General features: G+C 35.8%; 1 long non-coding RNA gene across 1 annotated transcript; it reads right to left on the bottom strand.

The window, feature by feature from the left end:
- Positions 1-35,965: 35,965 nt before the first annotated feature.
- On the bottom strand, positions 35,966-66,448 carry LOC141957070 (uncharacterized). The gene is made up of 3 exons (XR_012633060.1): positions 66,322-66,448; positions 44,345-44,378; positions 35,966-36,034 (listed from the first exon to the last, which is right to left on the bottom strand). It is a non-coding gene; the product is annotated as an uncharacterized LOC141957070 (long non-coding RNA).
- Between the last annotated feature and the right edge of the window lie 5,641 nt (positions 66,449-72,089).

Below are 72,089 nucleotides of genomic sequence, written 5' to 3'. Positions count from 1 at the left end.
GACTAAAAAGAACTTTTACAGTGCTAAAAGCATTAATGCCTCTACCACTAAACTAATCATATATGTGCTTTAGGATTACTTTCTGTGACAGTAACATACTACACTCTTATCAGAGAATGGGTTAGCTGGCTGTTCATTTTTTTATTTCTTCAGATTTATTGTTCTAGCCTTAATTATATTGTGATGAGATCTCATGAGCACCACAACAGTTTAAACTTTGCGTATGTGCTATTGAGTAACTGCCCATGGCAAAGAAATAAACCCACAGAATTAGTCTCCATGTAAATTAGTTGTACAGATTATCACAAAGGATTCCTCGTTGACACATCCCCTACTCTGTGGGGAAGCAGGTACCTGACGCAGTTTGGGCTTTTAAAATTTTATTATGATATTATTGTTAATTTAGACACTCTCCTTATTGATTGGCAGCATTGCTTGTGATGGAGAATGTAATTACTTCTCTGCTAGATCCTGGGAAACTTCCATTTACCTCAGCAGAGCAGTACAGAACATTCACGCAGCTATGTGGTACCTGGCAGAGTTCAGCTAGCAGGTCTGGAGGAAAATCACTACCTGGAGGCATATTTCCTTATCTACCAATATGCAGTCAGAGACCAGCATTTCAAACATATGTTCATGACATAATTTACTATAGGTAGGTAAAAAGACAAGTACATTTTAGGTATGTAATTTACTCAGAAAGGACTATTCACTTACAATAATTAGCTCTGCTAACGAGATTTTAATCATTTAATTTTTTAATACAAATATTTGGCTAATGGATATGAAAGGTATTTATTTTCTCTTCAGTTGGCTTTCTTTCCTAGGATTAGTATAACATGACAGATGGCTGATGTCATCTTTACTTGGAAGAACTCAGCTGGCAATAATAGCATGGTACATTTCTGGGGATTTGCGGTACTGTATGTCATGAAGCGGTTTTCAACCAAAAAGAGTCCAAAAGGGAATTCCCAGAAGTAAATATCTGCCTATGATATCCTACTGTGTCTTGTTGATGCATCACAAACAGAAGGAAGCATAGAGTCTTTATAAAACTCCATAAATATTTACAATATTGTTGAAAATACATTGGAAATGCTACAGATTGCAAATGGTATGGGCCCCCTTGGCACTGTATCTTTAATTTTGCTGTTGAGTGAGAATAACAAAAACTGGTGCTTTATATATATATTGAAATCTGTTATGTATATATTTGAAGTTCAGTGATTTTTGTCACATTTGACATTTGTGTGTAATAGAGTGAAAGCATTAATATTATTAGAATGTAGATACCCTGTTTGATTGTTTTTTTCATTTTGTTAATGATTGCTGTGATGAGTAGACTAATGTCAGGGTCGGAGGGTTAAAGTTAATGAGAGCTTTCCATTGCACCATTGATTAATGGCGGATACTGTAGAGAGAGATTTTCACATTCCTCCCATACAAAAACAGTGAAGGTAAAAATGGACTGATGCCAATTTAAACATTTTACTTTGACTATGTACCAAAACGTTTCTCAACCTTCTGTTATAATTACATCCAGGTCTGACAAAATCTGTAAGAAAGTATATAAAAATATATAAATTGTATCAGATGCTGGTAATGATATAAATTAAAGCTTCCTTTATAAATCCACACTCTCTCCATCTGCACTTAGCTAAATTGTAATAGATTTTATTCCTCTACCTAAATGCATGTTGAAGAGTGGCTTCCTCTATAAGTAGAAGAATAGGACAGATTATAGTATAATTTATGTTTTAATATTAGAAAAAGGATTCTTGCAATAGTTTATTTGATAATTAGAGTTTAAATATATTTAAATAGGTTTTAACTATGTCAACTCTGGTTGATATCTGTCCCCTCTTAATCCAGGCTTTACTGTCTGGATTCCAAAGACAGAGGGCATTCACTAACATCTGTAAAGCTCTAATTCTTCTTGAAGAAAATAGATATAAATGCAAGAGAGTAGACCAATGTCCATAACAAACTGAGCAAATATTTCTGACAACTATTTCCCACTTCAATACTTTTTCCTACTCTATGTCACAATGATAAGGAAAGCGAGGCTGGGAGATACTGAAAAGATACATCTTAAGAAACAAAAAGACCAACCCCCCAGAAAAACAAACAAACAAACAAAAAAAAACCCACACAAAACTAAGTTTACTTTCAAAAGTGTCATCTTGTCAAACAAAATATATAAGTTGTTTTTAAATTTCTATTAAGAACTTTTCAATATATATATATGTATATTTTTAGCAAAGAATATAACAGGTAGAGTATGAGAGAACTTAATGACTTAAGACAAATATGTGCCTGTCATATTAACCTATCTTTATATATCTGAGAAATGCACAAATGACCATGACATTTATATTAATATTTTTATTCCTTTTCCATTTTTATTAGGAAATAAAATTAAATGGCTACATATGCAATGGTTAAAAGAAGCTAAATCTTGATCCATCACCTGAACATTATGGCCAATGAATGGTAATTGACCCATGATATCTATTAGTACCAATGTAGGCTTTGCCCATTATATGAACAAATTTGAAACAGGCTGGCCTTATAATAGGCAGCATAAAGCTGTCATGTTCCACTGTAGTTATGTTGATGGTGCACTGAAAAGACCGTCATACTCTGCAACATGGAAAATAGTAAGCTAGTAGGATTTTAATGTTTTTCTTTTGTGATACAGTGTACTTATTTCCTAAGTATGATTAAATAATCATAAGAACTCCTCTAAGGGCTAATCTGCGTTATTTCCCAGATTTTCACCTTGGGGACATATTGTCCCTTGTCACTGAAACCTCAGGGACAGAAGGGTACGCCACAGGGTGGCACAGCAGGAAGCTGAGATACTGATGAAACAGTGTTCAGTTAATGAAGGCATGGCCCATGGCCTCTGCTGGTATGCCATATGTTTGAAGAAATGCTAATGACTACAATTCCAATACCTTTTTCATCTTAACTATATGTAAATGTGTTTATAAATGCTCTCTTATAAATATACTACCACATTTTAAAAAGCTAAGTGCTAATGTCGCTTTCAACATCTATAATACACAATAATTAAAACTTTAGCAATTCTGCTTAATTATACCTTATGGGAAACTGTACCGTACTTTATAGAAATTAAGCAGAAAAACAAAGATCAACAGAAATAAAGCAGCAGTGGAAGAACTGAATAATAAATCACTTAGATCATTAATTTACAAAAACAAGATCATTGTGAAAAGACAATTTAAGGCCCAATTCCCAAACAGCTGAGATCTGCAAGGAGATCAGTTACAAAACTCAAGGCATTCCATTAAAAAGCTCCTTCAGTAAGTTGAACTAACTGTGACTTTTTTAACTATCAGATCATTTAGCAAAAAACAAACAATAGAACTAGAGATTGAAGAGTAAAAAGGGGGAGGATTTTAATTCAGCAGTGGCTCTTTTCCTTTGTGAAAACCCTGTAACACTGCAGGTGATCATTAGCCACAAATGGCATTTTGCAGTGAATCATCTCCTCCACAAGGGGCCAAAACATCTCCATTGCAACAGTAGAAGTGCTATTCAGGAAGAACAGTTGGTGACCAGGTTAGACTACATGAGACACTACTGTTTTTGCTGCAAGACAGGACACCCTGTTGCAGTCATAACTATTCCAAAGAAACTCCCTCATATCCCAGATTAACTCATGGTGGTATTGCTAGTCTGTGAATCTGCTAATAGCTTTTTGTAAATCTTAACATAAATTAGAGACCTGACTCACCCCTATGAAAATTCTGCCTGACACCTACTACAGAAAATAGAAGATGAAGAAGGGCCAACTATTTAAAAATCTCTGAGAAAGTCTACTTGTATGGCATTTCACACAGGCAAACTCACAAAACTTGATCACCAATTAACTCCATTTTCTAACCAGAAATGCCATTCAAGCAACAAGGAAACTGTATAAACTGTAACAGTTACCTGAGGGATCATTAGGATACTCTGAGTATTAAGGTAGAACATCTGTATCAAGCTATTTTTGCTGATTACTTTTTTTCTCTTACATTTTAAGAATTAGGATGAAAGAAATTATATGAATGAGCTTTACTTGTCCAGTTGCAGCCAGAAATGTCCTATAAGAGTGCTATACCCCCAGTGGCAGACTTTTTCTGCTTCCCCCTCACTGAAAATGGTAAAAAATTTGACCTTAAGGAATGAAGAGGACAACTAAAAAACTATACAATTTTGTGATCATCTTACAAACTGTTTAAAAAAATAATTTCTGAGTAACCATATATTGTGGAGTACTCAACTGGAACCCCAATGAGGCAAAATGTCTGGTTTATATAGTGAAACATTGGAACCTATTTTATGGTCAGGGCACTGAATGACTTCACTTCTATTAAAGAGAATTTGCAAGCATGATGCATGGAGGAGGATACCTTGAAGGTAAAAGAAAAAAAAAAAAGAAGAAGAAGAAGAAGAAAATCACAGTATCTCAATATCTTGGTGGAAGGTACTTTAGTTTGAGTAAAAAATCACTTTATCAACTCTGCCATCTCTCCAAGGTGAATTTATCTTTGGCTGCCTCAGCCAAAAGCAGTTTTCTGCCCTATGTGCCCTCTTGAGTCAGGCAAGACTGTCAGTCAGAGTCAAGAATTTGGCCCTATATATTTGACACATAGGCTCTGAATGTCTCATTTTTTTACCATTAACACTGACTGGCCTGTTAGGGTGTCATTCTCTTCTAGAAAGCTGGTGAGGCATGAGCCTTTTGTTGGCCCTTCATACAGAAGAATATTTCACACTCTAGCTGTACATTGTTTTTTATTGACAAAAATGTAAAATATGGAGGACGGGGTAATGGACTAGAGAGTGTGTCATTCAGCTTAGCAAATCAGCTCCAGCTTGGAGAGCAGAGAATTATTTTGTCACTTAGTACTTGCTTACTGACATCTGTGAAGAATATGAGTAGAATATGAGTCAAATGATTTTAGGTACTTTCCATTACCACGGTTAATGAACTCCGGCTCTGTAGAAAGGAAAAGGCATTCCTTTATTTCTATTTTACACACAAGGACGTAAAGCAGAAGAGGCAAATGTTTGTGTTTCTAAAAAGTAGAGGTGGTCAACACTGTGATTTTGACAAGAATCATAAAACTTGAGATAGCTGACCCTCAGGTTCAGACCCAGTAAATATTTAAACATTAAAAATGGGATTTATGTAGAATTTACCTGCTTCACTCCAAAACTATTAAGCTGGAAGCTCCCATTCAGTCCTGAAGAGCATCAAACTATTCTGTCTCTTCCTATACTACTCCTTGTGGTTTGTTTGTTTATTTATTTATTTATTTATTTATAGTTCTTTAAATTAAAAGTTTCTAAGTGCTATGGGGAATTATTTAACAAGCCTAATATGTTCTAGCTGGTTCAATTTAATTCAAAGTAGGGGTTTTTTGTAACAACCAGATGAATATATAATTTCTGTAGGCTACAGAAATGCAGAAAGGAAGTGGCAGTGACAGAGAAAGACTTCTGAATTTCAGTTCCCGTTAACAGGACTATCTATCTCACTCTCCTACAAAACACAGAAACAGACTTGAGGGAAAAGGCTTGATTTCCCCCTTACAAGCCAGTGCTCAGCTATAGAGTTAAATCTCCTCTTCTTCCCTTTTGTTCATGTTCAGCAAATCTTCAACTGTCTTCTTTATGAGGAGCATTTGAAAGTGATCTGAAGAAGACTGTGGTTAGAGTACTAAGCTAGGACCTGGGTGAGGTGATCTTGGAAATCCTCAGGCAGGTCTTCTGTTCACAATTCAATTAACAGATGACATTCACTTGAGAATTACATACACACAGAGCAATGCTTCTCTCACCCTCTTGTTGCATTTTAACAGGCATAAGGGAACACATATCAGGTACCTCAAAATGGGCCTTACCTTATCTATAAGAGAGAAATGAGAGCCTCAGGAGAACACAGCAGATGTGTCCTCTTGCAGCTTCGTAAAATTTGGAGTCTTGTCCTGTTCATTCGTTAATTCTGCAGCTGCAGGTAGTCTCACACATCTTATGTTTTATTTGACTTTCTGGGGTGTCTGACTTCCCTTATACTCTGGGGAAGGAGCCTGGCTGTCTAACCAGGGATTCTGTCATCAGGAGGCATATTTGGCTTCATGCCATACTAGATGTCAGCAGTGAGTAAAAAGGCAAAATAGTGGCCAAAGTCCTCAGTCGTCGTCTTCTCAAGATAATTCAGTAACCTGCTTTATGGTTATTTGTAGAGTGGGAAAATTTGAAAAGCTGTATTCCTTGGGAAAAACAACTGCTACAACAGAGTGATCCTTGGAATGCCTGTAGGATCCTCAGTCAAACATCTGGATATTAATAACCAACTCCATTTTGCTTGCTTGTTTCAGAAAAGTAGACTATTTGCTGGAGTATTGTTTATTACTCTCTCTACGTAAGAAATCGATTATGTGTCATTTCTCCCAACCCTTCATCATTTACAGGCCATGTCTTCAGGCTTTCTTCCATGACATATCTCGAGCTTTTGGTGCTTTTTTGACCTGTCTGTATGCTTGTTTTTTTCATCACTAACACCCTTCAGAAACCTAATCAAGCCTTCTTCCTTTTGAGGGATGATGGCTAATAAAACTAAAGTTTGAAGACCAAATCAGATGGGTGATATGACCACTGAAAAGGATAACAGGACAAAAACCCACTGAATTGGTGGGAGCTTTTCAATTTGATCAATACAGTTAAAGATATGTGCAGGCTTACATTTTTGCACAATCAGTGCAGCTAGACCAATTGTTCATGTTTCAGAAAAATTATTAAGATAATTGATTAAATCTGGATAGAAATCTGCATAGAAAATGTTGGCCTTTCAGAAAAAAAATTGACCAAATAGATTAAAAATAAAATTTAAATTTTCTTAAAAGGCAATTTTTGGGGAAAGAAAAGCATTTAAAATTCAGCAGAAATAATATGCAAATGTTTCAAAAATACTTCAGTTCTTGAGTGTGTATTATATCATAGTTACCAGTGAACCTGAAAATGAAAAATAATTTTTAAGCAAACAGCAACATTATACTCCAATAAATGTTGAGAATGCTGTGAGGCTATTGAAATGATTTGTTTTAAATTAGAAAACACCTTTCAAGCAAATTTAATCAAAATTGATACTTTCCTTTAAAAAGTTCTATTTTGTCAAAATGCTGTTTCCTGACAGCTGCATCTATAACTTATATTTAGAAGCTTCCAAAATATTTTAATTTTGAGGTTATTATACAGATACTTCCAGTGCTAGAAGAGAATATTGTGAACATTGAAGGCTTAGAATAGCTTTTTCAAAGCAGGATCAAAAGCTTTAAAATGCTGCACATGGTTATGGCTGAGAAATTATTTAATGAAACAAAAAACATTTGGAAAATGTTTGGAAAACATTGCTTTCCTTAAATCTATACAAAGAACTGAAGGCTCAAGCATTTGCTAAGGAAAAAATACTGTCATATCCTCCTGATTATTCAGTTGTGATTCATTTTGTCTATTTACTCACACATAGCATATGAGACATGAACTCTGGGGCAGAGGTGAGCAGACTTCAGTAAGGGAGGCTGCTGCCTGCTGAACACCCTTTATTTACACCAGAAGAACTGCCAAAAGAGGAGAGAACATAAAATTAGAAGATAGGAAGCAAAGGCAATCCTGATAACAAGGAATAAATAAAGGACTTCTCTCTCATTTATTTATTTATTTTTAATGTAGAAGACACTTAAGCTGTTTTTTAAAGACATTTTTATGCCATCATTCCTTGGAGTCTTACAACACACAGTAGCTACCATTGCTAAGCCATAGTTCATTTCACCAGAGGTATCCAGAAAGCTAATTATCTCCTGAGAATTTGCTATAATTTTAAGGGTTATGCACAAGATGTTAACTAATCACACAGCTCCCAGATATTTGTAACATGCAGTGTGACTCTGAGGTTGCATTTAAATGAGAGACAGGCATGACTACTGATGTGTTGTTTGTTAGTGCTGCACAGCAAGCAAAATGTTACATTACACAGTGCCAAATTCACAATGCTTCATCGGTTATGCTTCAAAGATAACAGAAAGCATACAACACTTAATCAGTGTTCAGTGTTCCACAGGCTATATTAAATAATAATAATAATAATAAACTGAGAAGTACTTCAGGAAAAAATAGACTACAAAATTAATTACAAATTGCAAATATGATGCAAATGAATGCAAACAAGAAAAACAAAATGTGCATTTTTCTACCAAACATGGACCCAATTTGGAAAACCCAGGCTCATTGGGAGATGAGAGCTCACAGGTCAGGCCTTATATTATCTACACTGGCTCAAAACTACAAAAAATTTGAGGATGTCCAAATATGAAATGTAAAACTTATGCCCTTAAGTTGCTTACATGATTTTTGTTGGTAAACACACTCAGAACATAGCCTCAATTTAGAACTGTTACTTTTTAATAAATACTGAAATCAAAACTGCTCTGGACAAGTACTAGACTTTCCCCCTTATTTAAAAAATGGATGCACAAAGAAAATACGGCTTATTGACTTTGAAAACAATAATGTTGACTTCTTTGAAAGCTATCAGTAAAGCTATTGAATGTTTTTCCCTCCCAGTGAATAGAAGCAAAACCAACCAGCTAATCATTTTACTACAAATCCTCACTTTTAAAAGATATAATTTAATGCATTCAGACAATAGCCAAAAGTGAATATACATGGTTTTTAATGTACAAATAAAAAAAACCCTATATAAAACCAGCAAAAAAATAAAAGTGTACCATTCCTTCAAGATTAAGCATTTATGACTTGTCATTTGAACAAAAATATGATAGGTAAGTAGGATATCTTACTCTTACCTCTAAACTTCTCACATGTGAATTATCTAATTAATTGTTCCCATTTTATGCCACAACACTAAGCATATTTCAGTAGATCCATACATATTTCAATAGGTGCATCTTTTAAATTTAGAGCTATGTCATCACCAGACTAAATTAGAGACTAGATAATTAATATTTAACTTCTGTTAAAGCATCTTGACATGTGTAGATTTAACCACTATCCTTCATTTAAGAGAGCCACATGAACCATCTATTTGTAAATTTCGACTTAATTTTAAAGCAAAGGAAATATCAATATAACTTCACAGACCAAATAAATAGCAAAAATTCAAAGACACTAAGGTTTTAACAACCCAGAGAAAGCCTATATCTATGTGTGTTGCAGAATTTATTCCTTTCTGATCATAGAGTTGAGGGGAAAAAGAGGGAACCTCAGATGAACTAAAAGAAGATTTACAGAGATTTATTTTCAGGGTATATCTAACAACTGACGTGGATTTCTAGTTTAAGCTCAGTGAAAAAAAAAAAAAAAAAAAAACGGCAAAAATCATTCCAGGAAGCTGTGGTATTTGCCATAGAAATCGAATCTTGCCTTGAAGCAAGAAGCAGCTGTTACTGAGAAATATGGAAAAAATTTACCATAAGAAGCAAATGTATGAACAAAAGAGAATCTAATCTGGTTCATGATATTATTGAATTATTATTAAAAAAAAAAAAAAGTCAGAAAACCAAAGAAATGGGCAAAATGCAAGCTGTCAGAGATAAATGCTGACACTATGGGGAAAAACCATTAAAACATCACTTAGTTAACCAGAAGGCATGAGTAGAGGGTCTCAGGTGTTCAATGAAACCTGCCTTTCAGCTCAGAGGGAGTCTGGTTTAAAGTAGAGAAAAGAGATTTGCAGACCTGAAGGATAAAAAAGCTGTTTACACTCAAAGATAAAACTACAGATCAGAAATGCTGAAGAGCCTAAAATGTCTGGGATCAAAACCAGAATCTCATAATTAGCTATTCCTATTTAGGAACTGTGCCTGCTTAACCCAGATTTCTAATGTGTCTTTGAAAAGTGAACTAGAGAATCTCAGGTAGCCAAAATAAAAAGGATGAACTGATCAGTGACTTGTATTTCATTATGGCCAAGAACTGCATCCTATCTCAGGAAAAGGACTTTAAATTTCTGTGTCTTAGACACCAGACCAAAAAAAACCCAAAACCCCAACACAGAAATAAAGTCTTATTCAATGGCAATATTTCTGCCAGCTCTAGTAGTCAGTTTGAAAAAGTAATTTTGGGGAATAATTAACTTTAAACCCGCCTCTCCCCAAAACAGAGATTTTCAGTATGTTATTTAAAGTCCACAGGCCAAATTGTCTATCAATTAACTCTGACTTCTGAGAATCAGCAAAAATGCAGCTGCAAAGACTAGAACTTTGCTAGGATGAAAATTTCTTTCCAACTATGTAGTTTTGAAAGAGCCTAACCTTTTAAAGTCCCATTTTTGAGAAAAGACAATGATGAACTCTGTATTTCTACTACTAATCAGTCTACACTATTTTAATGCTTAAGTACTTGCTACAACTCACTCACAGCATTGAGATTTAAACAAGGTTAAATAATTTCATAAGGGCCTATATATACACAACAGTTTTTATGCCTTTTTAGTTGTGATGACTTCACAATCCATTTTCAAGCTTTTACACATGATGAGCCATTAAGTTCAAGAAAAAAAAAAAAAAACCAGCACCACTTGCCTAAAATTTCCCTTTCCAAGTAACCCTACAATTTTTGCTCCACACAACTGTGCCTTGACTTTTTATGGAAATCTAATCTAGGTCATCACATCATGTCAGAGCCTTCCTGTATCATACATAATTTGCCTGAAAAGTTTTGGTTTCTGATACCTTCAGAGCTGTATTATATCCTCTTATTTGTGCATTCCTTTTAATCATTTCATCTCAGTTGTCTGTACATATAAAAGTAACAGCTGATGCACATATGAATTTAAATGTCATACTAAAATGAGTAAAGAAGATGGAGTAAAACATTAAAAATGCTTGTGTAAAACATGAGATTGAAACAGGACAGTTCAGTGTGTAAAAGAAGTTCAGAATTTTGGATGATTATCTAAATTTTATTCTGAAAACATTTAAATCTTATTTTCAGAAAGAGTTCAAAGTCAGCAAGACCCCTGATGGGATTGTCACTTCGTAATTCCCTCAAAAAGTTTGGAGCTGAGTTGAAATTAAACTGTGTGTGACAGTTCAGATATGTAATTTTCATTTGGGATGTCTATAGTAATTAAATGATCATACTAGTGGTAACTTCTCTCAAAGGCTTAGCTGATATCTTACAAAGTAAAGTTGATATCCACTAAGAAATCCCGTAATATAGCATCAGGAGAGGAAGCTTAAAATGGCAAACAACCAGAGCAACTGACTGACAAAATGGTATCCACGTTTGTTAGATTGCTGAAGAGTGTGGTAGAGACTAATAGGAAACATCAAAGAAAAACATATGACAAGGTTGAGTGACATTCCACATTTGGGTGGCTAAAGAGCAATGCTGTAAGAAAAACAGAGTGATTGCCTGGAGTGCAAAGATCCTGTCAACATGAAAACAAGTTAAACAATTTTACTCTTTTAATTCATATTGAAGACTGTGTCACTGTGATGTAACTGAACTCTTTAAAATCAAATCAATCAATCTCTGTAGCACTTTGTGGAAGAGCAAGAAGCAGAAAATAGAAACTTGACAGCCTGATCTACCTTTGCCCTGATGTTAACTTATCAACATTTATAACCCCAGAAGGATAAATCAGACAATATATAAATTATTCTTAACAGCAGTGACAGCTGCTGTTCTTTTTCTCTCAATGCATACAAAATTCACTGGCTTGATTTAATTATTATTATTATTATTACTGTTGAACAAAGTATCCCTAAAATCATCTTCAAAAGATAGACAAAAACTGCTGTAAATCCAAATGAAAAACAACTAATGCTTTGAAGCATTTGGACTGGTTTCATTCCACCACTAGCAGATAAACAACAATCTTGTTATCAGTGAAGATGGCTTTGAATAGAAGCACAATCTTTCTCCAGTGGGGTCCAGAGGTTTCAAGATCTATGACTACAGCTGAACAAAAATGGCATCCAGTGCACTGAAATTACACTCCAAGCCTTCTGGACTATGGGAATGGCAAAAGAACCTCAAAAACATTGGTAAACCACTCCACCATTCAGGGAAGGAGTGATGCTACTGACACGTCTGCTTCAGAAGTGATGTCCTTCCAGGGCACTGCTCATGAGAAGAGAGATGAAACAAATCAAATTGTTCTTTGTTCCCCTTTCAGAACTCAGAAACACTGAACAACAAATGTAAAAAGTCCCCTTATTTTGATAAAACAAAATCCTTCAGTAACTTTTGAGGAGTTCTGACATGCTGAAAAGTCAAGAGTTAACTGGAAAAACCTGCAAACACAGCTTGGCTCGCTGCAGTATGGATGAAGGATGGAGCTGAGTCTCATTATGTTACAAGACTGTCAGTGTTATTGGCCGAGTGGGCTGAAGCCTGAAAAGAGAGCAACTCTATTGATTCCCAAAGCAGGCTGCAGCCTTTCAGATCTTTTAGGACCTTTCAGGTCCTCTGGGAGCTCAGTAGAACCTTCTGTGGTTATAACCTGGAGCATTTGCTTCATTTCTCTTCCTGCAGAGTGCAGCTGTGTGTTTTAAGGCTTTGGGCACTTCAGACCAACTTGTGGATCTGTTTTCGTTTTGGTGAGCTGCTGCTGCTGTTTTCCAAGCACTGAGGTGAATAAAAGGTTTACAGTTTGCTTGGTAGTATATGTAAAGGGGTCTCTTTTTGAGCCTCAGAAAAACATTATGAAATAGATTATTAAGTCTTTAGAGGTGAAAAGAGCTAAAGCAATCACAGGGGAGAGTCTAGGCATGTTAAAGAGCAATATCACTTGGAAGCAGGACCAGCATTTTACAATGTCTAAAAAATTTGTTGAGGAGGCTGGTAAGAAGTGTGAAAAGAGACAAATTTGGAAGGATAATTAGAGAGGATCAAGATGAAAAACTAGCTGTCAAACTGCAGAAAGTATTTTAAACTAGCGTTAGCAGATGCTTCAAATATTACTCAGAACAGACAAAAGGAAAATGTGTGTGTGTGTGTGTGTGTAGAGGATCCTAATCCATGAGACTAAGGAAGGGATTGAGCGATACAGTATAAAATATATAAAATACACTGATTATTGATGCAGTTCTTTAGCTTTTCTCTTTGAAGAAGACAGAATTGAAAGATGTGTGTGTAGTCTGCACGAAAAAGGCTAGGTAATTATCCAAACATACTTGAATTGCTAGTCTAGAAAACGCACTGAATGTCTCATCTAGGATTTGTCAGCTGGTTCTTCAGTACAAGGACAATGTATTTCCTTAGTGGTAGTTAGTTTCTTAGTGACTGTTTCCACCTCTACTCCCTGTACCTTCCAATTAAATCCCAGGCTGTGCCAAGAAAATGGAGGTAAAATAAAACAGCAGTCCTTCAGTAGCTAGGAATAATGTTTTCCTTTATCTACACACAGTGAATGGGGAAAAGTAAATGATAAATCCTCTTGCTCCCACATGTGTGTCATATTGTTCTCGTAGCATGAGACAAACAGAAGGCAGTATGACCTGTTGCATCGCAGGGATGGGGCAAACCGAGGGGATCTGAAGCTGTATACAGCAGATAGCTTTGCTGTCTGAAACTGCCAGTATTTCAGTCTCCCACTCCAACTCACTATTGTCTGTAATTCACATGTAATATGTTGTTGTCTCTATTCTTTCAGAGGTAAGAGATTATATGAAAGCGTATTTGGGGGAAGTTAACAAATATGAACATTGGCATTCCAAATGGACACAATATTCTGCAGAGTAACAATGGCAAATTCCGTTATTGCTTACTTTCAAACAATGAAAAACAATCCAGTAATAAGTACTTGTCAGAACAAAAAAGAAAAAAAAATACACATGAATTCTTGTTATGGGATTGGGCAAATGAAAATATGTAAACATATGTGATTAGTTTTTCAGGTTGAAACACTTATTTATATGTCTGGTATAATTAAGGTTGTGAAAACTCAGAAGATCTTTTATACGCTTTACACATTTTCAGCTAATCAGAACTGTTTCTTTATTGGCTGTTTTATGTGAATGCTGAATAGCAGCCCCTTGTAGCTTTTTTTTCCTACAGCAACTACTGAAGTCTTCATTTACACTGCACAAATTATCCTTAGCAGCAGGTAGGAAGCAATCAGCAAGGTGTAGCTGGGAATAGGTCTATTTTCATTACAAGATGGAGAGAGCCAGGGGACATGACATTTGTCCAACATAGTCAGGGAGGACTCTATTAGTAAAATCGGCTCTGGAGAACTGTAGTTTGCTGAGGAGACGTTGAAAGAGGGAATGTGGGACAGAGTGGTTATTTTAGTTGTGTTTGGTTTGGGTTTTTTTATCTTTTTTCTCATTATGGTAATGAAAAAACAGAAGTAAGAAATAATTTCAATTCTTTAAAAACTTCCCACAATGCCATATAATTGTCCTGCTCTTGAGTATTCTGAGCATTTCAGAGTACATCTCTGTGAAAAGATTTCACAGCAATTCATTGGTGAAATTATCAGTAACAAATTTAGAGGAGAAAAGCATGGATATTTGGGCGATCAAAGAGAATGACAGCTAATGGAATTATATCACATTGGATACCTTTTTCAAGAAATAGTAGAATAAAACAGGGGCGAGGGGGAAATGAGTAAACTCATAATTACCTAACTTTAGATACTAAACTGAGATACACAAATTCAGAAACCAAATATCCCAGAGTGTCCCTTGAGGGTGATTTCAGTCCCCCAGAGTTCTAAATTATCTTTTGAAGCTGACTGCCTCTCCTCTTGAACTACAATAGCAGGAATTTTCTCCACTATATCTTATTATTTTTTGTTTCAGTTTTCCTTTGAGTAATCAAGCTGCTGCCTCCCTTCAGTAAGCAGGAATGTTGTATGCTTTAAAGTGTTTACTGAATATCTTACAAGGAAAGTTTTTTTTGTAGAACTGTACATACAAAGAACTCCTTTAAGCAAATGAATGCCCATCAGGCTGTATTTTGCTTCCTTTTTAAATAATATATTTGGTTGCTGCTGGCCTTGGAGCTAAACTTCCTACTTTACCATAAAGTAGGAATAAAAGTATCCTGTTAAGTTTTAGAGTAATAACTCATTGTTTCATTCACAGTCAGGCAAAATTCCTAATAGAGTAAACTGTAAACTCAGATTTGACTGTAGGCTACAGTCTTTATCTAAAGGTATTAAGTATAGAGATATCTTGGGAAATTCTTATATATCTTAATGTAATCCTCTTAAGAGCATTAATATTTACATATATTTACTCAAATAAAATCCCTAAAATATATGTGAATAGATGCCTTTTTCAAAGATGGGGAAATGAAACATCATATTGCTTGCTCAAGAAGGCTGGAGCACAGCCGAATATTGAACCCTTCTGAGTTAACATTTGAGGTTATCATTTGAACAACAGGAGGAGAACACCACCACCTTCAGTAGCTTATACTTTTAATTGAAAATGGGAAGGAAAACGTGTTAGTCCTCATCTCTTCACACACCGTCCACCTACCTCAGAACCTGAGCAAGAGGACTCCATCAATCTTCACAAGGAAATTCTCTCTTGTGGCCTTTCTGCGGCTTATGGAATCCCAGGTCTTTCCAAGGTACCTGACAGTTAACACACATAAGCAAACAAACATTGGGTGGACCAGCTAAGTTGTAGCAAAAGCATTTTTCCAAGTGTTATTTCTTTTTAAAGTCTAAAGGCTAGAAAATGTAACAGTTACAGCTCAGACAATTGTATGAAATATTAACATCACTTCAGAAAAACTCAAATGTGGTATTTCTCCTGATAGAAAACATAGCATGGCGACATGTTCCATAAAGAAAGAGACATGGAGAAGAGCTGTAAAGCCAGGCTGGGAGAAAGGGGAAAGTAAAAAGTATAAAATAATAGAACCAACACCATTCTTAATCTTAATGGAAAACCTCCAAGTTGAGGCATCTACCCTGAAGTGTCGGCTTGGTCCTGAAATGCTGGTTCAATCCTGACTTTAGAAAAGGAGTATTCTCAGATATTTTTTGTTGTTGTTTGTTTCGGATGATATCCTTTGCAGACAGCACTTGATTACCCTTTCAAGCTCTCTCAAATGCCATCTAAAGCCAACTGCGTGTTGCAGAAATTCATGCTGTGCAACATTGGACAATTAAAACTCAAAAAATGAAACGGGTCTCAGACACACTGTCTCCATGTGAATTCTAAGCAACAAAGAGAAATCAAGTTCTAGTTTCACCTTTTTTAAATTGAACTCTTTAAACATATATTTTCCTTTATTTATCCTTTATCACAATTAATCTTACTTTGCATGGTTTTCTTAGGAACATGAAGGTATCACTCACCTCACTTTGCAAAGAAGATCAAACAAGAATGGATTATAATTACCATCCCTTGATCCTCAGTCTGCTCATATCTCCAGATTACACTAACTCTTTATGGCTCTATGGAGATACTTCAGCAGTATGAGATTACTATAGGATAAAGTTTTTTGCCATAGCTATACACCAAAAGGTTCCTTCACATGGTCATATAAATAAGGTTGCTATTTCACAGGCTAAATTTACCAAATCTAGATATCCCAGTCAAAATCCTTGAAAATAAAGAAATGAAACATGATTATTTTGAAATTAAGTGTTTTTTTAAAAAATTGCTGCAGCCATAGGCAAAGATTATGTGTAGGGAACTGCAGCAGTTTCATTCACTGAGGAATGTTCAAGAATCTCCAGCCCAACCTTAAATACTCATTAAGACGGAGTATGCATTATCTTCTGTGCTCTCTTTTTTGCATGAAACAAGAAAAAATAGTAAGAACAACAGTGTAAGTCAAAAAAGTTTTTGAGCTGAACACTGAACTTTCCAGTTAATGATTTTCTTGTAGAACTGTATTAACACAACTCTATGAAATGAACCAATGGCAGAAAACATAACTACAGCTAAACCTGTTAACCTTAATTTCTATTTAATTCCCAGGAGAAAATTATTTTATTCTGCACTCCATGTCAGCTGACTCAGGTTAAAAGCTCATTTATATTCTTGAGTAGGTGAAGCAAATTTAGCTCTTTGCTTTCATATTTGTTGTGATGTACATCTCTATAATATACCCTTTGTTGTACCAGTTTAAATGCCATCCATACATGAAAGGCAGTGAAATTATATCAGTAAGTCTTTCTGAAAGCAAGCAGTGTTGGAACAAAATGAAAGCATCAAATAAATCCATCCTGCTCCTCTCCAGCTTTCTAAAACTTTCTCAAGTTCTGGGAGATGGGAGAGAAATGCAATTAAAACAATTCACTAAGTGCTTTATTTGCCACCTGCCATTCATTGAATACCTGCTGATAAAAGTGAGTTTTTTTACTTGCAGATTTGCCCTGATAGACTGGAATTATGAAAGTTTGTGAGTGCTCCAGGAGCCACATGACTATAAATATAGATTCAATCAAATCAAATCAAATTTGGCAATAAAGTGGTAAAAAGTGAATTACTTTCAGCTTGTCCCAAGGATATTTTTGTTTAGCAGAACCAGGATAGTTTATGAAGGCATTTTGTCAAAAATGCAAAAAACCCTGTACTGATCAGTTTTTCTGTTCCTTCATTTACTATACAAATTGCAAGTTATTACAATTTTCAAAAGTTATTTTTATCTAAAACTTAGCATACATTCAGAGGTGCTTATGGAATGTTATCTTCATTAATCCTTTTACATGTCACTTTTTAGGCTATTTGTTAAGGAGGTGGGTTATGTATTTATGATGTGTGTATGATCTATTCCTATCCTTACACCAACATACTCATTGGCCAAGTTCAGTAAATATGACAGAGAAGCAGAGATCTCAGGGGAGTTGCAGGTGTGTCTACGTTACTGTTTTATGTTAGACCCCCCCTGCACTTCTTTCTGAATTGAATGTCCCAGCCGTTCCTATTTACTTTGCTGGAGTCGCAGAATAGATTTGGCTTCTAAACAAAAGAGAATCAGACATGGAAGTCCAGAGCTCTCAATTCATGAGACTGGTCAACACCTAACCTGAGGTAACTGATCTCCCTACATCCCACTCCATTATTTGTAGTGTGGTCATCTGATTCTCAAGACAGGATTTTTGCCTCACATATGTACTCTTACTGAGTTGCACTGATAGTGTAAGTTACTAGACTACAAGAGATAACCTTGTATTGCACAGCACTGAAAATGCTAAAAAGCAAATCCCTCACTAGGCATCAAAAAAGAGAGTGAGGAGGGGGAGAAAAGAAATCCAGTAATACGATTGCTTAGGGATTTCCTTGTGAAGAATCACGTCGCACGGTAAATAGAAGGTGGTATGTATGTATGTATGTATGTATGTATGTAGAAATCCAAGGTACCTGCAAATGCAAGATTTGAATATTGAGTCCAATTGTAATTGCTAGTACAAGCAACTAATTATTACATTAAAATTTTCTTTCTATTTATATGTATCTTTTCCCTTCTTGCTGTTTGCCTTATAATGTAACAACAGAGAAAAAATTTTATGTCCTCACAATGTATTTTTATTTTAATTAGAGAGCTTTTATAACTAATTCTCACACTGCTTACTAAAATTCACTTCATCGTACTAATTGAAGATGTAGGAAGAGCTATTTTGTGCAGCATATCTCTATGTCATAAATCCATATGATCAGGTAAGGTAAACCAGAAATGCTCTGTAAATGCTGAAGTATGTGTACAAGTGACAGTGACTGTTCATCTGACTTTACATGTTAGATCATGGAATTGAATCAAATTCAGCAGTCAATTACGTAATGTAAGTTACTTTCAGAACTTAATGTAATTACAGCCTCAAAGTTTAGTTATACCAAGAAAAGGCAATTCAACTGCAGTAGTCAATTTTCATCGCTTTTAGAACTGGATTCTTGCAGATCTGTGAAAGAGCTAAAAATACAGACATTATCTGTACCACAGTTATGGTACATGAAACAGAATACACATATAAAAGCATAGGAACTATTCTAGGTATACACAGAACTCCATTGCCTTTTGAGGATATTAACCACAGACATCGTGTGTAGACAGCCATAGTGATGTGGATATTATTTTTACATTCACCCGTATACTCTCAAATATTAAAACCTCCAAGATGTGAGACTGAAAATAGTGGCAACAGGTACTTGGCACCATTGACAAATAGGGATATTTTTTAAAAAAACTTAGAATTAGCTAAGTAAAGTTTATAAAGTAATTTATGTCAGTATTCTTATGAACCAGCTTAACCCACTTGGTTCATAATGTCAGCATTTACAATGCCAATAAAAATAAAGCTTTATACTATAACATTGAGCAGAGTTTCATTTTAGTAAATCAGGGAGATGCAACATTTTTGTTTCAGCAAGTCTTTCCTAGTAAAACCAAGGTCATTATAAAGTCATTCTTTCAACAGACTGATGGGAGGCAGATCTAAAATGACCCTTTAAGGATTTTAACTAGCATGTGGTAAAGACATAGTTACGGTCTAAAATGCAGTAATTTCAAGTGGAGCTGAAAAATAGTGATTTCTCTAGTTAAATACTTCAGGTCCATCATTGACTCAGTTTCTAGATTGAGCTAAAGATATCCCACCAGTAAGATGCTAATTGCTTTTACATGGACCACACCAAGCATATCAATACAAAAAGAATGTGAAAGAAATATTTTAATGCTACAAGTTTCTTTTAAACTTTAAAAAAAGAAAAAAAACACAAAAAAAACCTATGTAAAAAGTTTGGTGGGGTTTTTTTTCCTCTAATGAAATGAGCTCTTTACATATAAATTATATTGTAATAACAGAGCTCCCTGGTGGAAAAGAGTTCCTTCTCCTGCTGGCAAAAATTAAAATAATCACAGATGGCTAATGATCAAAAATACTGACTGACAGCTACAAAGTACAAGGCATAGATAATATTCTCAGATCTAAAATTTATTTATACTTAGAACTGGCTTTAGGCACCCACAAAATCTGCATTCATGATGTCCTATTGTAAAAGAGATCTTTTTGCTACAACCACAGTTTCTGCTGCCAGGTTTTTACTTAAGATTAAATTGATGTGCATAATAATTTCACCAATATACTCGTGTTTCAGTGTACCAATTATTTGAAACAATCTACAACTAGCTGAATTTACTCAAACATACAGACTCCATTATTTGCATGTTATACTTAAGATGTATATTTTGAGTTCTTAGAAATACTGTATTATACTTGAGAGTTAATATACTGTAGAAGTCAGTCAGTGCAAAGAAAGGGTCCTGAAACACATTCTTTTCTCATATTTGAATGATGGTGTAGAAAGTGTCTTGTTTCTTTGGTAGGGTTCAAAAACCTGTAAGGAGTTTGGTCTTGTTCCCACTTATGTTAGTTTAAATATTTAGTTGATTCAGCCAGGATGTATATGAGCTTGTACTTAATTCTTGTTTTCTCAGACGATTCTTATTTATCATTTTATGGCTCCCTTGAAAAGTGTGCTAAACACTTTGTAGAGCAGAAACCTATCTTCACTTTCAAAGTGCTGGCTGTGTTGTAGGCTTGTGATACTTATAACTTTTCAGTGCACATCCAAACTGCAGCATCAAATGTTTTCTAAGAGAATGTCTGCCTTGTTAAAGTGTAATTTCTAGCTCCAGTAATGTAGATGGAAAGCTGAAGAGATATCCTAGACCTATTTAAAAGGTTTAGTAATAGGAATGCAATTTTTAAATACCTCCAAAATATTAATATTGGGTATCAGCAGCATTCCTGTGAAAAATTATATGGGAGTGGATATTTTAAAATGTTTCTACTTCATCCGTTTAATCTTCAGGTATATATGAGAAGATGGCACAAAAGAGCAAAGTTTCTTTGAACTTCACTATTGATTTTTTGAAAATCAGCAACCAGAAAACACAAAAAAGAGGGAAAGAAAGAAAGAGATGCTACTTATGGAGAAGCTACATAAAATTACATATTCCACTGGACACCAGAGAATCCAGAAGGAAGACACCCTCAAATTCCAAAACTGCAGGAAAACCTACAGTCAGAATTTGCACTTGCTTAGACTCTGCAGTTCATCTCCACAAGCACCACAAACCAAGCTTCATTAATCACAGAGGTCTCAGGAATAGTTGCTTAATAAACTTTTTGATTTTAAACTGAGCATGAGTTTTGGACACCAAGTAATGATTTTTGTGCTGACAGTAGTAGCCTTGATGATAAGATGCGTAACCTCAGACTGTAATATTGGGTCACATTTTTTCCGCTCAAATGTCTGACTGAACCTCTGCTATATGAGCTGGAAGCTCTGGATATAAGGAATACCATTTATCAACGCAGCTGCCATTATGCCAGGACAGTGTAAATTTTACAATGGCAGTCATGGAGTTGGAGTAAAAATTAATGTAGGAACTTTTCCCCATGTAGACAGTATTATTGTAGATATATTGAGATTCATCTTAAACAGGAATGATTTCAGCAAGTAAGTTATATTATTTCATCTAAACACAAGTGCAATTTATAAGTAATAGACAGTCTGTGACTTACTAGCATTCCAGCATTCACAAAGTCTTCCTCTGCTAGCTAGCTTGTTAATGACTTTCTGGTATACTATGTTACATTATACAACACAGAAGTCAGTCATCAAAAAAAAAAAAAAAAAAAAAAAAAGAGAGAAAAAGAATTGTTATTTGATAAAAGAGGTGTTAGTAGCTACAGGGGCTTCACAAAACAGCACTTTTAAAGAGCATGTGTTCATTCTATCCCTTTTGAAATTCAGTTACAGCTAAGTGAACTATCACAAGTAAACTATTTCACTGAACTGAACAACAATAAACCAAAACGAGTAGAAGTACTAAAAGCATGCCTGAGGCAACAGAAACTTTGGTGTTAATTTCCATTTCTTTCAAGTGCGTTTGATGAATGATGTGACAAAAGAATCCTAATTAAAGTCGAAATCCTGAATACTAAATAAATTAGAAGTGCCACTACATTCATCTTCTACAATGATAATACTGCCACTTCTGCTTCTTCTCTGTGCCCCTTTTGCTTACATCTGTGGCAGTAACTCAGCAAAGGGCACTGCCAGCACAGATGGGGAAATGGATACTGTTCCCCCAAATACAAAGATAATAGGACAGACTGCTTTGTTTCCCATCATCACCTTCAATTTACACAAAGAAAGCCTATCAGGAGCATTCAAAGTAATATTAGATTATTTATTTTTGCTCTGAAATTACTTAAAACTTCACAAGCAGCACTGTGCTCCCTGGACTTTAGTAGCACCAGACAAGTTGCTGTGTTTATGGCCATTAATTTTTTATTTCTTTTATTACTGGAGGATCATTAAGTACATATATACTTCGGGTAATATATAATCCTAATGGGTTGGAAAGCAACACTGAAGGGATAAAATTCTATGGCTTCTGTCACACAAGTCAGGCAAGACAATCATAAATGACCTTAAAATCCATGAATCTTTCAAGGAGCTGCCCCATTCAATAAGCAGACTGGAACATGAATTATGACTCCCAAGAGACATCCTTTCCCTGCTCCCCTTTTGTTCCAGGGAGCAGCTCTGAAATACTTTAGGAGAAGTTTATATCCCCAGTGTGCCCAAGCAGTAGGCTTGTCTTTTTCCATTCTCTTTCCACTCGTTACAGAAAGAGGGCTGGCAAAGGAGAAGGCCCTTCTATTCCCACCACAACTACACTCAGAATTTGCCAATGCAAACAAAACTGATGCCTCAGTGTCTCCAAGTCCCATTTGTACTGTCTAAGGCCTGTGACAAGAGAAGTCCTATAAATAGGCTGTAGTCAGTCAAGAACTCAAAGGAAGCCATTTAGTCCAATGTCCCAACTTTGTCAGTGACTAATAGTGGCTGCCAGTTAGAAAAAGTGTAAAAACATGGCAAGCGTGTTATGATACTTATCCAAATTATTCTCCCAGAGTGTAGCAATTTATAGAAGGCTCTGATTCAGAGTTCATGCCTTTATATTTAATGGCCCATGGTGTGTTGCACATACACAGAACACACATGACTTGTCTCACATGGTAGAATACTCCAACCCTGTAATAGCACAGGACACACAACAAACACAGAGTGTCTTCTTTAATCTTCTTGCAGTGACACCACGCTTCTTGGCTCTTTTTAAATAACATGGTTTCTTTGTATTTTCTAAATTACAAAAGAGCCAGAACTCTCTCTCCTTTACACTTTTCAATCGAGGTTTTAAACAAGTTTCAGATTTGTTCTATGAAATTCTTTTTTTTTCAGAGGAAATGAAAGAGAGAATTATTGTAATGAAAAAGATAGATCACTTGCTTATATCTGTCTAATATATTTTAAGACCTGATTTTACTCCTAATCTAGCTAGTGAAAGTGTAATGGGCAACAGCTTTTAAAGTACTGCAAATAAAAACGCAGCTTGTGTACACCTGGCATATAATTTCCAGAATTCTTGTCCACAAGTGAATTCTGTAGCCCTGTTTTTTTCCTATGAATTTTGGATTGATATTTTATAAAGGTTATTTCTTCATTCTAACTGTAATAGTGATCATTTCAGTGATCAGTGTGTTGTTGAGCTAATTATTCGGTATAGATAGATATATATAGATTTAATAAATTACCTAAGTAGGAGAGACAGGCTGAGACATATATTGTCACATTATTTTTTGAAGTGCCTATCTTACACATGAAAAATTGAATATTTTCAGCAGGAGCTCTTAAATTTTAATTTTGCATTCTCCTAACAGTGAAATATTTTATTTCAATTTCACTTGTGAAAAAGAAAATTTTTACACCATCTTTAAAAATGCACAAGAAGAGAAGTAACTATCTTACTACTTCTCTCTCACACAAACACCCTGTTATAAAGGTATGCAACCTGCATTTTCCTGTATGCTTAAAAAATACAGTCAAGTACCAGGCTTCCATTTTTTCCTGGGTTTTTGAATGACTTCATATTTATGTCTTATATGGAGTTGGTTATGGAATAATAAAGTAAGCAAGAGAGATTTGAAAATAAATGATTGGAACTTGACAATTTAGTAATTTGCTTTGTAATGAAAAGTTCAACAGAAGCAAGAAGTTATTCTCAAAACAAATGCAAGAGAGGAAGTTGAAAATTTAAATTACCTTTTTTTATGTGGTGTTACATGGTACACTATATAGTTTAATGGAGCCAATGCAAACTTTTCATTCTTAGGGATAGACTTACTTTGACTTCATTATCACTGACCTTGATCCTTTCTGCCACTGTCTGCTGTGATCCCTGGGGCTTAAGTGCCCAAAGGTTATCGACTTACATACATGTATATGAGTTGTCATCTCTGGATTCTTAATAATTGATTGTCAAAGCACTTTTACACAATGCTTCTTGCTTTTTTGGCAGAACAGGTGCCCTTTCTTAACTCAATGTTCAGCTACTCTTCTTTGGGGTATGTGTCAACCAGCATGATAAAGCATAAAAATACAAGCTTGTCAGTAATGACCCAGTTGGTAGCACTCAGAACTCTTGGCTAAAAGTCAGAGAAAGTGTTTCCAAGTTCTTGTGATGTTTATTTTTTTAGTGAAAAATATAGCAAGAAACATTGTTATTAAGAAAAATTTAGATTTGATTGTGAATTTCAAAGGAAATTATCCTTTTCCAGACCTAGAGAAGAATAAGGTATTCTGGTCAATGTTTTCAAAATTGCAGATGATCTGAAATGAGTTGCAAAACTACTATTTGGCCAAGAAATTATAATTTTTAAAAAATCTACCCATAATCTCTGATCTGAGATTTATGTATCCTATAAACATATATAGGATTTTCCTTAAGCTTGTTCTTTAAAAAAACTTCTGTTAATTTTGAAGGTTAGGAAGTGTTTTTACAGGCTGCTAGTTTTGCCAAGTACTCAGCTAAAATTATGTTTTGGGGGTTTTTTTGTTTGTTTTTGTTTGTTTGTTCGAAGTTTATAAACTGCTCTCTCTTCAGTGGTTTTCCTGAAAGATAGTTGACTTGAGCTACTGAATTCATGTTTAGATCACTGCTGGTAAAGACCAGATTACATACAAGCAGTGGCCTTTCATATGTTTATCGAGTTTAGAAAGCAAGGTTAATTGAACATTTGTTAAAATTGTTGCATGCACCAAAAAGGTAATATTTGGTTGCTTAAGACAATTTGATGTATTTTTCAGGTGGCTTAGTCTCAGAGACATAGAGCAGCATCTTTTTGTTACCAGACAATATTTTCTGGAGCTACAGTGTGCTATAATCACTATAAGATAAATATGTAATATATTGAACAGAGTAAACTGTTCCTGTGGTGTAATGCTTCCCTATCCCTCTAAAGACTTATAACATCTTTTATCACAACAAGAGGAAATTTGGATCTTTTATCAACTAGTTCAACAAAGCAATCCATTTAAATAATGTGTCTGGTACTGTAGTCTATGGAGATAATCAGTAGCTTATTAACCTTAATCATAACAACACATTATCACTATTTAGTTTCATGTTGACTAATTTGCAGAACAATGGGGAAGAGCACACTCAGCACGTAAGATTGTTCCTAGTTCTTGGCACTGCATAAATACAGTGACCCTCACTTGAAATGTCAGAGACTTAAGAAAAAGCTGTATCGTATGATGAAGGAAGAGAGTCGGGGAAAAGAGGATCATGTAATCAGAGAGTTAGTTAAAAAGTAAACACTTGTTAAACCTCTGGACAAAGTGAGATCATCATCAAACAGATACCTAGAGCACAGAATAAAGGTCAGTTACCTTTTATCGTGTTTGTGTAGCTTCAGTTAAACTAACAAGCAGCAGCATGTGCTTAAGGTCATAGTTAAACACTTCTGCCTTGATAAATGAGCTGTGTATTCAGTGCTTCCCTTTCAAGAGCATGGCCATATTGGAACTCTGATCTACAAGAAAAAGACAGCCATCAGAAAAGGAAGCAATTTACCTGGGGACAGAAATCAGTCATTTCAGATGGTAGAAGGAAATAATAATAAGTCAAATAATAAAATAATAACAAGTCAAAACAACCAAAATGCAATGAATAAACCTCAAAAATAAAACCATTTACTTTAATTTTGGGGAGTAAAAGTGTAGAATTTTTTTTTTCTCCAAATTTGTCCAAATCTCCAAAAATGCTTTGATTTGAATTATTTAAACATTAAAGGTACATTTCATCACAGTTGCACGCTTCTCATAGAAATTCTAGTTCTTGATCCTGAATGAACATGCTATTTCATATGAACGCCACAGATACTACAGATAAACCTACTACTCAGGAAGAAATACGGCCATAAGTGTTATGAGGGATTTAGATGGCATATACCCCATCCTGAAAGGAGTGAAGGTGGATGAATAAACTGCACCTTCTAAATCAATATACCGTGCTATATATCAGTTCCATTTAATTAATTCAAAAAAGGAAATTTTAGGGGAATTAAAATAATTAATTTATTAGATAATGTAGGGCTGTAACATTTTCAGTGGGAAAAAAGTGAATACCAGAAACACTGCAGTATACATCTGACTAATATTCCAGCATAAAAAATTCAACAAGTTTCAGGTTCTGTATTATGAAAATAACTCCTAAATCGTTCACAAAGTAAAATTCAGGTGACAACACCCTAAAATTTATTAGAACCAGTTCTGCTACAATAAACTGAGAAATCCAAACTACTCAACCTTTTGCCTTTTCACTGAATTATGCTATGCTACTATATGTCTTTAGGTGTATACTGCAGCTTAATGGTTATCAAGTCATAGGATATCAACAATTTCCTTGCATGATTTGCACTTCATAGAAAAATGTACAAACTTCAATTGGCCAGAGTGTTCACACAGAATAAGATTCTGCTACAGGGTAAATTTTTTTTATGTGGCTGTTTCCGTGATGGATAAAATGGTAACAATATATTTACGTTTTGATAACGGTTCAAAAGCTGCTTTCTATAAATCACAGTAGAAAAGTGAATACCACTAACACAGTGATAGTGCTGCAGCAGCCATGAGGGCTAAAAGAAAAGGTTGTTAAAATTGTTTTTATTAGATCAGCTTGTAAAGTTGAAAAAAAATACAGAAAAGCTTTGGAGACTAACTATTCTTCAGGTGTCAAACAGAAGCACAAGGCATAATATATACAAAAAAATCTGTAAAAAACAGAAGCACTTGTTCTTCATAACACAGATTTTGCTCTTTTTCTTTGTTCTTCTTAATATTGAACTAGAATAACAAAACATAGGAAAATTATTAAAATGTCAAATCAGTTTGAAATGCTGCAGTCCATGTTCTGATATTAGAAGAGTTGAAAGCATTATAGAAAGTATTTTACCAAGAATTTACTTGGCACAGACTATAATGATTTTGTAATGGAAGTTTTAAAGGAGGAGGAAGTAAAACAGAATGAGAGAGGTAAGCATACAGTAAAACTAGGAGCAGTAACTGAGACTGATGAAAAAGGTCAAATCTGAGGATGCTGGGTAACTAACTGTAAAGTTAAAATGAAGCCTCAGCCAATTATTCTTGACCAAAACCAAAACAGCAAGGTTTGGGAGAGAGAGAATCACTTCAGTGAGACCTCATTATTTCAATGATACAGATTCACAATTCTGTAAATGAAATTATTGCCATTTTGTCTCATAAATGGTGTAGTTAAAAGGGTTCTACAAAACAAAACTTCTCCACATTTTCCTGCTGACATCAAAGCTCTCTGTCTGAGAAAGTAACTGTGTTTTTTCCTACATGTCATTGCCGTATAAGTCCTAGACCACAGTTGTGAAATTGCAGTAACATATCTGATAAAGATCTGCAGTGATTTGGGTTCTAAATCTGCTAGGGACTAGACAGAAAAAGAAAGTAATTCACACAAGGCCACAAGATAGGATTGAGACAGAAATATGTCTCACATGTACTGTACATGAAAAGACAATGATCTCACAATAAATTTTAGCTTATCCCAGATATATAATCTTACAGATTCAGAGGTCTGGAAGCAAATATCTGTCTACTTTTATGTATTTTTATCTTCAAAATATTTAGTGATACTGCTTATAAATAAACACAGATTCACATTATCTAAAACTGTATCTTCTTCGTTTCACAGCAGTGATGAAATTTGCAACTCATTTTATAAGGCTGTAGAATTTGAATTTTACTGAAATGAAGTGTGCTGTGAGCAGATTCCACTATTAATGTACGTATGTCGGTCTGATCTGAAATAACAGAGAAAATGTATCTGATTATGCATTACTCTAGGCAAATATTGCCTATAAACTTAAATGAGTATTTGAGACTTTATCTAAATGGCAAGCAGTAAGTATAAGCACTGGAATTAGCTTTCTGGGTGTTATTTGGTATCTAACAGTGACAAACTATGAAAACATTTAAGTGTGAAAACAAAAGCTGATCTCATCTCTTATCCTCTTGCCTGACACTTAGTCCTTTACCATGCATTTTGCTTATGTAGTTGAACAACACCAGTTTATGATACAATTGCAGCAAGTTTTCACTTAATATAGAAATTATGTTTTTATTCAGTGTTTATGTTGATATCTTAAGTATCATGCACACTACTATGTAGTGACAAGACCAAATGCACTTTGGCTTAGTTTCAATACAAAAATTAGAAGGTGTTGATTTTATTACCACTCTGGCAAGTATATTTGAAAGCATGTTAATGAGTATTAATTTCATATGCTTAGCCAAAAGAATTCCTGAAGTTAGAGTGCTATTTTATCTGCTTTAAAGCATTAGTAATAAGGACTCTAATATGTATATCGATAAATATTTTATATCGTGTTAGCCAATAGTTGGACACAATTGAAAAATCTACCTACTCTACACAGAGAACGTACGCTGTATTTTGGTAAAATAGTAAAGCTGATATCAAAAGTAACGGAATTCTAATGGAATCTATCAAGAATATCCAGACAAAACCAGAAGCAATTATATTATTTAGCTGAAAAATTTTCCAATTTCTTCCAACTGAAGAAATTTCCAATTGTCAAGATAAACATTCTTGAGTTTTTATTGGGATTATTTTAAGAAGTCCCAACCAGTCTGAACAATTAATTACATGGAAATCACTATGAAGCTTTTTACGTTTCCTTTACCAGAATGTTTTGCATTTTTTTCCTAACAATTCAACCCCGTAAGAGACTGAATTCATCAAGGAATTAGATGAGAAATGGAAGCTTCTGTTTCAGAAAACAGAATGGCAGCTAGACAACAGAAAACAGATGCCAATTATTTGCCAGTGTCTGCGGTAGAACAAAACATTTTATGACATTTACTTTGCCTTAGCAAAGCTGCTGTTGATGTCGGAGAACTACCAGTCAGCAGGTTCTGAAAAAAGGCTCTGTATGATCTAGCATTGCAAATAATTTTTTACACTTTTGTAAAGACAACAAGATAAAAAATACATAGTATTTTGTATAGAGTAGCAATAAAGTTATCTATATTAGTACATTCTGGAATATTGTCTTACACTGTAAAACCACAGTTGCTTAATAAATTAAGTGAAAACCAGAATTTGTTGCTGCTCTTAGTAGCCACAAAATAGTATTTTTTTTTTTGTCACGCACTTAAAGGGGAAGAATTCAAGCTGTGCAACAGGAAATAAAATCAATCTTTTGTCGCTACATTACATATATCTATTTGGCCTGAGAACATATCTGTAAGGTGGGCTAGTCTTCAGCATGTGCCATCCAAGGGATACAGGAGTTGGTGACACTTTACCTTTAACAGACCAGTCTGACACAGTATTTATTAATGGTACATATTAAGTCAGGCCAGCAGCAACTAACTCTCTTAAGCTAGGCTGACACTCAAAACTTTTAGTTTGATTCTGTAACAACATTTTTTTATCTATCGAATACTTTAATTAGATGGTTACACTGACAAAATGTGGCATAGTCCTTGTGGTATACCTTGTTCTATCAGCATGAACCATCCAGACAAAACGCTTTCTGGAGGTGAAAATTGTACTTGTATCAGGAAACTGTGCCTGTATCATTCTGAAAGCCAGACATTTCTAGCATGAATAAGTCTTAGATTAAGGGCAAAGGGTGTCAACTTGAAGGAGCGTACCTTGAAGATCAATGCTGGCAATGGAAGATAATGCAGTTGAATGGTCACTTTCTGCACAGGGCTACGTATATTACATACAAATGCATGAGAATTAGTGAGGAAAAAAAAGTGCTGTAATTTTTGCATTCATTTTTAAAAAGAACTACAGATCATATTACTGTAATTTCATAGAGGGAACATCTGCTACCTGTGGCAAAACTAGTATCTCATGTGCCCCCTTAACTGGAGAGCTCATTACAACAGTGCAATCAATGGAGGTTCAGGCATTGTTCAATAATGGGCAAGCAGTTACATGTGACCTACCAAACACTATACTTCACATCAATCCTCCTAGGCCTGACTCACAAAAGAGATGTCTGTAAAGGCCCTTCTAACCACAATGTCTGTGTCCTCAGTTCAACTTGTAATTTTGGAGTCTTTCATTACAGTGGGCCTATCAGCACTCTCTCAATTACTACCATTTACATGTGTGCAGCTTCAGTTGATTTTCCTCTTCTCACTCTTCCTTCTAAAATAGTAATGACTTCAGAGTAGTATGACATCCAAAGTATACCAAACCTCAACCACCTCTCTAACAGACTACATAATGGTAAGAATAAATCATTAAGTCTCATTCAAAAAACTAGTAGCAGAAAGTCTGGTACTCACATCAACAGTTATTGTTTTGGTGGCTGCATTTCAGAGGTCAGGTGGAGATAAGTGCCTGTGAGATTATAGCACGGTTTTCTCATGGCCAGTATACAGTATGAAATGAGTCATGACACAGTCATGGTACAAACTAGAAGTGACCAAAGCAGCTCCAGGATAACATTATTGCAGCACAGTGCCCAAACTCTGATAGTCACTATTTAACTGGGCCAAATTTTTCTGCAGTTTTAATTTACTATTTTTGGTTTTTTACATGGTGACTGAAATCTGCAAAATATACTTTCTGGAGTTTTTTCCTCTCTGAACTTATGTATTCTCCCACGATAATAATAATCTTCACAGACATTTTCCTTAATATTTCTGTAAAGAGAAATTATAAACTCGATAATATTGACATTTTGGGGGAAAAAAAACAAAAAAAGAAAAAAAAAAAAGAAAAAAGATTCACCTAAGCATGTTTAGCTATGACTTTAATAAGAGCAGAACTTTTTGTGAAAGAAAATATAAAAGTTGCTTTTCTACTAGTCGAGAATTCAGATTATAAAGAATCACTCTTCAATTAGTACATTTCTTGCAGACTATGGAAGGGCTAAGCATAACTAAACAGACTAGTCCTCTGGATGACGATGAGCCAGCATGTTGAGGAAGAGGGGCTGAGAGGTTGAGGAAGACTTAATGATGTCATGGGGAATGTACTGTACTTCTATGGCCTGATAGTACATCTTTTACTCCTGCGAATAGTTCCACTGATTTCAGGTGAATAGTCCTGCAGGATTAAGCCACTGACGATTAATAATGTTTGAAAACAAGGCCAAAGCCCTGGTATTATTTTAAGTCTCAAAGACAGGGTAGTTTCTATCTAACCTAATAGATCAGAACCTTGACTTGCTCATTAGCTGAGAACCTCTGCCCTCCTTATTAGGTCCAATTCTCTCAGATGAACCGTCAGATGGAAACTGCTGCAATTGTACACAGGACAAATTCTATGTCATTAATGGAACAGGTGTTTAATGATTTTGGATGCATCAAGTTTATCCAGCTTCTTAAAAGGTCTCTTCTCATATATAATAGTGGCTGTGACACCAAGGATCATTTGTAGAAAAGGTTGGCACTTCCCAGTCCATCATATCATCAGCTTTATGTGCTCACACGGTGAATTTATTCAGGGAGTTTGTATAGGTTTCTTAAAACAATGTTTAGAATTGCTATTAGTAATACTGATGAGGCAGTAATTCAGCCTCCACTGAGATCAGTGGGAGCTTTAACTAAGCAAGGCCCACAAAGGATTTAGGATTTGGATCATTAACTATAATATGCAACTTCCACACAAGAAAAGTTACATTTACTTTAGAAGTTTTATTTCAAATAAAAGTTGATAAGCCAAAAATGTTTTAAATCATGGGTATCTACAAGTAACATTTTTTGTCTATAAAGTACAAACAGATGCAAAATCAAGATTTATCACAGTGAAAATCTTGTATTTGACTGAAGTCACATAAGCTATATTTGACACTGGACTTTAGCACATTTTATTACCTGATTTTATCCCAGCTGCCTTATTTTCTATAGTGGAATAAGAGCTAAAGAGCTTGACAGAATGGAACCTGTCAAGTTACCCTCCCATAAAGTAAAGGGAAGAGGAAGGAAAGATTCCTGTACTGAGATGGGAGAGACTTATTTTGAAAAACTCTTGCTTGAAAATGTAGACAAAAAGAATAAGAGATTTTACAAACAAAATTAGGCCAACTGTATTTTAAACACTAAGCCTCATCCAAAGAGGAATGAAGAGTTGACATGTTTCTGTTAGTGACTAATCTTGGATTTTATTCAGACTTTGCTGTTAGTTTGAAAGATCTTTTTCTGTCAGTGGGCAGTGGAGCCACATTAAGAAGCCCAGCAAATTTAGTCCGAAAGAATGTTTCCCACTCTCATGGAGACTTTTTGTTCTCTATTATTTTATCATGTTCAAATTACAGTTTATTCAGGTTAACATAAATAGGTGCTCTCTATGCAAGGAAAAGTATGCTATGAAATGAAGAAACAATCTTCTTTTTAACAAGACACAATACAGGTATATATAGAAGTTCTGAAGGCAAATATTATACTTGAGGTTTTATACCAGTGAAGTGCAATGCACACCCAGCTCTCAGCTGCTTCTTGCAAAGCTATCTTCTAATCTGTCAGGCTGGCCATGCGGGCAGCCAGAGATGGCAAATATTTCAGCCATCACAGCTAGAGTCATTGATATTCACCTGCCAACAACTCACCAGTTGATCCAAGAGAGCACCTTATGGGAATTCTAATAGGAGAGACTCCACAGAGGCTAAGTGACATTTTAGACAGTCTAGGGGTTTTCATACTTCTGCATAATAATGACAGATGCAACACAAGATCTAACTGGAGAGAGAGCTAAAATGGCACCATAAACTCACATTTAAGTGTCTTAAATCTCTTTCTCTGCACCAGGTCAGATGACCGAGTGAGTGGGAAAATTGTGTGCTTGGTGGTAGAGATATTCTCACGCATCAGGTTGTATCAATGACACCTCTTCCCAGATCTCACAATGAGAGAATAATTTTGGTACTAGGCCAGCCATCACTTTTGTCCATAGTTAAGTTAACCAATTTTGCATGAGTATATAGCCCCACCATGAAGGACTGAACAGCCTGCTTTCTGAGAAACACCAATAGAAAAATATTTTGTCCTTTTCTCCTTTCAAAAACGTTTAGTCTGGATATTTGATTTCTTCTTTCATTTTCTAGTGGAGTGTCTGTATACAAAGAACTCTTAAAGACGGTTGGAGTTTGTAGGTGAAATAGGTGATGTGGGACAGTGTGCTGTATCAACATCCTTTTACTTTGAGCTTCCCAATTTTGCCAGTGATGAAGGAATTGAGAATATCTGAGTAAACACATTAGGAGTCAGTATTATGAAGTGGTTTGAGACCCTCTGCCACCCACAGGCATAGCTGCCAGCTATTCTTGCAACACCACCTCATCAGGAGTGGGGATCCCTCCCACCAAAAGAAAGGCATCTGCAACAGGCAGGTACGCTATATGGATTCCTGACCTTAGTGGAAGTGAAAAGGTCATGATCAATGCCCTTCACAGTTAAAAGATCCTGCAAAGTGACAACAACTAAATCCCACATAGCAGCAACTCTGACATCCTAATTGAATAGAAACTATGACACCATGTCTATAAATTTTCAGTGTGGCAAGATCTTGTCCTTGGTCGACCCAGCCTGAGTTTGGCAAGGTCTGGGCACACTGAGACACTTCAGGCAGCACCTCAGCTGAGCTGACAATGAAGCAGGAGCTGGCAGTTCCCATCTGAGTTTTGGGTGTTATTTTTCTCCCCAAAGATAACATACTGACTCATGAAGCCCCCACCAAGCTCTGAATGCAGATACTTGCCTTTTTGGAAAGCCTAGATCCTTGTAACCCTGGTATTTTGAATTCACTAATAGTAGGAGTTGAGTTGCTTCTTCCCCACAAATCAAGAACTTACCTCTGTGAAAAGCAGCAGTTTCCAGCTTTCCTCAGTCTACCCTGAAGTCAGCACTGAAGTCACAGGGCAACGTGTACCAGGCAGATGATCATCTGCCTGAATGCACTGGGAGTAGAAATCTTTCCTGCTTAAAAACTGTATTCTGTTGATCAGCAGCAACTTGCCTCCACATAGAGCAAAGAGCTGCTTTGAAACCATGCTCTAACTTTGTCATTACTGTTGTATTTTTTCTTGCTTATAAACAAAGAGGAGACAGGTTTCTTGTACTAATATTAATTACATTAGTGTGGAAAAGATTCCTATTCACAGCAGTGTACTTTTGAATATGGAAAAAATATATTTTTGTTGAATACAGATGGTCAGCTCATGCTGTCTGTTTTTACCCTGATCATTATCGTCCTCTATCCAAAGAAGAATATTCTTAGCCCATTTTTCATAGCAATCATCTCCACGCTCACTGAAATTTGCCTTTAGAGAATCTAGATTCTCTTCTTTCCTTCCTTCTTTTTCCAGATCTCTAAAATAAACCTTGTTTCACCAAGTTTCTTGGGCTATGGTTTAGTAGCTGCTATATTTTTGATTTCAAGATTCTCTTTAAATTACAAAAAGAAAAAAAATTTATATTTTATACTTACCATTCTGAATAAAATTTTCTCCTTCCTTTTTTAAACAAGCAAGGACATTGTTTCCAAGATGCATTTGCCCTGTAGTGTACTTTGCCAGACTAAATATGAGTGATTATAATCATAGGCCAAACACCAATCTTCACTCACAGTCTTGTACATTAGGGTAGAGGAGCAATACCTCATACTTAGTTCATGGTGCTTGATCTCTGGTTGAAATATGCAACCTTTTCCAAAACATCTTTTAATAGGATGTCAGCATCATTACTTTGGCATCTTCATAAGCAATAAATTCCATGTGAAGGAGGAGAAAAAGGAAGTCTCAGTTGATAGGAATCATTAAGAGTAACCCCATTTGTAACTTTCCCAATGTGACTATTTGTGTTTGCTGGTCTGGGAAGGTATGAAACTGTTGCTCCCTTATCCATTCTAGTATGGCACTGAAGAGAGTTTTCTTCTAACTATGGCACTGATGCTAAGAAACAAGTTGAGAGATCACTTTTGGCATATTCTCTCTATGCCAGTGTTTTATTTATAGTTCTGTGACACTATTTTATTTATGGTATTAAATATATAAAGAGATTATAATGCAGCAAAAAAGGCTATTAAGGAAAATAGAATCTGTTTTGTCCAAGATCCATGCTTACGAACAAGGCCACCTGGCTTAATGCACACTGATATGCAACTGCATACAGAACTGAGACTTTTTCTTTTTTTACTCAATCAGATACTTTATCTGTGTTCCACACTAATGAATAAAATACAGGACATTTCTTTCTAAGGAACTGACATGACTTAGATCTTATCTTTTAGGAGAGAACAGTGTTCTGAGTTTTGTTTTGAAATCAGGCCCTTGATTATCTCTGCTGTCTGGAAGTACTTTAGTATTAAACAGAGCGTTTATCCCACAAGTTATTATGTAACCATTGTAAATAATGTATAAATACTTCAACTTTATCTTAGCTTAGCACTACTTTTAGTACTGAACTCATTTTATTAACACTTTTTATTGGAATTGTTAGTAAATCAATCCCTTACCTCCGCTTTAAGGCAGTCAGCTCCTCCTAGTGGCTACTTGCAACCTGCACCGGAGGAGGCTCCAGGATCTGCATTTGTCCTTGGTCTTTGCTAAGCAGAGCACTGAAGGTGGAGCTGTAAATTACTTTTCCTCCTTAAAATATAGAACAGAATAAGGAAATCTTTTGTCATTCAACGCTATCAATGAAAAAAAAAAAAAAAAAAACCAAACCCCAAAGAAGTGTTTGCATTATTCCTTGCATTAAAGCTTCTCCTACTTTTCATAGCCTGAATTTTATGAGTCATACAAATGTGAGCTGTACGAGCCTATATTGCTCAATTACTCATATTCCTGCCTCTGCTACATCAATACTTCTTGAAGTGTTTTGTAAAGCTGAGCAGTAAAAGCCAACGTATTCTATAGACTGAAGGCTGAAATACTGAAAAAATATTTGTAGTAATATTTTTCCTTTTTAGATATTTCCTCTCCTTAATTTCAGCAGTGTCACTCACACAAGTAGTTACACACATGCTTGTCAGAGTGGGTCTCTGTTACTCAGCCAGGAACACATTTCTGACAATCTGCCTGGTTTTCCTTCTTCAGTTTTACTGCCTAACTGGCTATTTCTGCCATGACGTTTCACCTGTTGAAAATGCCCAGTGAAACTTTTGAACAGCACCTACATTGTCACTACAATTGTCTCTTCTCCTTCCTTATATCTGAACACTATCAAAAACCACAGAAAAAAGCACTCTCTCCCCTTGTATCTTCATAGCAGATTTGGTGAATGTCCAAATAAAAATACAGCTGCTGAATGGCAAATTATCAGTGCAATAGAAGAACAGGTCACACAGAGATACCTATATATTGGATTTATTATATAGGACCACATGCAAAACTTAGTTATCCGTTCATATGTGAATCTTCTTCCAGAAAAAAAATTAAAAGTCATTTCAGGGAACAAACATAAGAAGTTTCAATGAAATCCACTGACAACCAACTATCAACATGCAGGATACTATCCACCCAATTTTCATCAAAGGGCAGAACATCTGCTGTCATTGCTCAAGTTACTGCATGCCACCAATAATTTCCAGATTTTAGGTCCCTATATTAAGGCAGTATTCTCAGTTAACTAGTAAAGACGTGCTTTTGGTGGCCACCTTAAAGTACCAGCAAAAGCCCCAATTTTCACAAGCAGGTAGTTAATACTTTGTCAGAAATAAGGCATCATGCATCATGCCAGGCAGCTACAGAGAGAGCCAACCCAAATCAATAGCTAGGATCTTAGCAGGAGGTTAAGAACCCACGCACAGCACAGCAAGCAGACAAGACAAGCTTAATTTCTGATATAAATACAGAATGCACTGAAGAAAGACTACAGGCGTTGAATCTTTTAGGATCAGTGTAATTATCTTACTCAACTATTTTGATATTGAAAGTTACAGCCTTGTGTGCCAAAGCACAAAGGCAATGATTAGCAACTAAATTTCTGTCTCCTGCCACTGGGAGGGAGAAAATTGTAGGTATTATCTTTAATACCAATAAAAGAATACAGTAAAGGCTTTTTAAACCCCCTACTTATGATTTTTGGGAAAAAATGGGGGAGTATCTCATGGCCTGAGGCAGGTTGCTATAGTTCTTAAATTCACATGGATTCAGGCTGTCCTCTACAACAATCTAGATGTAGACATGGTCTAAGGTTCTATTGTTACATAAATTTCCAGGACTGGGATTTTAATTTGTGCTATACATATGAAAGTCATCTGACCAATATATCTTTCTGTAGTTGACTGTTGAAGATGGCTTCAAGCCAATGCTGAAGAATGTTCACCTTAAAGTAACCCCTTTTTATTTCTGTAACAGCTTATTTTCAACTGAAAAATTATTAGTAGTCATTACACAGGTGTCTTAATCTAAACTGAGATCAGGGACTTACTACATCAGATGCTACCCATAAAAACACTAAGGAAAAGTCATTGAAAAAATCTGTAATTCATATAGGCAAGACAAATTCAAATGAAATACATTTCACTTCCTATTGGAAACTGAGGTCAGGAAACTTGAGTTGAATGAAAATCCTTATTCTTTTCTTTATCAGAGACTTTCCATCTATTAAGGATTATTAATTATATTCCTAGAGTTACTTGAAACAAGGAAAACTATTCAGTGTTTTAAGATTATAAAATGTGTAATAAGATTACTCAGTGTTTTAAAAAATACATCCCACATTTGAATGAAAATCTGAAATTTTGTAGTTTTATGCAAAATTCACTATCTGCATGAATTTTGACTCAGGATTATCAAATCATGCCTTTCACTAGTGTCATTAAAGAAAAATAATTGAACAAACAGATTTATTCCTTAAGAAAATACACAACAGATTAAGACCATGCATATGGATACTTCCAGAAGCTGGATGCACAGAATATTAGCTTGTTAAGCTAGTGAAAATTATTTTTAATTCCAATGTGGGCTCTGAAGCCATCTTTTGACTCCATACTGCCTGGATGGTTCAGCTGTTCTTTGCTGGGGGAAATTAAAAAAAAAAAAAAAAAAAAAAGAGAGAGAGAAAAGGAAAAAAAAAAAAAAAGTAGACCAAACTAAGCAAAATTAATTTGGTAGCTGTTAGGAAAGCCCATAATGTATTCTGCTCAGTCCTGGAGTCAGGATAATTTCAAAAACAGGAGAACTGCAACTTACTGAGAACCCCATCTAAAGCTCCCCAAATTCAACAGAAATTCTTTCAGTGAGTCTAATGGGCTTTGGGTCATGGCCTCACGCATTAAACTAATTTATATAGGAAAAAATATCTGTTTCCTTTTACTGTCAATCAGAGGACTGGATGTGACCTATTGGTGGCATAGTAAATGATACAGAGAACAGGTCAGTCGTACAGACTTGGATTGCTTGGAGTTCAGATCCAGACATAGGTTTTAATGCAGACAAGTGCATGGTCTTCTATCATCTAGAAACAAGGAGTATTTGTAAGATGAGAAAAGCTACTGTTGAGAACAATGTCTCAAGATTGCCAACAAATTACTATAATGGTAGATAACCAGCTGAACCTGATTTCTTTCGGTGAGCTAACATGATCCTTAATTGATTTGCAAGCAGGAGAACATGATAAAAGTGGTAAGGCAACATTAATGGCACCATTACTGGAATTCTGTGTCCAGAATGAATATCTATAATTCTAAAAGGATATCAAGGAATTGGAAGCAATTCTGGAAAGATGTAATGATGAAGTCTTCAAAATATGCTTCACTGTAGAAACAGAAAAAGTACAGCCAATTTGTTGATCTGTCAAATGACCTGGAGATAATTTGCACATTGGTTATGTGGAAAAAAATATTTCTGATAGTAGTAAGAGTTTAATCTGGCAGGAAAAGGTATAAAAAGATCCAAAGTGAATCTAAGCAAAATTTGACCAAAAGCAAAAGGAGGATTTGAAACATTGAGGAGAACTAACTTCTGGAGCAAAAGGAGTATTACAATTACCCAGTGTTGTATCATTTATGTACATTTCTTATTGTCGTCTTTTACCCAAAAGGAATTGTGGTTTGTTAAAGAAATTAATGGATGACATTCTTTGACTTGTAGTATGCTGGCCCTGATACAGGAAATAGAGGTACAAAAGAGTAAATTGTGCAAGTAGTTTAGGGGGAATGAATGGTTTTGAAGCTAGCACATATGGGTCTTATATGTGGTGGGTTGCTGATTTTATTTGAGAAGTATGACTAATAGATAACCTGGTATGTTGGCTGTAGGTACATGTAGAAATGAGGAGCTGATTTGACCTGAGTCCATTCAGGATACGTGAGCACCTCTGTGTTTAGCAGGAATTGTTATGCATGGTATGCCAATGGAATTGTTCTAGTACAGGTATTGTGGTTATTCTGTTGACCATTAAACTATTAATCCTCTAAAAGTATAATATGGTTAAGAGGTGTATGCCTATGTACGTATCAATAGGTATAGTACATACATTTAATGTATTACCTGAGTTAATGTAATGTGATGGCGCAGATAGGTTAAGGTTGAAGGTGGTTATAGGTGGCTATAATGTCTTTTCACTTAAAAATCTATGACTCTGCAACATAAGATAAATACATGATAGTTATTTGCTGAACCAAAGTGACATCTTTTCCAGGTTGAGTCTGGTTAGATGGCTCTTCTGCCTGAGGCCATATTGATGACGATGTCTCTAGGTTTGTGTCCTGGTTCAGCTAGGATAGGGTTAATTTTCCCCAGCAGAGAGAGAGGGGGAAGGGATCTCCAGCCGGGTTATTCATACCATGCTGACATCAGGTCCAGGTGGGAACTTTTTTTCCTGGATAGCATTGGTGGCGGGACACACACGTCAGATTTGTTCCGTGACCATTGCGGTATTTCTCTGTATATCTTCTGTCTTGTTCACTGTTATTGCTGTTTATCGCCATTATCTTAGCTACTGTTGTTGTTCAGATTGTTTATCACACTGTTGTATTAAATTTCTTCTTATTTTAACCCGGGGTTTGTGCCTCACTTCCAGCCCGACCGGCTGAGGGTGAGGGAGGGGCAAAGGGCAACGTGGTCTCTGGTCCCGGCAGGGGTTAAACCACCACAGTTTGGAATCCACCATAGATGTTACAATCCCTTATGTGTGGAGTTCTGTACAGCCAGATAGTAAGGCACAGAGAAAGATGCAGCAGATGCAGAGGACTGAGCAAGCTTAAGCATCTGTGTGAAGAATTTTCCTCTGCCTTAGTAGGAGACTAAAGGTTTATGTGATGTGGACTAGAACCAGAGAATTAATGGCCTATTTGGGCACCAAATGGATTAGGATCCCAGCAGGAATTTATGCCTAGGAGACCTCACAGAGTCTGTGCCATGGGACAGGAACCAACACAGTACAGAAGCAGGCCCACTCAAGGGTACTACTGGATAGGTCTCCACAAGCCCCTACCAACCATGAACCACAAAATCCCAATAAAGCCTGCCCCAACCACTCAGTGCAGTGGACATGCCATGTCATGTCCAACAGATAGTGTAGCAGCTCATTCCCCACTACAAGACTCATCACAGCACAGTGACGGTTGTCAGGACATGCCACTAAAGCCCAGGATTTTTTGCCATTGGGATGATGGAGGAGGACCAGCAGCATTTTCATATGCCTGATGCACAGACACTGCTTTGCTGCCAAGGTGTACAGGCCAAACACCTTAACGAGGGAAGGGCAACTACAAGTGTGAGTTGTCACCATCACTGCTAGAACAGTTGTGCATTTATTTGCCCTGGTAAGGATATTAAGCCCAGGTAGGAACTAAGAGAGTCATGGTTATTCCCACTATAGTCAGACATTTCTGTTCTACTTTACCAATCCTTCTTGTAGTAATCACAATGGATCAGACAGTGATGAGCAAATAAAAAGCTAAAACCACTAAACACATAAGGAAATCTAAAGGGCACTTAATAAAACTCTTTGATTTGCTATTTCAACTTTTAATACACTCTATCATAATTAATTTTGATGATCTTAAGTTAAATTAAAAGCAACGGGTAGCACTGCATGGAAGGAAGCGTATAAGGGCACCTTAATGGAGCCACCCAACATAGTGCCCTGTAGGCAACCATAACTTAATTTAAAAGCACACTTGATATGCAGCAATACACCCAAGTAAAATGGCAGGTGATCCTCAAAACAGAATAAGTAGCTGTTGTATCCATCCTCAGCCACAGTAAATCTGTATGAACGGGGTGCTTTTCATTAAGCAATCAATAATATATTTTATTAGTTCCAGAACACTGCATACAACCCACTAGAAGTAATCTCACTCCACAGTTTTGAGTGTGAATACCACAATTAAACCAAGAAAAAATAAATTAGTTTCTCTGAAATCTGGAGGTTTTTGAGTTGTAAAAGTCCAATTACAAATTAGCAAGCTGTGAATAATCAGATTTTTTTAAAAAACCCCACAGTTTTGAAGCTGCATGAGCTTTACTCATAAAATCCCTAAAGATTTATGAAGTTAAATAGTAATTGGTGGCAAATGAGAACACTGATGATAGCCAACAGAATCACTGTTTTTCACCTCCAGTTTTGGAAGTAATTCCTGGCCTTTTGGGAGCACCACAATCTTTCTGCAACATTGATGTTTGAAATATAAACAAATAATGAGACAGCTTTGTGCAATTCTGGGGTACTAACAAATATATCTATATTTGAAAACATCCAATCTTCCATTCTCCTTCCAGTACAGCAGTGGACTAGATTTCCATATGTGTTCATCCACCTGCTCCCATTAAAATTGTTGGAAATCTGGTCTACTTCATTACAGCGCTAGACTGCAGATAACCATGTCTTGAAACTCATCCAGATCTAGATACTGAGGACTTCTGAAAATCTTCCTGGCTTCATATCTGCATACTAATATCAACTAGCATGTATATGTTTCATATGGATAAGATGCATCTTTTCATCATGTCTATAATTCAATCTTGACATGGTAATTTTTAAGTTCTAAGAGGAGATAATTTTGTATATCACTCTCCTTTTAGGATGCGAGAATATAAAAATCAAATATAGCGAATTTTTCATTCAGTTGCAAACTCTCACTGAAGTGAATGACCCTTTAAAAATGTTACGAAGCCAGGCCACTCAGAATATGAGAGGCACATTTCAATCTGGTTGCATCGGAAATACTCAAGAGTAAGAGTGAATAGTGAGGAATGTATTTTCAGGCTTACAGAGCACCTGTATTCTTGGGGACTACTGAAATAGTGAGAAAATCAACCCCATAAAGCGAAATCATGAAAATAAGAAAAAAACCCGGTGTCCCAACACTTTGCTATCTATTCATTGAATCTCATAAGTGCTGTTCAGGCAGAACCTTACATATGGGTTGACTAAGAAATTATTCAAAGACTTAGTGACTAATTTCAGTAGTAAATGACTAAATTTAGGCTGGTAAAAACAGAGAAAACCTCCTGTATAGAGCCACTACAAGCAAAAGAAAGGATGGCCCAACAGCTAGGATATTTGCCAAAGACTTAGAAGATTTGGTTTACAGTTTTAGCGCCCATAAACTTTCAACAAATGACTTATGTCACAGAACCTACTGATTAATAATAAAACACAGCTAAACTCTCTTCTCTCCCACAGCTATTGTCCAAACTATTTACTGGGAAAAGTCCTTGGTGCAAACTATCTTCCAACCCATGCTTGACAATTGTCTGGGAAAGTATTAGATGATCCAGTTAAAAACTGTGCCAAGGAGAGTGCTAATAATAGTTAAACTGCCTGGGCAATTGGATGCCAGTGCTTAAGCCTGTATCCCATCTCTGCTTAATATACTACTGCAGTTAAATCCATTGTGAATGTGTGAAAAATGCAAGAAAACACTGTCTATTTTGCAATACTCCAGTACAAGTACTCCACACAAGGAAGTTCTGTGAAAACAATGTCCTTTCTGTAAAATAATGAAAAGAATTAGTGATGTAGTCAGGCACCCATGAATTACAAGAACTTCTCTTAGATTGTACTGCTCCAATCAAAACCTCTGTCTAAGTCATGGGGCAAAGTTGACATTTTCAATATATACGTGCAGATGTGAACCTGATATTGATACATGCCCATTGTACCCCAAAGCACAAAAGACCACAATTATATATCTTATAGCCATTCCCAGGTTGGTAGATTTTGTGTTCCTTCAGAAAAGTGATGTATCGTTCAAACACACAAAATTTCACACTAGATCAGCCAATCCCTTCAGAAGCTTGTCTTCAAACTATGGTCTGTTTCAAGAATCAGAGAACAAATCCCATTCACTATGACTGGGAGGAACTCAATCTCTCCAGAATTAGCTCAGAGAATTATTTTTTTTTTTTAACACAATTTTAGGACCAACTTCTTGAATGTGATGCTTGTGTCCTGATTTTTAGCAGAAATGAAAGGCAGCAAGCAGTCCCCAATGACATAAGTGGTATTTAACATTTCTGAAAGAAAATAATGGTCACTTGATTTAGAGACTTAACAGATATAAATCCACTAGGAGTTATTAACACACTGTTAAATCATTTAGGTAAATTGTCACACCTCTAATCCACAGAGTTAAATCGGTATAGAATAGAGATATGGCTGTTTGAACATTACTGATTTTACCACTAGTTTTCTTTGCAAACTTAGCTAATATTGCAGGCAAAAATCCACGCAGTGCAAATTATCCTCTATTTCAGAGATACCAGCTTTAAAATGAAGTTCATTTTCTTGCATAAATAGGATACAATATAAACAAAGGTTCTTAGACAACTCAACATCGAGACTGAAAAATACTTTCAATCTGTGCTAGTTAACATAAAACAACATTATGTTTCCGTGAATGGCTATACTAAACATTTAACAAAAAAAGTCTGCATTTAGAAGCCATAATTTGACTGGTTTCAGTTGCAAAGCCTTCTGATTACTACTATTAAAAAACTTACCATGATTCATGCCCATTTCTGAAGAAAAAGCTGGCTGGGAAAAAAACACACAACAATAACTTGTACATTTTTTGTTAAATCATGTTTTTCCTATGAATTTGGAGGATTTTAAAAGCCTTTTGAATAGAAATTATTTTAAATTTCAATTTTATTCTCACTGTTCATGCTATTATTTTTATTTAACCAACAAAATGGAGATGAAAAATAAAATCAGGGTTAAAACATGATAAAAAAAGGCAGGACATTGCTAGATTTTTCTTAAATAAATATTTTTTAGGGCTAATTTCAGTAAGAAAATAATTTTAAATGAATGAATATTCAGTTGTGATTAAAAGACATGTGAAACTAGAAGTTATGTAAAATTTTTGTAGAAATAGACTTTATTGCTAGTTTTGAGGGGGGGAGGGGGGCGGAAGAACAAAAATTAAAACAAAGAAACAAACAACATCCCACCCCCCCAAAGCCCCCAACAAAACAAAAAAAAGCAACACTGCAAAGAAACAAATTTTCTCCAGAACAGCACACTAATTTTTGGTGACACTCTGTAGGTATCCAGCTATAGATTTAGAATCATAGAAATAAAGTTGTTGGAAGAGGGAATGCTCAGGAGGCCTCTTAATCTACCTCCTGCTCAAACCAGGCTCAGCTGTGAGTTCAGACAAGGTTGTTTGGGTTTTTTTCCAAGCAGGTCTTGAAAACCTCCAAGAAGAGAGTCTATCATTGACACCACAAGAAAGATCTTCCTAAGTCAGAGAGAATATTCCAGTGTTTCTAGTCTAATCAGTTTCTTCTCTCCAGTCATGACATGCAAATACAGACACACACACACACACACACACAGAGATTGGTTTTTGCAGTGGGCCAATTGTTTCTCTTTTCATATTACAGACAGATTAAGCATTGCTCATAGCTTAGGCTTTCCAATGATTCTTAGACAAGCCTTGGTCACATGCTACCACAAGTTACTTGCAGGCTCCTCTTTCTAAAGGCTAGCTATCTAGCTTGAAGTGAGAGGAAAGGTAACTGGCCTAAGCGTGATTGTATAGGAGTACATTATTTAACCTGTTCTTGGGTTTATATAATGTATCTATCAGCTATGTAAGCATCGTGCCTTGTCATGGTGGACATGTCATCATGGACACTTTCAAATGTGGTACACTGGAACATCTTAACATTTTGCGTGCATTTAATCTAGATTGTGGGACGATAAGCAAGTTTTGCTGCCAAAGGTAAGAACATAGCATCTCCAGATGTCAAGAGTTACAACCTCAGTATTCAAGGACAGCCTCTTTTTCTTGCATGCAAGAGAAAAAGTAATCATATCTCGAACATATCCAGCTTTGTGCTGGGGGAGTATCATGCCTAATACTTGAATACAACAAATACTAGACAACAACTTGGAAAGAAAACATCTCAGTCTCATGACTTACACAGTATAATTACCTGTCTGAAGATCATAAATGATATGATCGCCAATTGACATTTTAAAATTAGTTTTAGCATGTATAATAGCCTATTTTAAAATATGTTATTTAACAGCTGGCTTGTTCTCTGGAAATTTCAGCTGGACAATGCTGTAATTTTCAAGTTTTGGCTAGTCTATTTTACATCCATAAAAGGAGATACAGAGAAAAGTAACAAATTCTATGTAGTAGTTTTATGGCAGCATTGCACTTAATCAGTCTTCTCATATTGTTATATTTCTTGTATATATATATATACGTGTGTGTGTGTGCATCTATGTATGTGTATATATATATACATATATATGTAATGTTCACCCCAGTTCATCATCTGCTTAAGTAAAGATTAATGATGAGAAGTACTGTAGGTGTCATTTCTGAGGTAGTTAACATGGGTATTAATATTCAATTTAATTTATTTATTGCTGAATCAGCAGCCTTTATTAAAACAGCAAAGTTATGTTAAGAGAACAAAGTATGGATTGTATTCCCTGCCAATATGAAGAGTTCAGGAAATGAAAAGTGCTTCGATCATATATAACATATAGAGTATTGTTAGTGCAGAAGCTTTGTATCAACTTTGGTGACCTATTTGCTAATCATTCTTTCATTGTTTTAAAGGCATTATAAATTAGAGCTCTTCAGTTTAAATAGCATCAAATACATGAAATAGAACCCCTGTGCCTCAGTTAACCTTAAACAAATTTCTGAAAGCAAGAGAGACAGATTTAATGGATGTGATGTCATTACACTATATCATACATGCCAGAAGGAAAGAACAGAATATAATAGAATATCAGGGCAACATAGGAAAGCCATTTTTTAGCTATAAAGCTTCAGAAAAATGAGCCAAACCTGTGAGGAAGAGGCTGATGCATGCAGTAATGCATCCTAAAACATCAAGATGCTTATGTTTTCCATCCTCTTTAGCTTAAAAAGTAGATTAAAATTAGATTTAGCTTAAAAATGAGATTAAAAATCTGATTCTGTCCAACAATACCCAGAAAAAGTACTTTAACTGCTTTCTGCAACCCGATATTGTATCCACCGAAGTTCACAATGAAATCTTCATTTACTTCATTACATTGTTCTGCGCCCCTTTCTAACTGGCTTCAATGAAAATAGGCCTTCAGTTGCAGCAAATATTTACACTCTTGTTTGAAACATCAACAGTCCCTTCCTGCCCTTTTGGAAAACACTATGGCCCTAGCTTTAACTCAAACTCTAAATACAGGAATGACTATGTGATCCATATGAACTCTGTACAAGTTCCATGAAGCCAGGGGGAGACTTCCACTGATTTCAGTGGGAGCTTACTAGATGATGCCAGGAGCACATGATCTTTTGACTGGATGCCTTTTAATCCAGTGGGTTTTTTTTTTCCTTTTCTTACTTTCATTCTAAAGCAAACAGATTCAAAATCATTAGGTGTCGGAGTCCAGGATACGGCATCAGGGACATGCTCTTTGGTAGAGAAGTCTACGTGTTAGGAGGTTTTAATTTATTTACTTTCTTCATGCAAATCAGACAGATTGATAAAGTGCTCTGAACAGATAAGATAATCAAGTCTCACAGCTAAGACATCCTGTCATCATTTAAACAGAGCACCCAGGAAAAGGCTAGCTACCTTTTGAGAACAGGAGCAGAAACTTTGAAGACTAAGGGAAGAGTTCTGAAATCTCTGCTAATGCCACTGACAAGAATGCTTTCATTTTGCCAGATGAGTCCAGCTTAGCTTTCATTGTCATTTCCATTATCGAATGATCTTCATTCTGAAAAGGGATAACTAGTTATTGATTCAAATGTCAGCAGCTTAAATGCTATTAGCCAGGAGCAGCATCAAAACGGAAGGCTACTGCATCAACAATATTGTACACTCTCGCTCTGCAGGACTGCATCTCCTATAATATCTAGGCAGGCGTATGGCTCAGCATAACCATGGATCTCATAATTATTCATATATTTATCCTCACTAAACCTCTGCTGTTCTTCTTACCCTTATTTTAGAAGCAGGCAATATATGTCTAGGATGTAGACTGCGGTGGAGCATAGGATTGCCCGAGCTAACTTTTTCTATCACATTGGTACCATGAGCAGCAGTCTAGCTGCAGCGGTATGGAAGCTGGTGCAGGTCAACATGCCCTTAGCAGAAGGAAAGACACAAGATGCTTCAAGTGCTTGCATTAATTCTTGTAAAGGTAATTCAAGTATATCCTAAGCTGCCTGACAAAATCACAGTGGAGCTAGAACTGAACCGAAGACAAATGATTGGTCAGTTCTTTCATGCTGTAATTATCTTGAGATTATTGCTCATTTGCTATGGATTATTTCTTCCTATGCCAGGACTAGCTAATAGTGCACAGCCTGGACACGAAAGTAGGCACTGAGGAAGCAGTAAGAACATACACCAGCTCCTCTCTGAACAGCTAGCAACATAATATTACAAAGCAACACACACATCTAATAAATTAAAAGGTTGACTATGACTACATATAGTAATAAATATGTTTTATGCACATGGTTCTGGGGACTCCTAAGAACTAGCTCTCATTTGCTGGCCTCCAGGAGATTACTAAATCTCTAAGTATCAGTATTCCTTAGACATCCACACTCATGATCCAGAGCCTGAGCTGTCTGCAGGCCTCCTATTTTGTCTCTAATTCAAAAGATCACTTCCTGCAAACTCTGAAGGGAAAACAGGGAGGCATTTCTTTCCTTTTTCCTCTTTAAACCACCTCCTATGGATTGCACCATGAAAGGCAAAATCTAGACCTAATTTCCTGAAAAGAAAAGTATATATTTAACTTAATTAGAAAGTACTGATCTACATTTTCTTTCCGAATTTACCACTGTCAGAAGAAGACATAAAAACTAGCAGATTTATGCTCATAAAATGAGAGTGTTTCTATCAGAACCAAATGACTATTTTTCTCATATAGCATTCAGAAGGATTAAAGGTAAAAGTTTTTCTTCATTTTTTGCCATCTAGTCCATCTCCTGAATAAAGGCTTCTTTTGAGCTGCTGAGCACAAAAGTGCATCTGGAAAATGTCAACTAATGTATTTCAAAGTTATTATGTGAAAATAAAACCCCTGAACATATTTTTTTATGAAACCTTCCAAGAAAATTCACTTCCGAGACCTGGATGAAAATGAGCAGGACACATTTTTCAGCCCAAAATAATTTTATGAGAAAGGTTTAAATGTTTGGAAAATATGTTGGAACTGTAATTTCTCTCTTAACCAATAGCCTCAGTGATGGATTACATGACCAGTAGAATGAATCTATGTGTATACACACGTACACACATAATTTCATTTGTTTACCTTTGGATCAAAAATAGAATGTTACAACATTTGTTTTATCATTTTCGATCCCCCTGAGGCATTGCGACATTTGGTACATTTATTTTTCCTGTTAAGAGATGATTCTTTAATTCTTTGAAGCAGGTGGAGGAAATATTTAGCAGAATGTTTACACTATGACAACTATACATCAGGGAGGGAAAGGGGGGAGTGTGTTTGAAGATGCACAGAAAGCCAGAAGTTGATTACATTTCTTTCTTCTGCACAGCTCAACGTTCAAGCTGGAGAGAATCGCTGTCCCCAGTGGAGCTAATAACAAATATATAGATTTCAAAGGGGCCATAGGCATTTTGTCATTGACTTTGGTTCAACACCTAAGTCAGGTGTGAGTACTGACAAATATGGGCAGCATTCTTACTGTCCAGCTTTGAACAGTAAGCTTGATGTTCTTTCTCACAATCAACAGAAAAAAGTGAATTCCTCCAAAATTCCTTTCAGGGGATCAAAAGTAAACCCCCCCAAGGCCGCCCTTATTCATTACTAGTTTATGTCAGGAAACTCAAAAAAAAGGTCCCTGTGCATCCAGAAAAGAGCTACCTAAATATAGAGTTCAAAACTTTTCTCTATGCTTTGGATAATGTCTGTGCTCTTGCTTGAACATGCTTTGATTTGCAATATGCAGAACAAACTGATACATACAGGTGATCTCCTAAGCTTCAGTGTCCTGCCTCCAAACTGGACAAAATCACAGCGATGTTTTAATGCAGCTCCTTTGCTTGACAGGCAGGGCATGTTAAGTACAGCAACGAAAACCTGGGAAAATCAACTTTTGTTCTGTTAGTGAGTATTGTTAAAAGGATGTGGTAGCATACTGTAACTCACTGTAACTCAGGTCTTAGTCACACAGCTATGGCCTATTCTCTTTTATTGTTCTGTAATGAAAGTTTATGACTGCTCTTTCTGTCTTTTAGCAGATGGGACCTCTGTGTAACTGTGTAGGTTAAAATCCTAAGGGATATATCAGGATGACAGTGGGAAGAAATTTATCTCTGTTTGACTTCTTCAAGGAACTCCTCATCTATTGACTGTTTTCAGCAAACCCCAGTTACCCGGGGAAACTCCAAATTTAAATCCACTTGGTGCAGGACTGAGCTCTAAATGCCCTATCAGGAGTTTTCCTGAACTGTTCCACTTCATAGGCCAGTGAATGGAGCACAGCTTTCCTTAGGCTCGGATGGGTATTCTGGCCACTGGGCACTAAAAATATGTATTTTTTATTCCAGAGTCAATTAGTATTTAAATATTGGTATGGGAACTTCAACACCTCTCATGAGACTATGCCTTTTAAAATCAGTGACTACAGAGTGACACACAGGGTATATACTTTTCTCAGAAAGAGGAGGAATCTGGATTTTCAGATTCTGAGAAAATTATTTGAATCTTTATTATATTAATCTTTACTATTAGGTAAAAGGGCAACTTTATTTCCACCAGTAATACAGTATATCTCTAACTACTCTTTTCTTTGGATATCCTAATATAAATATCACGGTTGGTACAACCTCGAATAATTTAGTTTCTGATTTGAATGAAGGAGAAGAGAGACAGTTTTATTTTATCTGAACCAATTATGATTTTTTTTGTTGATTTGTTCAGACACAAAAATAGTCTGAATATTCAGCCAGTTTGTTACTTACATAAACTTGTTTGAATAATCATTACCAATAGGATCTTTGTCCCACTAAATGGCTATCAGGTAAATGGGTAATTTTTTTTTAAAGCATATACATATATAAGGAAACAGGACATATGGCATAGGCAGCCACAGAATGCCAGTTTATACTATTTTAATGAATAAAGGACTTTGCAGCTCTTCAAACTCCATTCAAAGTTTTTTGTCACTAATATTGCCAGGTCCATAATTTTTTCCATAGTATTTTGCTCTTGTTTATCACTAGGATGACTTGCAGCAGAAGTTACTATTTAACAGGAATAAAGCTGATGCAATCTATCCCAGAATAATTTCCATCTTTCTAAATCAAAGACAAGTATATAAATAAGAACATCTTGTATTAATAATTTAGTCTATTCAATGATATGACACCTTTTTTGTGACAAAGATTTTTGTGATAGAAATATTGTGAGTTGATAAAAAGAAGATCATTATAAGTAATATCCAGAGAGCTACTGTGTCACACATATTTAAAAAGTAAAAATAACAATTTGCAAGTTATCAAGTTCTTAAGATCCACTAGAACCCCAGGGATCTGCCCTGTCTCACAAAAGTCTCTGTATTGTATGTTGATGAAAATGTTTCTCTTTAATTTTAACCTTTTCGCAGAAAACACAGAGGAGAAACAGTCTGATTTCATGAAAGAACAGCATTTTCTTTTTTCTGGGCACAGCTGACTTCTGTTTTATAGCTCACTGGCCGTAACAAATTTTCTTCTGGTTACCATCGTATATTCCTCTTGCTACTGAAAGGATGGGAGCTGGAAATTTGCTTTCTCTTTTAGCTAAACATAGGTCTTTCTTCAGAAAGAGAAAAAAAAAAAAAAAATTGCCCCCCTTCTGAACTATTTCTGGAAAGTCTAACTTCTTTAACTATATTTACCTATTTATTTTGTCACCATTCAAAATCCTTACTTAGCATGGCCCCGAATTCTGGTGTGCCTGCTCTGTTTTGAAATAGCATTTAACAAAAGGACACATTTAAGTCATAGTATCATGGAGGCTGTGATATAACAAGAGGACCAAAAATCAGAAACCTGGATTCTGTCCTTAGCTTTGTTAATGACCAGTTTCGTGACTTTGGACCACTCTGTTTTGTTCTTTGGTCCTCCAGACAATTCTTACTTTTATCTACTTAAAAAAATAAGCTCCACTGGGAAGATACAGTTTTTGCCTGGCTGCAAGTGCACAGTGTTTAGCACAGTGGGGTTCTGATCTCATCTGAGTCCTTTAGGCAAGATAGTACTACAAATAAATCATCATAATAATATTCTTATTTGCCGTTAAGATTAAACCTAAAGTTACCTTATTGGAGTGTCATCCTGGTTCCTGTGATATTTGTCTGAAACTTTCTTCTTACAGTATAACAAATGTGCTTCAACTCCATTGGTCAGCTTCTTCCTCTAATGCAGACAGCCTAATGGATTTTTCTTAAACCCAGTACAGCTTGTTTCTTAGTATTAATTTCAACTTCAGGTTATTGTGCAAATTATGTCCTAGCTGGAAATTGAACCACGTTGACCACTGAAAAAGCCTAATATATGACCTGTATTAGACAAATTTGCCCAGCCAGCAAAGTACAGTTGGATTGATTTTTACTCTGTCATAATGAGATAGTTTCTTAGCCAAGTTCTCCACCCAGTGGCTGCAAGTGTTCAATGCGAGCAAGGACATGATCCCCAGTACGATATTATAGAAATGCTGGCGATGTAAATCCTGCATATTTACCCCAACTGACTCGAAGGAAGACAAGCAAAAGGACACTTCCTTCATTTAGACATAATAAATCTAAAAAACAAAACGTATAACTCATTTAAGACAAAAAATAGACTTAAGAAGTACAATACCTGTAACTATTCCCCCCCCCCCCAAAAAAAAAAAAAAAAAAAAAAAAGGAAAACTTAAAAATTTGCAGTAGCAATATCTACATTTTCTGCTTTTTAGAACAATTTATCAACATGAATTGGGAGCTGTGGGTTTTGGGTTTGGGTGTGGTTTTTTTCTTTGCTCATTTGCTTTCAGCACAGAACTGCAAATCAAGCATTCCATTTCTAACTTTCTGACAACATTGTAGTTTTCCTGAGAGTTATATGCAATAGGATTTAGCACTTGAGAAGAATTGTTTTATACTTACAATATGTACAAACTCCAATACAAATAACTGGTCATCTCTTCGGTATGTGAGTGTTGTTTCACCATAACACAAGTGTCACACAAGTTTAATACTGTGTAACTTACCTATGTCCAGATAAATCTGGGATGTAGTAGTAGTTGGGAAGGTTGTCTTTCAGCAGAGATGACTGACACATGGAAAGGCTGTGATATTTTGCCTGATTTTTACCCACAGTTTTTCACAAATGTGAAAATTGCTTTGACTGAATTTCAGCTGGGGCCAGGCAGCTTTCTGTATAACAAAGTTTGACAGCCATCCTTACTCCCACAGTGACAGGACCCGAAAAGCTTTGTGGCATTTCTTTCTCAAGCTAAGAGAAGCAGCAGTGGAACCTACTTCTTACTCTGTTTTTGATAGAAAACAACTATAAAAATAAAAAAGATAAATAAAAAAAAAATCATCAGCATCATGGGTTCATATGTGTATGTAAGATGAGATTTACCATAGTTCATTTTTTCATTCTTACAGATCATTCACCTCTGGTTTTCCCAGCTGATGCTTTCCCTCTCTTTCCCAATAGTTTACATGTTTTGAATTTGGCTTCGCCTCTTTCTCTGTTTTTTTGTGGGTTCTTTTCCAATACTTTTATATATGTGCAGAGAATATATTATTTGATGAATTTTAAAGTTATTGAATTTTTATATGCAAATCGTTGTTTACTGATGATATATTTGGGGGCCAATTAAAAATTTAAAAATTCATCAAGGTTTTTTTCTTTTCATTTCAGTTTTCAGATTTATAAAATACAAGTTGAACAAATGAAAAAGACACTACGTATTTCTTTTCCCCTTTCCCCCTAGTTCTCTTGGGACTTTGCACATTAGATGCTAATCTACTCTTCTCTGACAGAACTGAGGTTTAGTTTTGAAAACAAGTTTTAGCTTTTTCATTTGAGAGGGGAAAAGGCACTACACTTGTATATATAATGGTGTGACTTAAGTAATACAAAATACAGGAGAGGAAACTAAAGTTTACAATTTTGTTTTGTCCTGAGAGTTTATCAAATAAGTACAATGAATTGTAACCTAAAAATTTAAATACAATTTATTCACAAAATAATGTTGCTTTCCTTGCAAGAGTGTCATGCTTTATAAGATTAATCTTTTAGGTTGCAAAAATATCTGCTTTTTCTGGTTTGTGCCACTGCCTACGCAGTCATGCAAATATTTCTGCAATTAACCAACATTTATAACATTCTGTCTCCCCTAAAACCAAACCTGAAGCTTAATTCTCACCTTTTTTCCTGTTAAACACTGCTATGTTTTCCCAAAGCTTGTTCAGTCAAAAATGTAGCTTGGGTGCTCATTCTACTTATGATTAAAAATGAAAACAAATAGCTTTTCTTGTTAAATGCTTGGGAAATTTGAAATGGAAAGGTGGTGTCTAAAGTACAGTGGGATTTTCATAGAATCATTTTGGGTGGAAAACACCCTTATGGTCATCGATTCCAACTGTTAATCTAACACTACCAAAGGATGGAAATGTTTCTATACAACACTGACAATTAACCCTCTCCACCTAAATCCTCCTTTCCTGCATTTCAGTCACCCCAAACACATAAAATTCAAAATTGTTCTCTTTTCCGCATATTTTTTGTTACTTTATTAGTAGAGGGATAAATAAATTAGTTATTTATTCATATCTTTTTAATGAGAAAAGTTGTGGACAGGAATCTTATAGTACAAATTTTAAAGGTAAGAGAGATTTTAATGAGAGATTAGTTTTACTTCACCTCCCCTTTCCACTTTTCCACTAAAATTTAAATTTCTAATAATTTCATGCAAGAAGTTTAGAGACTCTCAAATAATCGGAAAAAAAATGAAGGAGAAATAACTGTAAGCTGAAGTTTAATTTCATACAGCTTAAGCCCATTCAGGCAGCAGGCTCACGTTGCCTTCTCAGGCAGACTGGACTTACTCTCTCCGGGAGAACCAGCCCCAGGTCTGCGGGGCCCCTTCCCAGAGAGCCAGAGAGTATCACCAAGGCTTCAGAGGACGAATCCTCTCCCCACCCAGGAAAGCACACCGAGTTCGCAAACTGTTAGCCAACATCACCCCCTAGTGGCACTGCCGTGGAAGGTTTCGGGCTAGTGGTTGCAATTAAATCCCCAGGAGAAAATTGTTACGAACCACAAATGCTCCGAAATAATACTATGCTGGAATTAGGTCTATATAATTGCACAGAGTGTGCACTTCAGTGCAAGTATCCCCTCCAAAAATATACCTCCATTTCAATAAAAGTAGAGTACATGTACTGTCAGCCCTTCTTCTATCCCCCATGTCTTTGACAGATTCTAATAATTCACAATTATTCATTATAAGGAATAACAAAGCTACTTGACATTCAGATATCTTTCCTAATTTAACTCCAGGTGACAGAGCAATTTCAACTTACCCATCAAAAAAATAGGGTCATAATGCCTAGCAATGCTTTGCAGTATGAAACACAAAGAAGGCACCATATTTTAACAAATCAGTATTCAAAGACACAACCAAGTTACCATTGAAAAAAATACCCTGTATGACACATTCATCAACTTACAGTAGAATTTGGTGCATCACAACAATATTTAGGCTTATTGCTAAGTCCAGTAGCCTCTACCTACAATTAACCGCTGTAAAACTAAATTATATTCTTTGATTTACCCTGAAAAGTCTAGTTAGCTGAGATATGGCTTCATGACCTGAAAGAGATTTGTATTTCCATCTACTCTCCTGCTTAAGAAGTAAGAATTACTGCTGAGATTATTGCTGATAGGGACAGAGTTAGATGGACATTATATTAAAGAAGATAATCATAGAGCCTCACCTGTATGTTTCTAAACAAAGAAATCCAGGATGATTTCCTGAGGGTTTGATTGTGTTCAAACCCAAGGTATAAACATTCAAGCTTTTATTTCCATGAAGAAGAGAGAGTTCCCCCAGGTAAAAAGCTGACTTTCCCCTAAATTCCAAAGGGTTTCTGTCCATCTCATAAATTTATACCTTTAATTTTCTGATTTTGTTTTCTTGAATAACAGTTGCTGCTTCAGTCTTCAAGAGGCCTGAATGCTTCACCAGCTGCCTCTGCAGGTGCCAGGTGTTTTCTATGTAGCTGACTGTGTAGTGTGTACCACCAGAGGCATTTGCTGTGCCATCTTCATTTCCAAAACAGGGTTTTTAGTGGTGCAGATCTCCAACTTCATAATTTTTTAAACTAATCTCTGCTGCTTTTGCAACAGGGAGAAACAGAAATACTGACTCAACAGATGTGCTAGAAGTTAGTTGGAGCACACCTTAATTAACAGGGGGAAAAAAGAGGAGAACCACTTCTCTATAATATTATATTAATTAGAATTTCAGACATGCATCTTTTCTGCGTTTTAATGGATCCTCAACTTTACTCTTGCAGAAGTTTTCCTGTTAATGCCTCCCACTTTATTATGACTGTCAAAGGAAAGGCGTAGTCCTCATTTTCATGGTTACATGGGATGCAGCATTAGCTGAAAAGCTGTCAGCTAAAACCCTGAGATGGAGAGAAGGATACCTATCCTGAAAACAGAATGTCAGATAAAAAATATGCAATTAAAGTGGACATTTCAGGTCTTTTTTTGTGCCTTTTTAATTTACTGACTGCACTTTTAAAAATCTTTTTTAAGTCATGTTAAGATGTTCACACATCTTTCACCAGTAATGCTGGTAACCTCCTGGTGTCAGTGTGGCTCTACTGCAATTCAACTCCCTTTGCAAAGCCCTGAATAGAGATAACAAACTCCATGTTTGAATACAACTAAATACACTGGTTAAACACTGGGACTTCGGTATACTAGATGAGATTCTTAGCAGCATTAAACAGATTATTTACTCACTAGCAGATCCTTTACAAAAATGCTTGTTCTATCTACACTCCTTGTAGTATTGACACAGTTCTCTTATGAAGATGATACCTTGATAATGTTGTTTGTACAATACAGCCACTAGTGGACATTCAATTATTCTAGCAAAAACATGCTATTTGCTAAGAACAACAATAGCAGTAAAACAAATGTTTTCATCCACACTAAGCCAACTACTAGTGTTCATCCACCTTTGCCCCAGACCCAGTTAGTCAAAAGCAGCAGCAGCTGAATCAAGCTGTCATGAGCTTCTCTTTCACTCAGACAACAGCAACATCAGTCAAATTATGAGTCTCACTCATCAGTCACTTCCCAAACTGAGATTATTCATGCCCAAACTTCAGCCCAGCAGCATAGAGCAGAAGATAGGAGGGCATGGCAGATTTTGTTTATCTATAGGAAAGCTGACTTTGTCCTATAACTTACCACCCAACTCGATTTCTATTTATCCCATTAGCAAGGGAATACGCAGGAGTGTCCTTTCTTCTGTTTTTTATCTTGTCCCTCTCTCTAGTAAAATGATAGACACAATTTATCCCTTATCCCTTTACAGCAAATTGGGAAGAAAATGAAAGAGAGCTAGGGTGTTGTTCTTGTACATTAATTGAGAAGTGTGAGAAGGAAGATAGCTATGTGAAAAAGGAGATAGGTGTATGGGAAGTAGAGGGGGATACTGAATCCTGAACAGAAATTATTCTAATAATTGATGGAGAGAGAAAAGGGACTAGCTTCCATTCCTTGAAGCCCTGAATCCATCCTAAACCCAGAGCTCCCATTAACACTTCCAGGCCTGCTTTTTGTCTTGATCTTTTCCTCAAAATTATCACAATATTAAATTTTACCAGCAATACCAAGATATATTTAATCAGTTCTGGGACAGCCAATTGGAATGGGAACATCTTGTGCTAATTCTTCATTGGCATAAATTATTTTTAAACTAAGAAAAGTTCTTATAAGTTTCTTGTCTGAAATTCCATACAATGAATCAGGCTGTAAAGAATTTTAAGCTTCTTTTAACATAGGAGCATGACAGGCAAGGCTTGGACAAACTTCCGTGATAACAAGTCTACCACTTCTGGGCCTTAAAACATTCCTCTTTCACATCCTGCAGCACTCCACCATAAATGTTCCATCATTTGCTGCTCCATTCCATCTGAGATGTTTCTACACTGTTCTCCATCAAGAAATAATTTAAAATTCCCTTTGCATAACTCTCAGAATCCACTTATCAAAATAATGTAGAAATAAAGTTTAAGTCCATTGCTCCTAAATAGTGAGTCCTAGGCTGATGTGTCTTGTTGCATAAGGAAGAGGAGGAGTGGATAGTACTGGGAAAATTATGTGTCTTGTGGCTTTAAAACAAGCTTAGGACCACTTTAAATAAAGCAAGCGGATTATTTATTCTCAGGAATACTGTGTACAAATAACTATTGATCTAAACTACTGAGCTGTACCTCAAAACTGTTAACCATCATACAGTTGCTGTAGAATGATTTAATTTGTTATCTAGGCGTGTTATGGAGAACAATTCTGGGGTTTTTTCAGTTTTATTACCTAGAAAGCAGATGTCATTTTTGGCATTTAACAAGCCAGAGAGGGCCTTTTGTTGGCAAAACCCACTGATGTTTTTCCCACAGGAATCATGATATACTAAAATGAACTTCCATTACAGAATACTGTTTCCAATAGATCAATCTTTTAAAGAGACTTTAATAATGTTTTGTCAGTATATTTATTCAGCAGGGGGTTCATAGGCTATCAGAAGATCCCAGAGTCTGGATTTATTTTACTGCTTTCCTTTGAAGTAAAACAATAGTAGATGGTTCGCTGAAGCATCAATATTGCCTCAGAAGCCACACAGAAATCTTGAATAAATCTGTAGAATAACTGATAATTCCAAGAGGAAGATGATGAAAGTTTCATGGAGGTACGGTCACAGTTGAGTACATTCATTTGGATTTCAAAAAAAGTAAAATTTATTTGCTCATCTCAACTAATCCTCCATGATTATATGGAATTTTTCTCCCTACATAACTCAGTTAATCTGCTGGGATTTCTGTCAAAACTGCAGGCCACTTAAATTGATGTTACAGACAACACACCATATATAGCAAAGTTCATGCTCTCAAATATAAGGAAACTTAAGGAAAACTCTGCATTGCTTATGGTTATCTGACAAGTGGCTGGTGAAAGACAAGTGATTTAGGGATTGAAACTGATGATAGTGTAGGTAGCACCAGTTGGATAGACATAATTGAGGTTGGAAAAGAATTTAGAACTCCCTTGTATTTAAACTAGCATTACAGGAACTCATATTCAGTTTATTCGAAATGGCCCACCATAAGTTAAAATAAACATAAATTCAAACGAGATGAAATTAATTTTTCATTTGCAATCATAAAAAACATCCAACCTACTGGCCTACCCAGCACTCATCTGGAACCTCTAAATTTCTACAATCATAGTTCATGCTTATTTTTTTAATATAAGTATATTAATATAAGAAATACGAACATGGCTGGTACAACCTCTCTCTCCATCAGCCTCTAAATTCTTGTCAATGACATTAGTGAGATTGTCAGAGATTCCAGCGCAACCAACCAGATTATTATTAGAGAGACAGATGTTGCAATACAGTGCAGAGGCTTCAGCACTAATTATAATATGGGCACAAGTACTGGTATCGCACAAGATAACATAGCATAGAAACTCCTTGTCTTGTGAAGTCTATGCATCTCCCTTTAATATCCATCCCTTTCACTAAGAAGCAGGATCACCCTTAATAAATCATGTTGTCACCTCACATTTGTCACTCCAGTCTTTCCAACTGTAAAATGTGCTTTATGATACCCTTTAAATTCATCAGTAGAAATATCCCCCTTAATAGATACAGTCTTTAATACAGTCTCACTCAAATCATCTCTTGCTCCTAGCTGCCAGAAAAGGCACTTCAGCTTACATGGAATTCATTGAAAGCAATCGAAAGGTGAAAACTATAGAAGATATTTGGGAATCAAATGTATTTCATGCACTTTAATGTAATGATTCATGTTAACAAAAAGGTTCACTGTCCCTACTGGATCCCTAGCCCTGAAATCTGATCTACTTCAGGGAGTCATGTTTTAGCTTAGATAGCATAAGTGAATCCCAAGATTCCAGACAGAAAATACCTTTGTATTAACATTAAACACGGTCCAGAGGCTCTGTCTACAAAGACCTTTTGAAAAACAACTTCCCATTAAGCAGGTTTTTTTCTGTTTTGCTAATCTTCACCTACAGCTGTGTAGGGTTCTTCTAAGGAAGAAGTCCCATGTAAGCATTTAAACAGTTAATACTATAATTTTGAGAGAGTTTGGGATTAACAGCATGCCTGTTGTAAAGTCATTTATTTTCTTTAAGAAAAATAAGACAAAAATTATGGTAAATAGAAGAAAAGAAGACTCAGAGTTGATGAAGATCCTCTTTCTGGTGTTGGTGGCCTGGTGTGGCCTCTGGTGTGAACTCACTGCTGGAGGGACAGCATAGCACAGCCATGTTGCCTAAACTAGCAAATCTGCACTAATGTCAAGGCTGCTTTGACCCTTGCTCTGCACCACTCTCAGTCACAAGATGCTTTCTTGATTAGTTAGCCTAGACCCTACCTAGGGCAGGTTAAAGAGGGAAAAAACACACCCTGATCTCATTTTTTAAAAAAGTGAGGGAATAAAGATAACATCATGTCCAGGATGGCATAGCTCTCATATATCAGCTGTTCTTCAAATCTCTCTTATTTGGCTACATAGGTTTGCCACCCGATTCCTCTTTCCAGTTTGGTGGTAGTCACACTTATCTGAGCGAGATAAGAGCCCAGGGAGTTGTGTGGTCCAAGAGACTGTATAGGAATTAACCTTTTCAAACCACAAATCAATTCAAAGTAGGAAAAAATAACTCAAAATACAGAAAAAATGAGTAGTTTGTTCTGCTACTTCTTTAACTCTTATCTCCAGCATACTAATTCTGGTCTATCCAGTTCAAGTTTTATGGTCCCCTTATCTGATTGAAACATTCAGCTCAATCCATGGCCTGTACTAATAGGTGTTTTGTTTGAACAAGCTCTGCTTTTTTCTCTTGAACTCTTGCTGAGTTGTATAAACTTCATATAAAACAGGATAACCTGGACTTCTACTGCATTGGAAATTAGGAGCATAGACTATAGCCATAAAGATGAGGAGTATCCATGTGAACCCACAGATCTAGCAGTCTTGCTTATATGTACATTTGGGTCTAATGCAATTCCCAACAACTTCATCAGACTGGGGATGATTTGAGAATCTTCAAGAATTTCACTGTTCTCTGGATTATGTTTCAGAAAGCCCAGATATTCTCCTTTTCAGATATTGTTTCCCCTTTCACTTCTGAAAATAAAAATGTCTCTAATAATCTTTAAAAGGGGAATTTCCAGATTTCAAGGGATCTTTCAAAGTTGAGGGCTATGAATATAATAGCTAGGTGCATTTTTATTCTTCCTATGATGTGCATCTATTTTCAGCATCAAAGCTGTAATGTAGCTGAAGGATAACTACATGCTACAGTGAAAATATTGGCTCTCAAAATGTGAGCAGTAGCTCTTCCTTCTCCTGTATAGACAGGGTTGCTATAAATAAAACATCTTTTGCCACTGCAGCATTTCTTCCAGTGTAAAGAAAGCTCACATGAAATTTTTACTGCAGCTTGCATAGTGTCAAAGCTCTGGCATAGTGTTCCAAATGAGTAATTTCATTATAATTAATCCACGAGGGATGTGCTTACTCCAGCACTGCTGGCCTTTTGATCTCAAAGAATATAACACCATTGTACTATGGACGCTTCAAAGGCTACAGTGCTTAAATAATACAGTCCTTATGTCTACTGCCTCTTTAAAATCTAAAGATTTGAAAGGTCAGTATTCTAAAGTATTGGAATACATAAAAATAACACAAATAGTATCTAACAGTAAAAAGAATTTTATAATTGTGTGCTAAAAATCCATACACATGGGAATATATGAACTGATTTAAGGTATTTTTCAAATCAAGAGGTATTATATATTTTGTAAAAATATGCACCTCCTTTTCACAACCATGAGATGAGTATATTTATTTTAAGCAGCTACACAGAAAACTGCAGTTACTGATTTGACACTAACATATTTATCCTCTTATAAATGTGGCTATTACATGCTTTAGAAATCTGGCCATAAAACTTATTACAGCAAATAAAATTATTGCTTCTAAGGCAGAGAGTCTGAAGTTCAATTCATAGGAGGAAAAATGTCTAGGCTGACCTAGCTGCTTTAAATTACTGAAATGTTTCAAGAATTATAATGGTCTATAAGAAGATAAATCTCTAAGGCCTTCTTTATTAGTGTGTGTGGATTTGTTTGCATTTTCTCTTTTTGAAGTGGGTAGGGTAATAAAAATCCAAAGCCAATACTTCAGATAAAATGAAAGATATTCACTAGAAACAGTGCTTAGAAGTTCCCTAACTTTCAAAAATTTTGAAAGCTTGTGCATGGATTTAGCCTTTGAATCTGTTGTGTTCTTTTGGGGACATCTTGATTTTATTATTTTATTATGTTGTTAGTGATATACGATGATAAGAACACATTTTATTAGTCTCCTGCACACTGTACACTATTACACATTAATACACTATCAGTGATGCTTCCTGATTTTGCTATATTGACGTTCTTCAAGAAGAAGATAAGTAAAGCTTTTTTAAGATAAGTAAAATGGAGCAAACTGATAATACTCAAGTAAACAGGAATATGGGAAGGTAACAGTATCTCTAATAAAAAAAAAAAAGTGTATCCCTTTTACTAAGAGTCAGAAGTAACTACTGTCTAAACTTCAGATTTTTTTTTAAAAAGGTGCTTTTTTTGGCCTCCATTTGGGGTAAAGCATTAAAAATGTTTTATCTGGCAAGAGCAAATCAACAGTGCCAAGAAGAGATCACTTGACTCCCCCTTTAGCCTTGAAACACTGGACAGTTCCTGAAAGCTGTTGGGAGAAGTAACACTGAAGGGACACACTAGATGTCTGTCATGAAACAGGTGCTATTTTGCCTCCCTGAGCTGAGGCATGGATTGCTCTGTATACCACTTGAACCTTTTTTCCATATTGCCTGCGTCTGCTTTTCCTTGACTGTTCTTGCCCATATGCCAGTTAAAGACATACATCACACTCAGCACAGCAAAACCAGTTACATGCTTGGTGTTCCCTTTGCCTCAGGTTTGGTACTGTGGTGCCATGGGTTTGACTTGCACCCTCCTCTGCTCATCTATCTTACAACGATACTCTCAGTAGTTTAAAATTCAATTCATCTTGAATTATTCATGCTTAGTGCATTGGTGACTACTATATAATTCAACGATCTCGTCAAACAATGTTGTCTTAGAGCAGTAGGGAAAGGAGGTCAGACTTGCACACAGCTACATGTGCTCAGTATGCTCAGTACTCTTCAGAGCACAAGGAGAGCACACACCTTAGGACAGTACAACATGAATGGCTTGTTTGCACACAAAGAGTAGGATGAGGTATTATCCATCTCCTTATCCCTCTCCTCAAAGAAGATTTCTTGGTTTTCTACAGTCATCAAGAAAATGCAGTTGTGCACAGTGTCTAAAAAGGGCCAGTCTAACCCAAAAGTTATTGGACTAAGATCTCATCATGCCAAAGTCCTTTTTCAGCAAAAAAGGAACAAATATATTCACTCAAGAGACAGAGTACAGACAGCAGCACTGCAAGTATATCCCCTATGACTTGCCCATTTGCCACTACTCTAGATTGCAGAAATAGTCTCCAGGGTTCAAACAACAGTTCCATCTCCCAACACATTAATTCTGTGATGAACTTAGAGTAACCATTACAGTTTACTGTGTAATCATCCAATTAAGCAGGTACCTTTAGAGAAAAAGGTCTTTTTTAGAGAAAAAGTTAGCTCAAATACATGCTCAAATGAATACAAGCATTATCTGGTGTCCCAGCCTTTTTTCCTCAAATGAGGATACCATTGTAGCAGATTTACAAGTCCTTCCAAAATGAGATTTGTAGTAGAAATGTGAACATAACTTTACCCACTGCTATAAAAACTCCAGTCTTATAAAAATCTCTACTTACACCTTCAAGGTTCATTTATTATAAAGAAACTCCCTGAAATATTGCTTCCAGTAAAAGAAGCAGGATGTAAATTTTTTTCCTAAAGGACTCAATCTGGCACAATACACAAAATAAATAGCCAAGATGTGGCCTGGGAGTGGAAAACATCCAGATTTCACTAATGAGGTCTGTTGTCTGATTACCATTTTACTGGGGGTAACTACAAAGCTCAAGAGGATAGCAAACAACTAAGCATCTTGTTAGAACAATGACAATAATCCTTTTTTCACCTCGTTAAGACTAGAAGACAGACTATAGGTAATGTTACATTTGCCTACATCCCTACCATATTCTCATTTCAAATCCATCCTATAAAATTTTTTTATTCTCTGATTTAAGACTTGAAATATCGAAGCCTTCCTAGTGGTTTGCCTCAAAACCAGACATAGCTGACACTTATCTCTCAGAGGAATAAAGCTGTTATTTTGGCAGCACCAACAGCGTTCACTGGCTTAGAAAATGGAAGGCATTGTTACATCATGAGGTCTCAGAAACATGGGCCAGCTTGTAACCTCAACATAAGCCCAAAGAACCGTGTGTCTGGAGATACTGATATTAGCAATCTGATGCTAGTAACAAGGCCCTTAATTTACATGATATTCACCAAACATGACCTGTCCTTCTCCTTATTCCTTCTCTCTCAGGTGTTGCTGAACATCCTCTCCCTAGTGCTCAGTCTTTTTACTCAGTTTTGCAGGGCATGTTGACAATCAGAACACAGGAATGAACAGATCTCTGATCTCTCCATTGCCATGACAACAAACACTCCCAAGGCTTCCTTCCACCTTTTACTCCTTCCCAAAATGTTATTTGACCTGCCAAGGGACAAACCTACAATTACTGCTTCCTTCATTTCTGCATTTGCAAAGTTTTTCTACAGAAAACGTGACACCAGGATATTTTCTCCCACAAAATTTGTTCTCTTTGTTTGCCCTTATGCCATCCTCTCAGCTAAGGAACTTGACTACTCCCACTTATACTGAATCTACAGTTTCAGAAGAAGACATTTTCTACTACTTAAACTCTCTCCCAGTAATAGTACTTTTCTGTCTGCCACAAACGTCTTAAATTTCTATAAAGAGAAATATGATCAAATGAATGTTTCCTTTGTCACTATTCTTTCCTTCTCCCAGAAAAGAATTTGTATTTATTATTTCTTCTAATTCCCTATTTTCCAAGTTCCCTTATGCTGATAGGCTGCTTCTCAGTTTTCCCTCATACATCACTATCTTAGAGTACTTCACGCTTATTCTAAGCAGAAATGTAAAAACTACAAACCCTTTGGGCAGTGAAAGGTCATCTCCTGACTTCTGTTATATTTTATCCACATATTCCAAATACAAAAGAATAAAACATCTCAACTTATGACAGAAAATAAGCTGTATATTACATACCCACCATCCCCATGCACTCTTCTGCCAATAAGGATAGTGTCTGATGTGGAAGTTCATAAAGGAATAATAGGGTTGGATAAGTGGGACATTTATTTATTTCCATGAGTTTGACGGATCTGTTAATTAAATGACAATTCAATTTTACCCACTCTTGTATGTGTTCTAGATCACCTAGAAGCACGTCTTCCATATCAGTTAGAGCTGTCAACTTCTTCAGCTTAGCAGTTTGATCATTTTGACCCTTATTTCCATTCTGTCATTCCATAACCACAGAATAGATATTACCAATTCTTTAGATAAAATCTTTAGTTAAGACAAAGCAGAGTGATGTGAATGCATAGCTAATGGCACACACAGAGAAATCATACTAATGCAACCTGAAATAAAATAACATTTGGCTGACCACAACAAATAGACTTCTGACTTTCAGCTGGAAAATGAAAAAAAAGATTTGATCAAAATCCCATGTCCATCCCTTTAAGCAGAGTGCATCATCTTTTTAGAAATTGTAGGTGACACCTTTAAGAGATTTTAGTTCTGTGGATTTAATCTGTAAATTGACTATAGTAAATCAAATAAAATCAAGATTGATCCTACTTCTCAAGCTGGTTAGTTCAATATTAATGTCATCAGCAGGGATGATTAATTAAACAAAATCTATTGACTTAACTAAACAGAACTATGAAAATTATTTTCACACCCTATTCTGTGTTATCAAAGTCTCTAATTTAAGACCAGAGGTGAGGAAGAGAAAATTTTTTGTTATAAAGCAGCAACTTATTATGATGTATTGCATTTTAAAGGTAGTAAGACAGAGACATACTCTCTTCATTGAGGAAAAGCAATATTTAAACTTACTTACTTTGCAAGAAGCTATTGCAAGGCACTGAAAGTCGAATCTTTATCCTCCAAGTCCCAGTTCTGTGTTTTCTCTACACAGTATTTTAACTACATTTTCAGTTCTTCAGTGTCTCTTTTGGCATTAAAAATAAAGTGTTTTTGAAGAAGTATTAGCAACATATCATGGACTTTCCAAGAGAAATCAGGGGAAAGGACTAGAGAAAAAAGAAACAACACTGCTTTAATGAAAAACATAATTCCATAAAACTAAAATAGTTCATAGATTTAATCATGTTTCATCAAATATTTCACATTGAAAATTACTTTTCCAAACTTAACCAGACTAGTTTAACATTTTCAAGAGTAGTAATGCTATATTATCAGTGAACTGCCTGTTCTTTTAATAAATGTGATAATAGAAATGTCCAATGGCTTTTCATTTCATGTGATAAAACATTGAAAACCCTTTGATATGGCTTACATACATATTAAGGCTCACAACTCTGTTTAGATCCCTGAGGAATGTTTCTTCCCAGCACATTGTATTTCCAGTCCTAACAGATATATTTATTTATTAACCAAACTTCTCCACTTCTTATTTTTTCCACAGCAATCCCACTTTTTCCTATCCATGTTTTCTCTCATATGCTTCATTCCTTGTCTAAGGCAGTTACACTATCAATATCTTCTTCTAATAATATAAAAGTAGTGACAGGGCATTTGTTCGGTGAAATGAACATCTAACAGTGAAAATCTTTGATGTCAACCTTAGACATGTAAGCTAGTTGCATCCAGATAATGGTATCATGTTGCTCCAGAGACTGACAGCACAAATCTTCACATGACATATATTTTAAAAGCAGGAAGAAAGGGACATATTATCTTCACTGAGGAAAAGTAATATTTAAACTCACTTACTTGCATTAAGTTGCTGCAATGCACCAGAAGTTGAGCACGTACCCAGTTCAGTGCTTTCACTATATACTGCCTTAATTTTACTTTCTCTTCCTGAAAGCATGTTTTGCTATAAAAGCTTGCAATGAGTAAAGACCTCTGTGACATACAAAATGCATAGTGATCCTTCTTTAGTTTTCACCAAAAAAAACCTACTCATAAGGTTGTTTGTCAATACTGGAGATTGATCTTATTTAATTAAAATCCCACCAACTACATTAGACACTTTTACTGGAAACCTGGAGCCTGAACTATTATAATAACCATAAAATAGGGTTTTGCTTGAGCTTTGGGTTCAGTTCAGGTTTCTGATTCTTTCTCTGTTTCAAGAAAATATGACAGGCTGAAACATTCACTCTTTTTTAACTGCCAGTGTTTAATCTCTGGTGGTACTTTGGCATGGCATTTAAACACTTGTCTCCTGGAATAACTGAAGTCAAGTTCTAAGATACAAAGGTTCCTTTTACTTGAAGTTTATCACTATGGGGATGGTGACATAAAAAGGCCTGACCCATAGGCTTCAATCCAAAGCCTGAACCATAGGCCTCAAACCAGAGTTGACTTCTGAGTGAACCTCCTGACCAGCATCATATCAGCAAGAAATATGACCATGATAATATACTCTGAAAACTATAGATAAAGAATATATATATTTTGGACCCTAAGCCAGCTGTTTCTTAAAAGGAATGAACTCCTTAGAAGTCCCTGGGATCCTGGCCAGATTGGGATGCAACAAAGTGAAGTGAAGCCAATCTACCAGATGTTTTCATGACCTTTTTTGAATATGATTTGTTTGTTAAACTGTATAAAAGCAGGACCCTGTCACAGCAAAGATGGAGACCTCATCTATGAGTGGACGCACTGCATAGGACTTCCCAGTTGCTGGGAGTGGTCCTCTGATCCTTCACTGTGACAGGGCTCCCCAGCTGAAGCATGGATCTGGATGATGGTAAAGTATTAGGGCAACTGGTGATGTATCTTTCTTAATCACTATAGCTGACTTAATGTAGTTATGATCAGTTGCACTACCTTGCAAATTCTTTATCAGGTGCATTACATTGCTTATTCTTTTTTCTGCTTTAAACTAAAGTAAAATAAATTTATTTTTTTAACTTGGTGACTGTCCTTTCTGTTGACCCTGTCAATCAGCAAAACAGATGGGTATTGACAGAGTAACATTCAAAGGCCCCCTGAAATAAGAAACAAAGTTTGTGTTGGAATAAAATGTAATTGTTCATCTGATCAAATGTCCAAAATGCTCCACTCATAACACTGGATTTGGCTTTATTATTTACATTAATGTAACTTTAGAGTGAAGCAGCAGTTCAGGAGCACAGTAATTTCCAACAAAAACTATTTTTTTGAGTCCATATTCTAAGGTCACCTACCTGAATGCTGACCATCAAATTTCATGCTATGTGTGAAGAAGGAAGAACAATGGAAAAGTACAGGAACATTTCACCATGAGAATGGAAATTATAGGTATCCTGCATGCACTTTAGGATAAGTTTTTAGTTCCCGTTCCTTTGCCTCTATAGTGCTAGGCTTTACTCTCTAACTGGTGTGAAATTCAGACGTACACATTTATTGGAAGTATCCATAGCAACTACTAGTCTCATAGCATCAGAATTTCTCTACCCTCTGATACATAATAGTAGAATGTTTGGTCAGTCCAGGAGTTTGGAAAATAGTATACCTTGAGAAATTATTAAATTAGTATATTGAAATCTAATTTTTTTGGACTAGTTACATTACACACACTCAGTGACTTGCTTAACTTTTGAAGGAATGTAGTAAATTAATTAAGGAATAAGGATCAGAGGGATGGAATACCTCCCCTATGAGGACAGGCTAAGAGAGTTGGGGTTGGAGAAAAGAAGGCTCCTGGGAGACCTTATAGCGCCCTTCCAGTACTTAAAGGGAGCTCATAAGAAAGATGAAGACAGACATTTTTGCAGGGCCTGTTGTGATAGGACAAGGGGTAACAGTTTTAAACTAAAAGAGGTAGATTTAGACTAGATGTAAGGAAGAAATTTTTTACAATGAGGGTGATGAAACACTAGAACAGGTTGCCCAGAGAGGTGGCAGATTCCCATCCCTGGAAACATTCAAGGTCAGGTTGGACGGGTCTCTGAGCAGCCTGATCTAGTTGAAGATGTCCCTGCTCATTGCAGGGAGGGTTGGACCAGATGACCTTTAAAGGTCCCTTCCAACCCAAGCAATTCTATGATTCTATGATTATATTAGTGATGATATAATTTTGATTAATATACCAAATAGGAGTATCTACTATTCATACAAACTTTCTGTATATATGTAGATGGGTACATACACATCAATTTTACTTACATTAATTTTGACTGAGACTGAGATCATATTCATTCTACAGACAATACGGAAAATGAAGGAAGAAGATTAATATCTAGCTATGTTCCCAGTTTCACAATGGTTTAGGGACCTCAAAGCTTTTGTTTAAATCTTCTGACAATTCTTATCTCCAACACAAACTTCCTTTGACATACTTTCCATGGTTAAATTTAATTTTAGACTATGATCTGAAAAGCCTTTTCACCTGTGGTATCTTCATAAGAAGGCATAAATGATATGTATTTCTTCAGTAGTGTAGGGTTCATGATGGCTGTAGAAGACAAGGGTCCTTTACCAATGACAAAACCAGCACAAAAACTCAGTCAGTTTTAGGGACTGAAGCAGATTTCTCACAGGTACAGGGAGGAATGGAGGTTTAATGCAATGCTGATATATTACTCAATGTTGTATGCTAATGCAATGGTTGCATACCAACGTTAATAAGTATTGTTTAGAAGTTGGAACCTGTCAAAAATAACATTTAAGCAATTGATATGAAGATTTTAAGAACAAAAACCCCTCTGTATTTACTTAATATATAAAAATATATGTAAATATACTAAATATATCTAGTGTATACAAACGTACTTGTGTGACAAAATGTACAATGCAGCATAAAAGAAGTGTTTGCAAAACACAAATGTTACAATTAGATGGTAAGAACTGTCAAATATTTCCATTCTGAAGTGTGGAATTCTAATTATAGACACTGAAATTTTATTGTATCTTATAATTTAGATAGAAATTGTGTCTCACTTCAGTCTTTTGAGATCCATTTTATTGTAGCTCTGCCAAAGTGACAAATACTATGCAAATTTTGCTGAACATGTATTTCTCCTGTACCTTTAAAAAACAAAGAAAAACATGACCCAGTCACTTTTTGGTATATCTCATAACATAGATGATAAATTTAAAACTTTGAATAACACATCTTTAAAGAATTTGAATGACCTTATGTTCATTTCACTTTCTTTTTTGCTTTCAGTGAGTGTTTCTGCCATGATGGAAAAGTGTAAATTTATACAAACAAAATTTATGTAACATGCATTAAGATTTCTGTAAGTTAAATTTATCACTGAAGAAAGAATGCTTAGTTCTTCCACGACATTTATTGTTTGATGATATCAGAATACTAAAAATACACAATTATGCTCATTTTCCTCATCTTATTTATGAAGAAAGTATATTAAAGTCATGGATAATTCCATGGAAGACTTTATATTAGTGGGTTTAAGTTAATGAGGTATTTTGAGAAAAGAGAGATTATAAACAATAAATCATTGCACAGTTTTGGGAATCTGGAAATGTTCAGAGAATTAAGGGGAAAAAAAGTGAACGGAGAGTTTACAAATTTAAAACTTGATGAAAGAAATACATGTGTGAACAATCATAGAATTTTTGTTATTTTGTTTCACCAGATTTACTAACAATGAAGAAAAAAAAACGATTCTCAAATTTTTAGGCATCCACATAAAAATATCTTCTTATGGCTGTAACTTTGAATAATACTGATACTGAAAACAAATTCATGAGTGAATTCTTTCCCATGAAGTTAAACAGTAGAAGATTATACCACATTTCCAGAGATACATAAAAGGTATAAGCTATTTTTGAATATACTGTTCTTCAAGTGATATCCCAGTGATAACCATGGAGACACAATCTCTTCCATAAATTCAGAAGTAGAAAGACAGAGAGAAGCAATGTGGCAGACCTCTGTCGATTTAGTAGAGTTCTTCAGTTTACAGCATCTCCAGATATCTCTTTGGAAGATGGAACTAAAAGTTCTTCTGTTCAGAGGAGACAGACTGCTCCTCTATCAGATCACCCAAAATTATAATTTTCCTTTAATTAATTATGTTTCTTCTGTTTCAATACAGGGATTTATTGGTTGAGACAACTGTGATCAGCTGCACCATTTTACTCTACTTGCATTACTAACCTTACCACAGAGAGGATCAGGTTATATATACTATCTGTCAGCAAATGTTTATTACATAAAATCATTCGGGGTGAGAACACTGGTTAGGGATATATGCATTTCTAATATATTTTCATTATTAAGCCTGTGTATTTGTACTTCCTCTCGGTAGGACACACATGACCTTGTTCTCTGTACAAGCACAACTATTCTGTTAGGGTAATTACATAGCCAGGCAATACTACCAATCACCTTGCTTAAATCTAAATTTGTGATGGAGGCCAGATTATCCTAAAATGCAGGCAACTGTCTTTCATATTGCAAGCCCTGCTGTCTCTGCTGACTGTTGAGTTCTTGCATTTCAGCAAAATGTACACATCCATCTTACCTTCTGACTCATGCTTTGTGAGTCAAAAACTGAACACTGCAAAAACCAATACCAGTCTATTAGAAGATGGATCTAAAATTATTTAGTGACTGTCAGACAAATTTTATCTTCTTAGGGAACTGCTAGCCATTGAAAAACATCACATGCACAATGTTATTCC

Source organism: Athene noctua, chromosome 2 (assembly GCF_965140245.1).
Source record: "Athene noctua chromosome 2, bAthNoc1.hap1.1, whole genome shotgun sequence".
In the NCBI taxonomy this organism is placed as follows: Eukaryota; Metazoa; Chordata; class Aves; order Strigiformes; family Strigidae; genus Athene; species Athene noctua.
This window is presented reverse-complemented; position numbering and strand designations above follow the sequence as displayed.